Here is a 72,089-nt window from a genome sequence, read left to right as displayed (position 1 = left end):
GGGCGACGGGAATCTGGTTATAACTGGATGTGTTGCAATATTGCTTTTCATTTACAATCACATTACCTAGAAAATTAAAACGAATAGCACCAGGCTTGAGTGTGGTGGTGATGGGAAACGGTGCTCGGCAATACGCCAGCAATGGCAACCCTTCGTACTCCTCTCTCCCTTTCCTTTGTTTGGCACCTGCTTTGCCGGGGAATGGGCGCCCCGGGACGAGGCAGGCACTGGGAAATTGGAACTACTGCCTTTCCTTTGGTGGGCGTTCAAGACAGGGCGTCCTTATTCAGCTTCTACTCTGTGTTTTGCGCATCTTAGATTATGACATAATTATCCAAGCTCAGGAATCAAGGGAAAAATGAAACTCTAAATTCTCCTTCCTCATCCATGCACCTTCCCTCTCAGTTCCCTGCAGTGGAGTAAATGGTCATTCCCCAGACCTGCGGTTTATTTGTTTCCATGACGTCCTCTGTGAATGCATTTGCTAATAAGAAAAGCTGTTAAAGGAAACAATATGTAAAATACATTCCATTTGGTACCCAATGTATAGCAGGTGCTTAAGAAACGGGGTGCTCCCTTCATCTTCATATCACTTCATTTTGCCTCCATATCTATCACTCGCCTGGCCTCACTCACACTCTTACTGAAACGCTTCAGGATTGGGCCCTGACTCTAATTCAGCGGTTATCAAAGCATGAAATGTGGTCCCCGGACCAGCAGCATCAGCATCACCTGAGAACACGTCAGAAATGCAAACTCTTAGACCCCAGCCCCGAGCTACTGAATCTGAAACTCTAAAGGTCGAGACTAGCAATCTGCATTGTAACGAGCCACTCGGGGGCTTCTGATGTAGGCTCAAGTGATAACCACTATTCTAATCCATTTTTGTTGTTGTTGTTTTGGTGAGGAAGATCAGCCCTGAGCTAACATCCATGCTAATTCTCCTCTTTTTTGCTGAGGAAGACGACTCTGAGCTAACATCCATTGCCAATCCTCCTCCTTTTTTCCCCCAAAGCCCCAGTAGATAGTTGTATGTCATAGTTGCACATCCTTCTAGTTGCTGCATGTGGGACGCGGCCTCAGCATGGCCGAAGAAGCCGAGTGTCGGTGCGCGCCCGGGATCCGAACCCGGGCCGCCAGCAGCGGAGCACGCGCACTTAACCACTAAGCCACAGGGCTGGCCCCTATTCTAATCCCTTTTAATGCCTAATGGATCATCCACATCAATTCCCTTTACCACAAACTCTGGATTCGCTGGAATTATTTTTGAAAAAACACAAGACCAGTTGCCACAGCTTAGGAATCTATTCAAGAAATTTCTTTTCCTGCGTATGGGTTGTGAGAGGCTTTAACTTGAATATTAGATATAACTTCTTCATGAATTACTCTTTAGCTTCACTCTGTGGATCTTTTGTGCTTGTACACACTTGCTCTCAGAGGTGTGCTGGGAAATGTTTAACTGGCTTTCTGGAAATAAGAGGCTCCAGTGTGTCACATGTGCCAATTTCTGTGGTGTAAACACTCCCACTATGGCCTATTTCAGGCTATCAACAGGGCGACACCAAATGCGGAGTGGAGAAAAGACACGTACAATTGGCTCTCACAAGCCCGCACCAGCTGGTTCCAGCACCCCGCTGCCTGCTTTCCAACTAGAACCAACATTTCTTAGGGTGGAGAAGATGTCGGCAGCTTCTTTGGCGTAGCCCGCAAGGGCCCTGCTTGGGGAGGAAGGGATGCTTACGCCTCGACACTCGGAGGAATAGGACACTTGACTCTCCCCAACGATCCTGTCCCTCGTATGGTGAGCCCCCTCCCCACTTCCCATTTCTCTTACATATCACGAGGCAGGAGGACAAAGCAGCGTCTCACTCCTCCTGCAATGGCCGGTGGAATCCGTGTACCTAGAAGGGCTCACACACCCAGCCATTGTGAATTCTAGGGAGTGCAGTCCAGGAAGCCCTATTGGATTTTCAGACCCAGGCACACACACAAGAGAAGTCCAGTTCTATGGGAACAGAGGAAGGAAGGCACCAGGCACCAGGCATTAATGTCCACCATTAATACAACCCACACTTCACTTCCCTCTTGACTGTCATCCTTGTGTGGGGGGCAACCTTAGCCATGAACCCTGAATTGAGTCCTAACTCCTAGCTCATTGCTCTGAAAACAGCAAGTACTTAGTTCTTTATGGCATAAGAAGAGCCTGGGTTTGGTGTCAGACTGCCCTGAGTTCAAATCCCACTCTATCACCATGGGTCAAGGGCTCTTGAACAGCCCCTCAACCTCTCTGAGCCTCAGTTTCCTAATCTATAAAGTGGTAAAAGTCGGAGCCAACTCTCATAAGGATTTGAATTGAATGAGATGATATACATATGGCAGCTAGATTGGTGACTGGTAAACAGTAGGTGCTCAATAAATGAGACATTTTGTAAGTCTTATTTCATGGTGTCTTGAGCCAAAAGGCTCAAGTTCAGCCCTTTAAGAGCTCCTCAGCCCCTAGGGCCCCTGTTTGTCTCCCCTGCCAACCCCATCCCCAGGGCAGCAGACCCTGCAGGGGAAGTTGGACCCCACAGTGGTCAGCCCAGTCCCATATGGTAGCTGCAATGCAGATCCCCCCACCCTACTTCCGACCACTCATCACGGCCACTCTGGCCGACTTTTCCTCTATACAAAGTAATTTGCAATCACGGGACCATTTTCTCTCGCACCTTCTCCTTCAGGGAACTGAGGACCAAGTCCACATTCTCTCCCTCCCTGTTTAAGGGCCTTACAAATCAAGAGATGTTTCAGTGTACCTGAATATTTAAAGATATCCTTATACAAGAATGGGTGTGCCCAGGTACGTAGAAGGAACCTGAAGGCTGATGTGGCTGATGCCGCAGCCTTAGTTCTGGCAACTGAGATACAGGTAGATTCTGGTGCTTCTCACTTAGTGTGCACATGAACCTCCCAGAGACCCTGTTAAAATGCAGATTCTGATCAGCAGGTGTGGGCGGGACCTGAGATTCTGTGTTTCTACCAGGCTCCCAGCGAGGCCAATGCCGCAGGTGCGTGGACCACGTTTTTAATAGTGAACTAGTGGAAAGTAATGAGACTGCAGACTGGGACTAAGGAAATCCTGGCCTGCAGGGTATAAAGTCCCAGTCTAATGACTTCAAAACCGAATGAGCTTCTCTAACACCTCATGGCAAGAGAAGCATTTAGGAAACAGGAAAATTCTGGGTCCTTAATATAAAAACTGCAGGAAGATAAAGCCAAGCTTATTTGTGTTTGTATTTCTCTCTTTAAAAATTATTGGTGGTATGTAAATGCCATCCTTTCCTTATATGATCCACGTTTCATTACCATGACACAATCCAGTCATAAATGACAGTTCATGACTTTTAATTCAATTTAGAATTTTCTTTTATGTTATAATCATGCTTAGAAGGAAACATAAAATCAATATATCATGCTCTTGTGTTTTATTAGTTAGGGTTTATTTGACTACTCGTGGATTGCATTTTTAAATATAATACATTGTAATGCTGTTTTTCTCTACTGCACACAAAATGTTTTAAGGCCATAAAATTTCGTGATAAATGGTAACCCCTTTTAGAAACCAATGCATCAGCAATTCCTTTGAAGAATTTATTGAAATTGACTCTTCAAAGATGCTGTAATGTGGTTGTGTCTATGTTATATCAAAAACATCGGAAGCAAAACTGTTTTGTCTACAGTGAGCCAAGTCTTGGGATATTTACATTCGAAGACATAGAGGAAAAGGAATCCTGGAGAACAACTGATTTTCACTTCACGTCCTGACCACAGCAAGTAAAGAGGGAATCCATACCAAATAATGCTTAATTAATTAAAGTAAAAACTCATATCTGACTTACAAGCATTACTAGGCAACCCCATTAACCCAAAGCCTGTGGATTCCCACACCAGCCAGAAAGCCTGCCAATTTCAGAGAGAATGGAATGAAAACATCACTCAATCATGTCTTCAAAGGAATGCTGGGACAAAGCAGGAGTTAAAACATCCAGAGATAAACAGGAAGCCAGCAAAAGCCATGAAGCGTCCGAACATCCTACTGAAATTACAGTCCACTTCAGTCTAATTAGTGGCAGCCACCAATGGGATCCAGACCAGGGCTAGAAATAGAGGCTAACATACCGCAAGGCAGGTTCTACGTCGGAGATGATGATTCTATAGGGCTTAAAGTAGAACTTGGCTAATTCTGTGGCCACGTGCGCCAAATTTAAAAAGTGGGACTGATTATTTCAGAGTGCGGGACTCCACTGTGAGGGAATCCCTGATGATTCAGGCAATTATTGCCACAATGATGCTGCCTAACAAATTCCCCCCTGCCCAAATCTCAGTGGCTTACAAAAACAAGCATTTATTCTTGTGCTCGTGGGTCTGCAGTTAGGATGTGGTTTGGCCTATCTAGGCTGCAATTGGCTGAGGCCTCTGCTCCAGGCTGTGGGTTCAGTTCGGGTTTGCTCCAGGGGCCCAAACCGACGGGGTAGCAGTTTCATGCTCACTAAAATGCAGGAGGACAAGTCCAATTATTCAAGTGCATTGTAAGCCACTGCTCTCGTCACAATCTCCAGAATCCCATTGGCCAAAGCAAATGACATGCTGAACCCAAAGTCAAGATACGGAGGCTGGCCCCCTGGCATAGTGGTTAACTTTGGTGTGCTCCGCTTCAGCAGCCCAGGTTCGCGGATTTGGATCCCAGGCACGGACCTACACTGCTCTTCAGCCATGCTGTGGTGGCATCCTATATACAAAATAGAGAAGGAAGATGGGCACAGATGATGGCTCAGCAACAATCTTTCTCAGCAAAAAAGAGGAAGATTGGCAACAGATGTTAGCTCAGGGTGAATATTCCTCAGCAAAAAAAAAGATATGGAGTCAAGGAGGGAGGAACTGGGACTAATAACATAATCTACCACACTAGATACACTAGCGTTTCTCAATCTTGTTTTCATTCTTGCCCCACTAAGCAGGCTTTTTAGGCTTTTCTTTTTCCTAATCTCCCCTCCCTCCATGAAATGTTATTACCACGGATATACTATATATCAGTTTGTGTATTGTGTTTATATCTGTGCCTTAGACACAAAAAGAGTAAGATTTGGAGCCAGCCCTGATGGCCTAAGGGTTAAAATTCAGCACTCACTCCTTTGGAGGCCTGGGTTTGTTTCCAGGTCGCAAACCACACCACCCGTCTATCAGTTGCCATGCCGTGGCGGCAGCTCACATAGAAGGACTTACAACTAGGATACACAACCACACACTAGGGCTTTGGGGAGGAAAAAAAAAGGAGGAAGATTGGCAACAGATATAAGCTCAGAGCAAATGTTTCCCAGCAAAAAAAAAAGAGTAAGATTTGTTCACACAGCCCCACAAAGAACCAGTATTTGCCCGCTTGGAGGCAAGAGCAACTCTGTTGAGAATGCATGAGATGCACGTTATGAGAAGTAGAAGCAGAGTCCACTCCTCCACCTCCTCCAATATCGCAATCTGAGCTCGCCTCCACCGCTTTAGGGGAAGACGAAATCTGGCCACAGGTTAGATACATACAATGAGTTCTCCCACCACATCTTTACTCCCAGCTAGTTTGTTGTACCTGTCTACTCAAGCGCCCCTGTGGCCTGATTCTCACACTGATATGCACCATTTTTGTTTCAAGAAATCATCTTCGTTTATGCACAAAAGTCTCTCAAACGCAGTGTGAGTCTTTTTACCCGTTCACCCAAGTTTGCATGGCCTCTCGCACAACCAGCAAATCAGGGAGCACTGATTTTGCAGCTGCTACCAAGATCCTGGTGGCAGCTGGAAGTATCATCGTCCACTGGAGTAGCGACAGTTTGCAGCTGTCTTCTGAGCATACTACAAGTGCCTATTATCGATATTACCAACTTAGTACTAGAGTCTAATTCCCCCTTAATAAAAACACTGCAGTTTTTCACATTAATTACAACAGCGATCAATGTGCCTATAAGCACCTCACACTCCTAAGTAGCGAAAGATGTCTTTGCATCAGTTCGGAATTGCATTCAGCAGCTGGTGACAAATCCCTGAAGAATAACAGTGGCTTAAACGAATTCAGGGTTTATTTTTCTCACACATAAAAGAAATCCAGAGATAGATAGACCAAGGCTAGAAGTAAATGTATATCATGAAATTAAACTTCTGCTGTCTTTCTACCCTGTTATCCTCAGCATATGGTTTCCATCCTCAATGTTGCCTCTCAGTCAAAAAATTGCTACTAAAGGTCCAGATATCACATCCATGTACCAGGTAGAAAAAAGGAGGAAAGATGGAAAGGCAAAAGGATGTGTTTCTCAGATGATTCAGCTGAGTTACTTATTGTTTTTTAGGTGCTATTGGTGTTATTTCTGTGTACCATCTAAAATTATCTTGTGTGCGATAGGAGGTACATGTTGCACACTTTGGCCACAAGCACATGGGGTGCGTAGTGGTCACTCTCTGTCTGCACTGAGACACTTCTCTTTCCCTTATTGCAGTGTCCTTCATTCTTCCCCAACACCACCACCACAGAGTGCGCAGGCACTATAGTGTGACATTCTTTTCTGAAGACCTGGGTCACTGGCAGAAGGAAACCTCAATGAAGGAATAAAAAGTCCTCACTGTGAGGGCTTTCCTTTGAGTAACAAGAGGAAGCCATCTAAAGACATGGACCCTTCACAAGAGGCAAATCCTTCAGGTGCCGTGCTCCCTGCTCTTGATCTGGCTTGCCCAACCTCAGGTGTGCAATCCTACCCCCTTCCTGGGAAAAAGGAGAGGAGAGCCACTATCTTCTTAAAGGGAAGATCTCCCTCCCTGGACACACCTCCCTCTCCCCAATTTGCAATGCCCTAAGGCTGAGTCAGTTGGCAACTATAGAAGAAACTGCTAGTTGCCTACTAATTCTCACTTCCTCTCTTCTCTACTAAAAGAAACTGAATCTTATTTCTTGGGCAATGTGACTAGCAAAAGGGATATTTCCTGGCCTCTCTTACCACTGGAGTTAGTCAACATTATATAAGCAAAAGTTGTTGAGTGAAGTTTCCAGGGAGGAGTCTTAAAGAAGCCTCATTTATCTAGGAGATGTACTTTTTTTCTTCCCTTTTGCTTCCTACATCTTGCCTGAAAAAACTAATGTGATTGCAGGAGCTCCAGCAGCCATTTTGAATCATGAAGCACTTCAACTATGAAAGTCTACCTTTTAGTGGAGCAAAAAAATGTAAGGAGCCTAGGTCCTTGATGACTATGAAGCCATGCTACCAGGTCTAAACTCCTACCTCTGGACTTCCTCTATGTACAAAAAAATAAACATCTATCTTAGTTAAGCCACTTTTATTTTGGTTTTCTTTTTTTTTTTTTAAAGATTTTATTTATTTATTCCCCCCAAAGCCCCAGTAGATAGTTGTATGTCGTAGCTGCACATTCTTCTAGTTGCTGTATGTGGGACGCGGCCTCAGCATGGCCAGAGAAGCGGTGTGTCGGTGCGCGCCCGGGATCCAAACCTGGGCCGCCAGCAGCAGAGCGCATGCACTTAACCGCTAAGCCACGGGGCCGGCCCTATTTTGGTTTTCTTATATGCAGCTGTTGAACTTTATCCAAACTGATACAGCAATCGCTAGCTTAAAAATTTTACTCTGAATGCGAGTGAATTCAGTAGCTTGCTGGTTCTCAGACTGTGGCATGCATCAGAGTCACTGGAGGGCTTATTAAAACACAGATTGCTGGGCCCCATCCCCAGAATTCCTAATTTGGTCATTCTGAGATAAAGCCTGAAGATCTGCATTTCTAACAAGTCCCAGGTAATGCTGATGCTGCTGCTCTGGGACCCCACTTTGAGAACCACTACCCTGGCTCACTCCTAATTTATTTGGATAATTTTCTTCTTAGAGACCACGAAGAAAACAAGCCACTGGGAACTGAGTCATTCTTGTTTTTCCCTTTTTGAGCCAAGAATTCCTTTCACAGACATAGAGAACTGTACCTTTTGCCTGACTTTTTTCTTTTTTGGCAGCATGCCTCTCCATCTCTACCATTATAAGAACTCTTGCTAAGTTGCTAACATGGACTTTTTGGTCCTGGCAGAAAGCCATGTAATTAATGTAAATCCTCAACTTGTGAGCACTTTATCTTGTATGTTTTGTATTTTCCCTTGATCTTTAATACTAGAGTTTTCACAGACAATAGCTCAGAATTGTGTTGCAAAAAAAGCTTTTGGGGTTTATGGCTTTGGTTTACTGTTTTATTTTGCATGTGAAGATAGTTGTACATACTTTTTCCTCTAACGTATTATTTTAATTCATTATCTCTACAGCAGGTCAGTTCACTCCACTGCCAAATATGAATTTTTTCTTCAGAGTTCTTTCCAGTCAACCCACACATTTTCCTCTTGTAGAGAATTCAAAGCAATGGTGATATATGACTGAACAATTTTTTTTTACCATCCAGCATCCATTCTCCCGTATTTTGGTGATAACATCCTGGTTTCCACTTGAAAGTTACCTCCCCTCACTCTCAGCCTTGGTGGAACATGTGACCCAGCCATAGCCAATCAGAGCCCATACTCACCTTGGTGAGAGCTGAGTTGTGTCTCCTCAAAATACATATGTAGGAGTCCTAACTCCTAGGACGTCAGAATGCAGCTGTATTTGGAGATAGGGTCTTTAAAGAGGTAATTAATTTAAAACGAGGTCATTAAGGTGGGTCTTAATCCAATATGACTGGTGTTCTTATAATAAGAGGAGATTTAGACACAGACACACACACAGGGAGGACCATGTGAAGACACCGGGGACAAGCCAAGGAGAGAGGCTTCAAAAGAAACCAACCTGCTGACACCTCGATCTCAGACTTCTAGCCCCCAGATCTGTAAGACAATAAATTTCTTAATTTTTGCTTAATCCACCCAGTCTGTGGTTTTGTTATGGCAGCCCAAGCAAGCTAATACACCCCTGGCCCTGGAGTTGGCAAACTTTTCTGGAAAGGTCCAAACAATAAATTAATTATAGACTTTGTGGGCCATGCGATCTCCACTGCAACTAGTGAACTCTGCTGCTGTAGTGTCAAAGCAGCCATAGGCAACACTCTAAATGAATGGGTGTGACTGTGTTCCAATAAAACTTGATTAACAAAAGTAGGCAGGTGGCCCTTGGACTGTGATTCACTAGCTCCTGCCTTAGATGATTGGTTCAGGAGTAAGCATGTGACTGAGGCCTGGCCAATCAGCATGATGCTATTCCTCTAGCCGGAATGTTTCAGTGTCCAATTAGAGTGACTCTCAGAACTTGCTCTAAACTAACAGAAAAAGACACTGTCTTTCCAGTGGACTACAGTTATGAGAATGTGAGGATGCAGCTGTTGCTTTCAGAATAAAACCCAAAGTTCTTTGCATGCTGCCGAGGCATCCTGGACTTCAGGCACACTCCATCTTTCATCTCTTTTTACCAGAGACCAGAATTCAGTAGATTCATGTAAATGCCTGAGGAACAAATGAGCAGTAATCAACAATTTAATTTTCTTAAATGTCCGAATGAACAGTCTTGGCTGCTTGCTGGGATCAAGTTAACCAGAGAACTGTCAACTGCACTGTTTGAAAACAACCTAAAGTAACATATCATGCTGTATTTACCAGACACCTTAGGTAACAGGAGCTTCAAAGGAATAACAAAACCCTGGGGAAAATACAAGAGGGGAGTCATTTATCCAGATTCTCCGAGAATGCCCAGCATTTAAAAACATATATGGTCAGTAATACACGAGATTTAGGGCTGGTTAAATTTTTTTCCTCCAACTAAATGATGAGATTTTGATTTAGATCATTAACAGGAAAATTCAATGTAGCTTCCCAATATGGGTCAGAGGGAAGAAAATATTGGAGTTTAAAAAAATAAAAAATTGAGAATTAGGAATTATTTTCTTTTCAAACTGATATTAATTTCTGTGTAGTAATTATTAACAGAATCAGATGCTAGCTTGCTTGAGTCAAACAGGACTTGGTGCTGGTGCTGGTGAGAGTGGACCAGGTTATGCTACAGTAATAAGTAATACCAAAATCTCAGGGGTTTCACACAAGTTTATTTCTTATTCCTGCAAAGCCCTCTGGGAGTCTGGGTGGATTTCCAGGGAACCCACCCTCCATGCGTAGCTGCTTCCATTTGTGGCATTTCCACTTCAACAGATGCTTCACTACGGAGGGAGGAAGAACATGGAGAATCACACATTGGCTCATAAGTGCTTTCACCCAGGAGTGACAGATGACAAATTCTACACCCAGCCCATTGGCCAGAACTAGTCACATGGTTTTATAAACTGCAGGATGCTGGGGAATGTAGTCTTTTAAGTGTCCAGGAAGAGGGGGAGGATGGCAAATAGTACCTACCGCAGTGGGATATCTTCAAGAGGGGGAAAAGAAAAAGGCAACAGGGCCGGCCCCGTGGCTTAGCGGTTAAGTGCGCGCGCTCCGCTGCTGGTGGCCCGGGTGGATCCCGGGTGCGCACCAACGCACCACTTCTCCGGCCATGCTGAGGCCGCGTCCCACATACAGCAACTAGAAGGATGTGCAGCTATGACATACAACTATGTACTGGGGCTTTGGGGGAAAAGATAAATAAATAAATAAAATTATTAAAAAAAAAAAAGAAAAAGGCAACAGATTCCTTGCAAACCAATGAGGAGGAAACAGAAAGGAATAAGGGATGCAGACAAGTCAAGGGGAGGAGAATGAATTCAGTTGCTGCTCAGTTCAATTGTTCCTCAAAATGCACCCAGGTACCAGTGCCTGCCCATGACACTCTTCACTAACCTGTGACATAAGGGAAAAAAAGAACACGTCATTATAAAGCTAAATTGACAATATGGTCCTTCATTATTGCTAAATTGACAATAATGAATGGCCTTCCTACATTTTTTGGTTTTAAAATGTCATTACTTTTATGAATCAATAGTGATCATAGTCAGTAATTGCTTATCTAATGACCTAACTTGGCAAAATAAGAAGTTGGCAGCCACCCATAACTTTCCCCATTTTTTTAAGTTACTGTGTCAGTCTGTCAAATGAGATTCTAGGAGCCACTGACCTAGTTTACAGTTTTGCCTAGAGCTTGCTTTAGCTGCATGAGGAAATCTACTTTTTTGAGCACCCACTCTGTGCCGATTAGCATGTTTTCTCATTCATTCCTCACAACAACAAAGAGGATGGTATTATTATCCCAAATTTACAGATAAGGCAACAGAGACTCAGAAGAAATTGCTCTTCATTATAATGTCTCAGTTGTTCCACTTTTCAACCCTATAGTAAATCCCTATTTCATATTACTCCTGATGATTCTGCTTCTCTGACTGAACCTTGGCTGATACACACAAGGATCCTCATCTCAGGGTCCACATCTGGGGAATCTGACCTAAGACAAGTACTTAACAAATTATGGGCTATGTGACTTACCAAGGCCACACAGTTAATTAGGCAATGCTGGACCTCAGTCCAGATCTACGTGACTGAAGTTCATATTCTATCCCCAGACCACACTGCCACTTTAGAAACTGAACTACCCCAAAGCAATGAATTAAGAAGAACTTCTGGGTCGCATTCACCTAGGGCATATTGGCAGAAATTCCTCCAGATGTATAACAGTGATATTTATTATTTGAGTCCACTAATGAAGCACTCCCTGCCTGCACACTGGCAACAAGACGGAGTTACCACTGCAGAGAATCATGCAGCAGGGTGTCCGAGAGCAGAAACTGACTAATTCTCAGCACAGGTGCTCTATGGTATATTGATAGCTGGTCTGAAGTCAAAATAGAGCATCTCTGGCTCTTCCTACACCAGCAGGTGTTTCTCACTCCTGGCACCCGCAATGTATGTGCCTTCTAAGACTGTAAAAATAGGCACCTCTCATATTTCTCTATAGGAACACTTAGAAACAAACAACAGTTGGAGAGCTGCATACATCTTATATGAAGTTGTTCCACTTTTACAAGGGATCTGCTCAGTCTGATGTGTGAGCATAGATATTTGTATATTCATAAATTTCTGGTGCTGATACACTTAAAACTCACTGTTCCTGAGAAAGGCAGGAAGAGGCAGGGCAACTGTGAATAAGCATTGCTTTATTTGAGAGTTCTTAGCTAAATAGATTCGTAAATATCCACATTGCTTTATGTTGTTGAAACCCTAAATGTTGTGAGTTAGGATTAAAATATCAAACTTTAAGTAGGATATTGGGAAAACCTCAAATGAAATTTAGTTTTTCTAATTTAATAAAGTATTACTACCAAAATGAAGCAACTTTTATACCAAATATTTTCCACCTATGTAAGTTTCTAATAATTCCTCTTATATCTAGACTTTTTTCTTGTTAGATGAAAATAAGTTCTATGGATCATAAGTTACCTTAAAATTACTTTTATTCTGAGACTTCAAAAAACACACAGAATGTACTTTCTTTTGAGTGTTCTGTAACTGGGGACCCATAATCCATTGTTATAAAATATCATAGATCTTGTTAGTCATAAGCAGTATTTTGGTGGAATAGTTATTTAAATGATACAAAGATTTGCTTCCTTAAAATTATGATTCACATTTGAGGCCTATGAAAGGGTACTAAATCATAAAGAAAGAGAACATTACCCTAAGACTCAGAGAAAAAACATAACTTAAAAATGTTTTTCTAACATAAGTAGGGAACAACAAGAGATGAAAGCAAAAAAAAAGTCAAATGAAATTAAAAAGAATTCAAGGAAATCTAAACTCTGATAGAAGAATTAAAACCACATTGGAGATAGTTTAAAGCAGAAAGGACACTGTAGAAAACTATGTTATAGAGAATAAGTTTAAAGCAGAAAGGACACTGTAGAAAACTATGTTATAGAGAATAAACTTGAAAAACTCTCAAGAGTACAGAGGAGGGGGAAAAAGCAAAGAAAATCTTTTTTTTTTTGACAGATAGAAGTACAAAAGCATTAAGCATAAAACAAAATATTAGATATAAGACCAAGTATATTTATTGTGACAATAAATATAAATGGGTTAAATTCCCGTGTCAAATGGCTATGAATTTCAAATAAGATTTAAAAAAATAAAACTCTATTTTGCTTAATGTATATATACCAAATAGGAAGATTAAAATCTAGATAGAGGAAGACCTATCAGGCAAATGGAAAAAAAAAAAAAAGAAGCATGGGTTAGAGGTACAGTCGGTGAGCATTCAGCATGTATGCACATATGCATGGACAGGGTGTGTTGGAGGCATCCTTTACTAGCTCACAGAGCTGATTGTACACATCTCTTCCCACGTCTACATTTGGCAACATCACATTGTTTGTTTTTTGGAGAGCTGGTTTACCAGCACACTGCTGTATGTACTTCTTTCTTTCACTCCACTCCTAACATTTCCCAGTTTCATGGATACAATTTGTCCTTTTAAATCCTGGTTATTACCATTAAAGTACTTTCTTTTATTGTGATGGTTAATTTTATGTGTTAACTTCACTGAGTCATGGGGTGCCCTGATATTTGGTCCAACATTATTGTGGATGTTTCTGCAAGGATTTTTTTGGACAAGGTTAACATTTTAATCAATAGAGGAAAACAGATTGCCCTCCATAATGGAGGTGGGCCTAATCCAACCAACTGAAGGTTTGAACAGAACAGAAAGAATGACCTTCCCTCGGGTAAGAGGGAAGTCTCCAGTAGACTGCCTTTGAACTTCATCTGCACCGTTGGCTCTTCTAGATCTCCAGACTGCCAGCATTTAGGCTGAAACTGCACCACTGGTTTTCCTGGATCTTGAGTCTGCCAACCCACACTGCATACTTGAACTTGCCAGTTTTCATAATCATGTGAGTCAATTCCTTATAATAAATCTCTTTCTATAGTATCTACAGTTTCTATTTGCTCTGTTTCTTTGGAGAACCTGCTTAATACATTTATACATTACATGCTTCTCTTTAAATATTTTTTTAATATTTGCATTATTTTATAGCTATATTAGTAATAATTAGTTAGATTTAATGTTATCAGTTCTTTTACACCATGAATTCCACATTCTTAATTTCTTTAATTTGATTCATTTCTTAATTGTCTGAAATATGATGGTAAGTATTTTCAGGAAGAGTATGTTAAAGGTATACATCTTGATTGTGTCTAGATTGTCTTTCTGTTGCATTCTCAGATGAACAGCAGAGGAGCCAGGTATCACAATCTTAATTCAATATCTTTTCCTCTTCAAATTCTGTACAAGTTGCTCCATTATCTTTGATCACTAGTTTTGCAGATAAGAAAAATCTTAGCCTTATTTTTTTCCTTAGTAAGTAGTCTTTTATCCTATCTGAATATTTATAATATTCTTTTTCTTCTCCTCAAGATTCAAATATTTCATCAGAATAGCCTATTTGATTGATTTGAAGATAAACTTGTTTCACATTTTTATGCCCTCTGGAATCAGGATACATTTTGCAGTAACTGTCTACCATATGGCAGTAGTTTCGTCATTCTGCAAACTCCTACCGACGCCTCTGAAAAAATCAAGCGCAAAACTCTCTTAGCCTTGATGCTGTATGGGTTATACTCTTTGTTAGTCTATTTTCATTAGTCTATTATTGTCATAAACCATAAATTTAACAGTAAACAATAAAGTTAACACCTAAGTCTTTATTCAACTAAAAAAAGTATCTTCTATTATTCCTCTGAATTATTCCTTCTCTATATGCCGTTTGTTCCTTCTGAAATTCTTCTCATTCTTCTCCCTCTGTTCTACATTTCTTTTATCTTTTCTCAAGTCTATGTTCATGCCTTTATTCTCTTCCTCTGAGTTTTGGGAGAAATTTTTGAGCATGTCTCCCACTTCACTGATTCCATTTTCTGCAATAGACAACCTATAAATAGACAATTGTGTCCACTGCAGATTTTAATTAATCCATCATATATTTTCTGTCCATACAATCTTTCCCAATCTCTACCTCTTCCCTCTTTAAGACCAAACACAAATGTAACATTTACAAATGTAATCTCCAAAGAATTATGTTAAAACATAATTTAGAAATATTCTAAACTTTAAGTATCGTCTCATTTCTTGCAGCACAAGATGATTCACAAGGTGATTTTTGCTCTGATTGCTGAGTTTGATCCCACTCTTTTGAAATCGGTGTGATGGTGGCACAACATTGTGAATGTACTAAACGCCACCAAATCGCATACTTTAATCTGGTATTCTTTTATACGTCAGTTGGTTTTTCTTAGGTGCTTGCACATCACATCTGTGGTGATGAACAGCAATGTCAAAGCCATCGTGTCTGGTGTTAGTGGTGTGTCTGTCAGGCTCAGAGTTTGGGTCAAAACGTGATTTACCCCATCCTCATTCAACTTTAGGCAGCCTTTCCCCACTTCTTTCCTTCTCACTCTGTAAGGGAAACTCCTATCAGAGAACTAACCGTTCAATCTTGTTCTGTTAGATAGGAAACCAGTTCATCTACTGGCTCTCTCCATTCTGTCCCTCACATCTGTCCCCCTTCCTCCTGGTAACCAGTATTGACCCCTCTCACCTCCAACAAGCCACCTGTCCAGTGTCCAGCCAGCATATCTGACTTGAGTCGTGTGTTTCTTTTTGAAGAATTTGCTACATGAATACACAGCCATTCTCTAGACCCTCATCAGTTATTATTCCTACCGAGACGAAGTACACCCCAGAGGGATATTTTGTTTTTCCTAAATGATGTGAGATAATTAAGATGCTATTAACTAGTCTTGAATCATTTTAGAGTCTTTTCAATGTTTTACCTAAGGAGATTAGGGACTTACACTAATATTATGGAAAGGTAATTTATTTCCTTCATCAAAATAAACAAGCAATTTCTCACATCCCAAAAAGATGGTAAACACTATCTATATTTGTGGAGTTATATTCAGGAATAAGACGAGATGAGAAAGGCTGCATGATTTATTGCTGATTCTATCAAGGTGGAAATGTGTATTTATGCAAGTCAATTAGAACAAAAATAATAAAGTATACTAATTATTATATGCAAACAAATGAAGGTAAAGTTTTTGTAGCTATATTCACACATACTCTAGGTGCTACGTATTGGCAAAGCACAAACTCATTGATCTATATTATATAGAGATCAATACAATATATACATACACACAGACACATATATATAATCTAAAATACAGCTATCTTTAAACTAGATTGGATCCATATACTATTCTTCAGTTCCTCCCCTTGGATTTATTGCTAACACACAAAAAATTCAGACACAATAAAAAGTTAATATTCAATTTCATTTCTTTCATTGCAATCTTCTTTCTTTGGAACCCTAGTAATTTTGCTGGAGAACAAAATGAGGAAAAGTTTCATCCAAATGTATCTTCTTTATGTAACTTTTATTAATAATATATTTTAATATGCAATGTGTTAGAAATAAAATGTGTGGTGAATAAAAAGATGAGGGGAAAAATATGTATTTTCTCAAAATACAATTTGATATGAAATACAGTTCTTGGAAGCTGCAGCTGACACTAACAAAATTACCTATGTACTGCCTTTTGACACCTGTGGTCCCCAAATTGCTCTGCTCTTGCAAGAATTCACTTCATTTGAAAATATGCTTCCCCTAATATTTACTGAGCTCTGACTGCATCAGGTTAACTCAGTTAATCTTCAAAACATTCCCATGAGTTACCTTTCATTTCTGCATACCCATTTTATAGGTGAAAAGTCTGCATCTCAAGAAACTTGTGGCCATGTGGTTGGTAAGCTATGGAAGCCGGCCTCAAAGATATGGCTCTCCAGCCCCAAAGCCTGCACTCTTGCCAGTATGTTGGGCCAAAACTCCTCGGAATGGGGCTTCCTTTGGCTACCACGGTTACACCTCATGGACACACTGCTGTAGACTTTCAAAAAGTGCTGTTACCTAATTAACCAAAATGCTTATGGAAATCAAGAATGGATTAAGACCAGGAAATCTAAAATTCAACTCACTTCTTCAATAGATCAAAGAACAAATTCATATGATCATACCAATACATGCTGAAAAATATTTGATAAAATCCAACGTCCATTCCAGATTTTAAACAAACTCCTAAAAAGGAGAAATAACATGTATGAAAACTACCTCAGACCAGAAGAAGCACATTAAAGTGGAAATAATCAGTTCCACTAAAGCCAGAGGCCAGACATGACCATTATCAAACTTTATTCTGCAGAAACCTCCCAGCCAAGTCCCAGAGCTCTGGAAGCCAGACTTATGTATCCCCAGGTAGAACACTGATGGATTCCTTCCCCAAGAAACAAACTTGCCCAAGAGGAAAGACCTAGAAATGGTGAAGTACAGAGATCCCTCAATGAAGCCAATTAGTCGACCAGCCGCACCCATGCACACAGAGCTCCTCGTCAGCACTTTGGTGCCCCATTCTTTCATATTGATGGAGAGTCAGGGATCACCAACCATGTGAGGACAGCCTCTAACAGGCAGAATAGAGGCAAGGAAAAGAAACTTCTAGGAAGCAGAGACTGGCTGTCGCATCTTTTTCCAGATCCTGAAAAGGCCATTTACACTTTTCTCACACCCTAGCAGCTGCAATACAGGCAGACATCTGCATTTGGGGCTTTGAATCTGAAACAAGAGATGCAAACAAGCAGAGACAGATATTAATGCCTCCACCATACAGTGGTGGCTATAGTGGCCCACACTCTTCCTGGGTGTCACTTTACCTATGGTTTTGGTCCCTAATTTCCTTGGTTCCTGCCCTCTTTAGTAGCCTGATTCTCGAGTCTTCCTGGCAATTCTATAAACCATGCAATAGCTTTCAACAAATTACTCTGCTTTTTAATAAGCCAGAATCAATTTCAATTGCTAACCACCAAGCACCTGTTTCACACTAATCTCCAAATTATACTGTGACATGAAAAAGCAATACAATATGTATGATATCATTTAAATAAAAGTAAAAGCTACCCACAAACAATTGGTTATGGCTAATTTTTATCTTCTTCTTTTTACTATTCTGTATTTTCCAATTTTTGGACACCATGTATGTAATAATGTTTAAATGCACTTAGTAATTGATAAATGCATTTCTCTGGCTGTCACTAGTCAGATTCCCCAGGAAGCAGACTCTGAGAGAGAGATCTGCGTCCGGGAAATTCATTGGGGAGTTCTCAACACCTCTAAGGAAGTAAAGAAAGCAGGATTGGTCAAAAGGAGAAGTCAAACTGTGATGCAGTCACAAGAAAGGCCTCAGCCGATCCTATGAGGAGTTCTGGAGTACGGTTGGCCCTTCAAGTCATGCTAAATTGAGGCAAGAGGGCCAGATCTTCAAACTCTTGCATCAACCAGCCATTAGATATGGCTGCCCCTGTATGGAATCATGGAGTAATCTTGAGCAAAGCAGCTCTTTTTAGCTGCAGTTTCCAAGACTTGCTGTTGGTTGCTCCCACTGTGACAGTTTTTACTCCACAGGCCAAGGAACCAATGTGGAGTTCTGCCAACCACCAAATATGTCCATTCCTATTATAGCTGGCTAGTCCCAGGAAGGAGAAGTGACCTTGGGCAAGGTGGTTCTCTTCAGCTGAGAGCAAGTCTCAGAAAAAGACTCAGAGGAGAACTGTTAGCTTCCAACATTTCCAGCAGATGGGGGAATGACTATTTCTGTTTTAAATGGAGTGTGGGGAGGGGGCTCTGGGGGACACACCACAGCATCCACTACACTGACAGATCCTCATATTTTTTGATAAAAATCAAGAATTTATCTGGAAGTGGCATAGGAGAGAAAAGAGAAAGAATGCTATTTACATTCTTTTTTCAAGATTGGGGAAAGAACCCACCTTTTGATTTATTGATCTTAAAGGGTAATTCCCATGAATAAGCTATTCTACAACCTCACGTCTCCCACCGAAATGATACACCAGCTGTCATACTATTTGCGCCTTTCCCTCATTCCAAGTGCTTGTCTTGACTCCTAAACATAATTCCCACTCTAAATGTCAATGCTGTATATCTTACCTCCCTGTGGAGGTAAAACTGGGCAATGATTAGACCTACATTAAATAATAATCAGTTATACTTTTGAGATGAGCGGACTTAGAATTTCCTAAACCTATCTTTTATTTAGAAAGCACCTTTACTCCATCGCATTTCTTAGAAAAATATAAGACGCAAACTCCAAAAGAAAGCATCTCACAGGTCAAGAAAGGAACAAGCCATGAAAAATTGATAAGACAGGATTTTTTTTCCAAATAGCCTATAATTTAGATTGATTTATTTAACAAATTAATGCTTTTAGCCCCAAAATTTGGTGCATGTATAATTATTTCTTATTTTTTATTGAATTCAATTTTTATTTATGTTAATTTTAATTTTTAATACATTTTTTAAATTATATTGTTCAAAACGAATTGCATGATATGGGGGGGCCGGCCCGGTGGCATAGCGGTTAAGTTCACGTGCTCCGCTTCAGCAGCCCGGGATTCACTGGTTCGGATCCTGGGCTCAGACCTACTCACCGCTCATCAAGCGATGCTGAGGCAGCATCCCACATAGAAGAGCTACAATGCTACAACTATGATATATAACTATGTACTGGGGCTTTGGGGAGAAAAAAGAAAAAGAAGATTGGCAACAGATGTTAGCACAGAGCTAATCTTCCTTAAAAAGAATTAAAAGATAAACAATGAAAAAAAAAATCTCTCTCTCATCCTCCTTCCCGTCTGTCCAATTTCCTCCAATGGAAAAGCAAGAGTCTTAGCTTTTTACATATCCAGCCAGATTTTCTTTATGTATACTCAAGCATAAATCTATATTTACAAAAAGTATCTTACACACCATTCTGCACTTTGCTTTTTTCACTTAACAAAATCAATTGTTATTGATTAATGAGAAACCACAGGGTTTTAGAGGGGATTGTAGCAAAATATATTATTACTTAGGATTTTTTGATAATCGTAGTATTATCGTATGTATGCTTGCGATGTTATCTATTACTTATAATTTACAAATTTAATTCTGTATATATGCTCCATCCCAATGACAAGGTCCTGCAATAAAATTACGATTTATTTCCTTTTAATATTGTCGTAGGTCACTACAAGCAATGTGGCCCAGTAATCAGACCCCAACTTAATGTCTTCTTCTACCTGTGCTTCTTCACCTGCCTGTGCTTCTATGAGACTGTAGATAGAACCACATCTGGAGAAAACATCAAAGTCTACATTTAAGCCCCCTTGTGAATCAGAGGCCCAGGGAAATGGCCCCCCATTACCACCCCAACTTTCCCTCCTCCACAAGAGCCTCTAACTCCAAGTCAGGCAAATGGATTACCACAGCATCATCAGTGTCTACTGACAAAGACAGACAACTCTTAGAACATGGTCATTTGCAAGGCCAAAGCTCTGGCCAGGACCAACTTTGAGGCATTTGCAGTCACACAGGCCCCACGCTCAGAAAGACCCCAGGCTTGATTGAACGCTCTGCAGTCGCCATCTTGAAATTCTCCATAATGTTTTAACAAGATGCCCTGAGTTTTCATTTTGCCTGGGGTCCACAAATTATGTGGCAGGTCCTGTCCTCTGCCCCTTCTCAGAATACATTTTGAAAGAGAGGATGCAGTAAGGGACAATGAATGTCTCTAAAAATAAGGAAAAACACACTTCACAAAGCTTGCCTGACTTAAGTATTATTTTCCCCCTGGGAAATCCTCTTTGGGGCTCCTTGTAAATCCCTACAAAAGGTTAATTGCCTAATCCGTGAGAACTGCTATCATGTTTGGAAAGGACTACTTGTCATTGCAAAGAGGGGCAGGTAATTAGTTTTCATGTTCAGCTTCATTCTTACTTTTTTTTTCTTTTTCTATTAACAATGAATGGCTTGTAAAACAATAAAAATATTTTTATTTTCATTACAGAGGCATCAAAATCCTTATTTCCAAGAGAAAAGTTTAGTTTAATGACTAAAGTCCCTCTGCCTCTATGAGTAATACCTAGTTAACAAATACAAGTCTTCTCTTAGTGGACTTATGACACAGCATTGGGACACAGGTGACTTCATTTTCAGAGAATTAATGTAAGTGATGCACACCAGTGGATCCGCCATGGACCTCAGGTCCCAAGCGGAACTCTACAGATATTGCAAATTGTGCTCCAGGCCTGTGGGTACGAACCATTGCCTGCAGACAGAATCATAATAGACCTCTTAAGGTCACATACTAAAAGTTTCTCAAAGGTTTGTAGATGCTGTCAGGATGAATAAGTCACAAATCTATATGAAAGTGTTGCTGAATTCGTACTAGCTTTTTAAAAGTATTGTTGCAACTAACGGACACAAAACTCCCACTGCCATCATGAGGGACTGATCCAAGAGTATTTTGAGTTTATGTTAAAGGGATGCTTAAGCATGGAAAGGGTAGGGATCATCAGAGCCACATGTTCAAGTTGAAATGACTCAGGATGGCATTCAAGGCCTTCCAGCGTCAGGCACCTAAGGAGGTAGTAAGGGTAAGGGTAAATAACACAGGTTTAGAAGTCAAATGGACTGTGCTCCATGCTCCACACTTAGCTGGGTGGGCTTGGACAAGCTACTTAACTTCTCTAAGTCTTATTCTCCTCACTTGCAATAAGGATAATAATAGTACCTACCTTATTATCTCAGTGGACGCCACCCCGTAATGCCCCAGGGCACCCTTGATCCCAAGGAGGAGGATCCTAGTGGTGGAGGGAGCCCCTACTCCCATACAGGGGGAGGAAGGAGCTGAATGAGCAAGCTGGAGCTGGGACAGTGGTTAGCAGTGCGCCCTGCACGGGCATGTAAGTCTAACCATAGTGTCTGCACATTGCGAGCCTGCGTAAGTATTACTTAGTTATTGCTGCAATGGTTAAGCCACTCGCCCACCTGTCTCTAGCTGATCAGCTGTCCTAACTTGTGTGATCATTAAAAGCACTCTCCAGCACTGTGTTTCTCAACCTTTTTATTCATTACCTTCTAAGATATTATTTTTCCTAATTGCCTTCCCCATGAAATTTTAATACCATAGATATATTGTAACTCTATTTGTGATAATTAAGTTCATATGTCAACTTGGCTAAGCCAAAGGGTGCTGGAGTTGCAAACCCCACTCCTGACATACAAACTGGGAGGGGGAAGGGGTTGATGGCTCTGGGTGGGAGGTCCTTGGGCAAGAGAGAATGTGACTCGTGGCCTCTTCTCTCAGTCTTGCCCTTCCAGGCAGTGTTACGAGAGGTTCGGGGATTCGATCGGAGACGTAAAAGACACTTTCCACTCCAAACAAACGGACTGAAGGTATATTTTATTATATAGAGGATAGTAAAGGTGACAGTCTGAAAAAACATCAGCCCGACTGGAAAGGGAAAACATCCACATCGGCTGAAGAGAAATGACACAAATCAACCAGAAAGAGAAACACCAGGTTGACCGAAAAGAGAACACATCAAATCAATTACTTCATATCAAATCAATTACTTCACATCAAATCAGTTACTCACAACATCCACGCCCCACTGCCGGGAGAGCCCTGTCAATCGACGCGGCTGGGCAAGGATCACACGTCCTGGGCAAGGTGTCCCTTCCACAGGTGGAACTCTCACCGGGTCTCAGTTTCCAGCAGTTTTTTATACCATCAGTAATTTTCAGAGTAAGCAATTACAGAGTTTGCAGAGCAAGCATTTAGTGTTCCCATGCACAAATGGTTATCAGTGGCGTACGTGCACTGAGCCCCCTGGCTAACGTCCCAGCCCAGTAGTTGTGTACGTGCATTGTTCTCTTTGGTTATCATCTCAGCCCGGCACAGATGGCCAGTCCATTCCGGGCTACGACGCTCCAAGAGCCTTGAAATGTTACAACTTGCAACTCTCTCCGTGGGAGAAAGGCCAGTTCCCGGGAAAAGGCCAGTTCCCACCACACAGAAAGCAGCTTTTATATTTCTTTTTGTGCTGGAGGCTGTAGGTCAATGGAGCGGCCAAACATGGCTGTACTCATGTCAAGACAGGCAGTGGGCTGGACATTTTCCCAGAGAGCTGGTCCCAGGACTTTTGGCCCCATATACAAACATCCTTGCTTGCTCCTCATTCTCCACACCCCAGTCTTCCTTCAAGTTCTCAACCCACACCCTCTTCCTTCCTACATATAAAAATGCTTAATTTCCACTTTTCCTCTCACAATCATCTTTAAGATGTTTCAAAACTAGAGCCTAAATGATTAGCAACCACAAACAACTTTCCCCTTATTAGAGGGCGGGGAGGATGCAGGCGTCAAAGGATCCTCAGAAGTAAGGGGGAATGTTTGGTTTCCACCCCTAGAGGTACGTGTGCCTCATATCCTAGAATGGGTTGGATCATTTTAAAGCAGTTGTCATTAAGTTTCTGAATAAAAATTGGTTGAATATTTATACAGATGGCCAATAGGCACATGAAAAGATGTTCAACGTCACTAATCAACAGGGAAACGCAAATCAAAACTACACTGAGATATCACCTTACACTCGTTAGAATGGCTATAATCACCAAGACAAAAAATAACAAATGTTGGAGAGGATGTGGAGAAAAGGGAACCCTCATACACTACTAGTGGGAATGCAAACTGGTACAGCCTCTATGGAAAACAGTATGGAGATTTCTCAAAAAATTAAAAATCCATATAACCTAGCTACCCCACTACTGGGTATTTATCCAAGGAACTTGAAATCAACAATTCAAAGAGACTTATGCACCACTGTGTTCATTGCAGCATTATTCACCATAGCCAAGAAGTGGAAGCAACTTAATTGTCCCTTAATCAATGATTGGATAAAGAAGATGTGGTATATATATACAATGGAATACTACTCAGCCATAAAAAAAGACAAAATCGTCCCATTCGCAACAACATGGATAGACCTTGACGGTATTATGTTAAGCAAAATAAGCCATACAGAGGAAGACAAATACTGTATGATTTCACTCATATGTGGAAGATAAACTAACATACAGACAAAGAGAACAGTTTAGTGGTTACCAGAGGGGAAGGGGGTTGGGGGGTAGGTACAAGGGGTGAAGGGGCACGTTTATATGGGAACTGACAAATAATAACATACAACTGAAATTTCACAATGTTATAAACTATTATGACCGCAATAAAAAATAAATAAATAAACACAAAGCAACCCTGTTGTATCCCCCAGCCCAAGTTAATCTAAGCCATCCCTCATTCTTCACACACACACAAAAAAAATGGTTGACTATTTATATCCTGCTATTTTCTTCATCTCAATTAATCTCTGTAACAACCCCATGAAGTTGGTCCTATTATCAGCCCCATTTTAAAATGAGGCAACTCAGGCACAGAGAGGTTACATAACTTGCCTGAGTTCACACAGTTAGTAGGTGGTAGCCGAGCTGGGTTTCAAGTCCAGGTCTTTCCTGACTTAAAGCCTGAACCCTTAAACCACCATAAGCAAACTCCAAGAGGCTCAGTGGTGACCTGGCTCTCAGAGAGGAGTTAGGCCCAGGAAGCATTCACTCTTCATCCAACCTCTGGATTTAGTAGGCATTTCACGTATATATGTGAAAGACTGAAATTGCTGAGAGAAACTATGGTGGCCTACCTGTGTAAGTCAAGCTAGGGTTAACTGAGGTGTGCTGAGTTCTATCTCAGGTCAGGAGGAAAATAATGCTTAATCTCCTTCCCAGCCCAACACCAAAGGCCCAAGGATCACTGCCCTGCCCTGTGTCCTCGCAGGCAAATTGAAACTTGCAAAGTGACCGGGAGGGGAGATGGCTCTGGTGATCAGAACAACCTTAAAAATAAGGAAAGGTTTGGAGAATTATTGTGACAGACATAAGAAAAAAAGAATCCTTCACTTTACGTTGAAAACTTTTGCCCAAGAACAAAACTAAAATGTCTAGACGCAATCTGTTAGAATTTACAAAAGTCTGCTTCCCCAGTTACCTACTTTTGACATCGTGTGGCCCACTACACACACATTAAATCTAGAATTCACAAGGTAATATCGATGAAGTATTTCTATAGTACCTGGGAAGTTTTTTTCTTTTGTTTTTATTATAAAAGCAATATAAGTTCATGGTAATACGGTCAAACAGAAGGAAATAAACTGAAATGTAAAGGTCTTACCCTGATGCAAGCCACTCATTTCCACTCCCCAGAAGCAATTGCTTTTGCTAAGAGCTTTTCTACGCTGTCACAAGAAAATGCTGTTTGTTTGCTGGTGTTTTTGGGCAAATGGGACCATACTATACATTATTGTTTTGCGACTGCTTTTTTCAGTATATATTAGCACATACTGGGTATCTTGCTACATACAGCTTTTAATACCTGTATGACATCCCACTTATTAGGGAGGCATGAAGAAATTTTGACGAGTGTCCTAGTATGGGACATACTAGAAATGCCTGAGAAATAATGGTAGTTCACAAAATGAAATGATGACTAAACATCTTCGTATACAAGCTCCCACTAGAATATAAATTCTATGGTGGCAAAGATCTTGCCTAATTGGTTCATTGATGAATCCTATCACTTGGTACCATGCCTGACACATGGTGGGTACCCAAGGAATATTGGTTGCCCAAGTTACATAACCTCCCTGAGCCTCTATTTTCTCACTTGTAGAGCTGGAGAGATTAATATCTATCTCACAGGAAATGCTGCATGTAGAATGTCTACAGACATCCCCTTCCATTTAACCAGCATTTAGGAATTATTACATGCTATTGTAATCTTGACAAAATGTCAGTAAAATACTGGATTAAGCAGTAACAAGGCAGAGAAACAGATCCTCTTGTAAACTGCTGGTGTGAATGTAAATTGGTACAGGCTTTCTAGATGGCAATGCGGCAGCATGAATGTAATGAAAAGCCTCATAAATGTTTGTTCTCTTTAATCCAGTAATTATCCATTTCTAAAGTGTATTGTAGGAGGATGGTTGAAATGCTCAGTGAAATATTTACGATACTGGGGGAAAATATGGAAACAAACTAAATGTCCACCAATAATGGATTAGGTAAATACGGATGGTACATCCTCATTACAGAAATTTCATCAGCCATATGAAAGGGTTTTGTCAAAGAATATGAAATACCATGTCCAGAGGTTTGTCAATTGTTAGTGACAAACTCCAGGTTTAAATCAGCGTTATTTATTATCTCATACCGGTAAAAGAAGTCTGTGTGATGCGATTGTGTGTGTGGATAGAAAAAAAGACTAAAAGTATAGATTTCATGATGTTAACAGTGGTTACGTCTGGGTAACGGACTAAGAAGTGATTTTTATTTTTGCTTGCTTATATTTTCTATTTTCAAACAATGAAGGTTGGAGGGGAAAGGATTTCGACACAAAACAATTCCTCTAGTTCGATTAACAGGCATTTCTAGGTATAGAACAAATACTACCGAAGGTGTCCCCCTAGTGGAAGGCGCGACGCGGCTGCTGCGGGGACACCTGGTTGAGACTTTATTTTAAATAGATTATTATATTCAAGACCTTTAGAGAGAAACAAGAGCCTGAAATTAGTAAACTATTCTGCTTACTCAAAACATTTTAAAGGGGGAGAGGAGCCAACAGCAAAGTAAGGAGCAAACCACACCCTGGGAAACAGGTGCTGCTCAATCTAGGCGCACTTGGAAGATTGACAACTTTTTCAATTGTCAAAATCAGGGAACTAAGCTACTTGAGTTTAATTCTCCTCTCCTTGCTTTTTGGTAGTTTGTGGTCTAGGTCTAGGTCTAAGCCGCACAACTTGACCGAAGGGACCGGGCAAGATTGAACCACTGAAGGCTCGGGGGTGGAGCCTGAGGGGTGGAGGGAACACCTATCGGGAGCGCTGGGGTCTCCCGGTGACTCTACAAATCTTCGGCTCCACTCGGCTCCTCTTCGGCTTCCTTCGGCGGACGCTGGTCTCTTCGGTTACGATCGGCCAGCGCGCGCCTTCTAGGACTCGGCTCTCTTCGGCTTCCTTCGGCCAACACTGGTCTAGGCCTCGGCTCTCTTCGGCTACGTTCGGCCTACGATCGTCTCGGCCTCGGCTCTCTTCGGCTACGTTCGGCCTACGCTCGTCTCGGCCTCGGCTCTCTTCGGCTACGTTCGGCCTACGCTCGTCTCGGCCTCGGCTCTCTTCGGCTGCGTTCGGCCGCGGCCCCGGAAGGGCGCCCATGGAGCCGGGAGCGCCGGCCCGGCAGACTGCTATGGCGCCGCTGCTGGAGTATGAGCGGCAGCTGGTCCTGGAACTACTCGACACGGACGGGCTCGTCGTGTGCGCCCGCGGGCTCGGCGCGGACCGGCTCCTCTACCATTTCCTCCGGCTGCACTGCCACCCGGCATGCCTGGTGCTGGTGCTCAACACGCAGCCGGCCGAGGAGGTGCGGCCGCCGGCGCGGGGGAGAGGGGACCCCGAGAGCCTGTGGGGCCTCCTGAGAGGTCGCAGGCCGGGGCGCGGGTGCGAGGCCTCTGAGGGCGGTGCAGGTTCCTGACACGGCTGCGAGGGCGTTGAATGGGGGTCCTGAGGCAGATGCAGGTCCCTGACACGGGCCCGAGGACGCTGGGAGGATGGAGGGGTCCTCAGGGGGATGCAGGTCCCTGACACTGGTGTGTGGACACTGAGAAGATGGGGGGGGCTCCGAGAGGGATGCAGGTCCCTGACACAGATAGGAGCGTGTTGAGTGAGGATCCCTGACATGGGTGCAAGGACATCTGAGAGGAGTAGGGGAGTCATTTGAGGAGGATGGGGGCGGAGAGAAAGATTGGAGGTCCCTGAAGGGGACAGGGATGTCTGGAGGAGGATATGGATAGGAATAATGAGGGGGGTCCTAACGTTGGATATTGCTGGGGTCAGAGAAGTGGGGTCCCTAACAGGGAACTTGATGGGGATGGAGGAATCTCTGAGGGTAATGGGGAGACTGAAAGGAGACAGCTGAGGCTGGGGAGAACCCCCTGGGGAAGAGGAGGGACTAAGGGGGTTCACTAAGGCTGTGGGAAGAGGGGCAAAGGGTCAGAAGGGAAGGGAGCTGGAAAGCTGAGGACATTGGGGAAGGGTACCTGGGGTTAAGGAGAATGGAGGACGCTGAGGAGGGCGGAAGGGGGTACACCTGTGTTGGGGGTATTGAGAGGTGACACGGGCTGGTCCAGCAAATCTGATGAGCCCCTAGATAGAGCAGGTGGCCAGGAGGAAAATGTCAGCTGAGACTAGTGACCACAAACTCCTTGAGGGCAGGGATGCTGTCTGATTCCTCTAGGTATCTAGATTGACAGAGAGCCTCTCCCACCACAGGGCCCCCAGTATGGTAGTGTTGGACTGAAGGTGTAAAGGGCCCTGGGCCTTAGTGACATGAAATCCCCTCTAGGGGATCAGGACAGAGCTAATAGTCTGAAACACTGCCTGGGAAGATTCCTTGTTATCTTCTCACACAGTACACTTGCCTGCAAACCTGGCTTTGGTGCGAAGTATTTTCTAGGTAGCAGAAGTCTTTTGACCCAGGGTTTAAAAAGTCTTCTTTGGTTGATGTTAAAATGCTAATAACAACTCAAATGCAATGATTTCTTAGTGCAAACCCAAAAGCAGAAACAAAACCCCAGGTAAATGTAGACTGGTTGGTTGATCACCCTGAAGTAGTAAATTAGTTTGTATATTCATTATGAAGTTCATTATCTCTGAGAAAGGCAGCATCATTTTAAATGCAAATTTCTGCAACCTAATAAAAGCTGCCCTGTAGTAAACTGCCTACTAATCCAGTTTGATTTGATTTAGGAGTATTTTATCAATCAGCTGAAGATAGAAGGAGTTGAACACCTCCCTCGACGTGTAACCAATGAAATCACAAGCAACAGTCGCTATGAAGTGTACACACAAGGCGGTGTGATCTTTGCAACAAGTCGAATACTTGTGGTTGATTTCTTAACCAATAGGATACCTTCAGATTTAATTACTGGTAAGAATTTGAAACTTTATCATTATTTATATATAAATTTGCCCTTTTTTTTGGTCTGTCCCCACTGCTAAACTCTAAACTAGAACCTTCTTGTGGGCAGCACTGGATGTTTTTGCTAAACATTGTGCTTCCAGGTGTTAGCACAATACCTGACACATTTTAGATGCGCAATGAATGCTTGTGACCTGAATAAGTAACTAAGCATAAGATTGACTTTTTCTTGTTTTCTGAGCTCATATTCAGTAAATACTTACTAATTGGCTGGCATTTGCTTTTAGAACCTAATCAGAATTAAAATATTTGTAAATATTCTTAGTATATTTTCTAAAATATTTGGTTTTCCTCTTTCAAGAGTATATTTTCTCATGATTTGAAATTAAACCAAGTAGTTGCTTAATTATTTTGAGAAGAATGGTTTAATTTTAGCTAGAATTAATATAGAAAAGGAATTATTTTTCATTTTTATTTGTCCTTTGGGAAGCCTTTTCTGATTTCTCCAAAGCTAATTTAGGGGGGCCCTACGTCTGTGTTCTGAGGTTACCCTGTGCTTCTCCAGTATAGCACTTGAGAACACCACCTATGTTTTCCTGTTTGTCTGTCTCGCTCGTGAGATAACAAGCTTCATAGGCACAAGAAACAACTTGTTCATCCCAGGCTGAGTCACTGGTACATAGTATGTACTAAACACATATTTGTTGGGTGAATGATGCATAGATATGCTTTGCTCTTTAATGAGCTTCCGGAGGGCAGAGAGACTATGAAATTCATAATCATACTTCCCACTATATCTATCATATTGCCTTGAACCTAGAAGACCCTCAAGAAATATTTAATGAATAAATGTATGAATGAATACCTTATGTAGTTCGTGGTGAACTGATTCAGGAAAAGTTTTGTTATGCTTTTATAACAGTTATAATTGTTATGAGTCATGACATGGGCTGTGTGGCCAGACTCACTTGACTTTGGATGGTAATGCTACTGCTTCCAAGCAAGTTACTTAATTTTCATGAGCCTCCATTTTCTCATTTCTTAAGTGAAGAAAATAGTGTCTCCTATAGTTATTGTAAGGATTAAGTGGGATAAAATAAAGAAATTGCTTAGTATAGTTCTTGGTACATAGTGAACACAATAAATATAGCAAAAAAAAAAGTATTGGCTTTTTATAACCAGAAATCTTCATACATCATAGTCTTTTACTGTTTGCTGCTTTCTTATAAGTGTAGTTTTATTTTTTATTTTTTAAGTTGATAAAATGGAAAATGTATATATTGAAATGACCGCTAGATGTCAGTATTTCTCTGTAACTTGAAGTAACAGTTCAACCTAATTAGGCAGAGAGCAATCTGAATCAAAGAAATGTCCAAAGTATAGGTTATAGGTATTTCCTAATTAAAAGTGCAAAATTCTGTCCCCATTTCTGATCAACTCCCAGTAGTGAAGCTGGAGCTGCTACTGCTGCTTGGCTGAATGGAATGGAAGTGAATGCCAGAAATGGATTCCTTCCTACTCGCCACCCCCTGGGATCCTCCCCAGGAAGCCCGTGTAGGGCTTTCACCACAGCTATTACAGACCAAAGAGCAGTCCTCGAAGCATGTAACCCTCTGGAAAGTACTGACTGCCCCCAGCCCTAACTTGTTCCCCTGTCACCACCCGTTATCACCAGCACACCCCACTCGAGGTGTCCCTGCCAACCACAACTCCTAAATAGTGAGAGGACTGTAAATATTTACCCAGATTGTTCTTTCAGAAGAATGGGACAGGAGGATGCTTTCATTGCTAGCACGGACCCTGACATCTCCAAATAGAACTCAGAACACACTTTCCCCTGGAACTTTAAAAAAAAAAAAAAAAAGTTACATGTGAGATTTGTGCACCCAGTGCTGTAATTCAGCTTTATGGTCGTCCAACAAGCATTTAATTTGCTAAGCGTCCCTTGTTTGGCAGGAATGTGGCAGGTGCTGGAGATAGAAAGATGAATGAGACAGTGTGGTGAACTCTTCTTGAGTTAGGCTGCTTCTGGGTTTGAGCCCACCTTCACCATGCACCAACTGTGCGACCTGGGGCAAGTTTCTTAATTTCCATAGGACTCAGTTTACTTATCTGTGAATTGGAGACCTTCCTCCTAGGATTCTGGTGAGGGTGAGATGAGACAGTGTGTTAGCGCCCTAGGTGGCTCACAGCGAGCAGTCTGTGATTCCTACTTGTTACAGTCTTCTTGTCTTCAAACAGGTTAGTAGAGGAGACAGATGTGAAGAGGTAATGACAGTACAGTATGAGATACGAAGTGTTAGGGGAGCATAAAAATTTAAGTAGGTTTTTGTGGGACTGGAATTGCCGCCACTAACATAACCTGCTTGTGGTTTGTTTATTTTTTTTTTGAAGAGAGGTCCTCAGGTCGGGTCACTTAGTAGAAAAAGTCTGGCTTTGCTCTCAGACGCACGTGATTTGGAACCTTTGGTCTTGCTTGCTGGGTGACCTTGATTAAGTTGCTTCCGTTTCGTGGTCTCATAATAATACCTACCCTGTAAAATTATTGTGAGGATGAAACGAAATAAAATTCTGTAAAAGTACGTAACCCCAGGGCCTAGATATAATATTAGTTCTCCTCTCCTCCCTCCTGGGCTCCAAAAGACTGACAACCTTTTGGAGAACATTTTGTTAAACTAAGGTTCACCTTTCCTTTAGAAGTCCATCTTTATTATTTTTAACTTTATGTAATATTTCAGTCCAGGCCAGCAAGTGTGACCCAGTAGAGTACTTGGAAAAACCTGCCTACTGGGTACAGAACCTTTTTTTTTTTTTTTTAATTATTTCATTGGGGTCATATTGGCTTACAACATTGTGTAAATTTCAGGTGTACATCACTTTATTTCAGTTTCTATATAGACTGCATCGTGTTCACCACCAACAGTCCAGTTTTGTTTTGTTTTGTTTTGTTTTGTTTTTTGAGGAATATCAGCCCTGAGCTAACACCTATTGCCAATCCTCCTCTTTTTTTTTTCCCCTTTTTCTCTCCAAAGCCCCAGTAGATAGTTGTATGTCATAGTTGCACATCCTTCTAGTTGCTGTATGTGGGACGCAGCCTCAGCATGGCCCGACAAGTAGTGCGCCGGTGCGCGCCCAGGATCCGAACCTGGGCCGCCAGTAGCAGAGCGCGTGCACTTAACCGCTAAGCCACGGGGCCGGCCCCAACAGTCCAGTTTTTATCCGTCACTGCACGTGTGTGCCCCTTTACCCCTTTCACCCTCCCCCCACAGAATCTTTTCTGAGTATTAAATGAGTTATATACATGTATTGGGGTTATTAAAAATCCTTTGTCTACAAATTCCTAAATAACCCTGTTAATTTTTACCATCTTTGGAAAACAATTAGAATAAATTTTAGCTCCAGCGACCTTGATCCGAAATTCACACACCAAAACAGTAGAACCTGAGTTGAGTATATTGAACTACCAGAGTCATAAATTACCGTTAGTGTCGTTTTCCAGACCCTAGGAGTGATGAGAACTGGAGCAAATACGTGCAAGTACATTTATAACAAATATATGTATGATAACTGGCTTGATTTAGGTCTAAAAGACTGAGAATCATCATAGAATAATTGAGTTTTTGATCCAGAAGTGACGTCTATGCACTGTTATGCACATCTCGTGTCTCTCCCCAATTTATCACTGATCATACTGCATCAAAATGGCATATATATACAGACACACACACACACACACACACACACACACACACACACACATGAAGGATCATTTGGTCCAGTACTCTTGTTTTATAAAAACAAGTAAGGAAACAAGTGTAATTATCCTTGTTTTTGTGATTCAAGGGTGTCATTACCACACCACTCCAAAAAACAGATGTATTAAATATATTCAGTAAAGATTTTTATTCTAAATGGACTAGTTTACCTCTCAATTGATGCAGATGTTGCCCAAACTTCTAAAATGCAGCTATTTTGTATAGTCCACATCTGATTCACATGTAAAAGAACTGGTGACCCACTTCACTTTCCGCCACCATGCCAGACACGCCCCACCCCAGGGCCTTTGCTCTTGCTGTTCCCTCAGCCTAGAACTTTCTTGGTCCACATGGTCACAAGGCTCACCCATGGTCCTCAACTCCACTCAGGCTTTACTTAGATATAACCTCGATGAGGCCACACTATCTAAAATTGCAAACCACCACCCCTCGCACGTAGTCTCTCTCCTCCTTCTCTGATTCGTTTTTCCTCTTTAGCACTTATCACCTTATAATCTACTAAATAGTCTCCTTATTTATATTGTTTAAGTGCCACGAGGACAGGGATTTATGTCTGTTTTGTTCTTGGCTATATCCCCCGCCTAGAACACGGCCTGCCTGTGCTCAAGTAGGCACTCAAGAAAAATGTGGTGAATAAATGAACAAAAGTGGGCATGGAAACTACATGTCCATTCTGTAATTTAAATTATGATTTTACCCCCTCAGGCATCTTAGTGTACAGAGCTCACAGAATAATCGAGTCTTGTCAAGAAGCATTCATCTTGCGCCTCTTTCGCCAGAAAAACAAACGTGGTTTCATTAAAGCTTTCACGGACAACGCTGTCGCCTTTGATACTGGTTTTTGTCATGTGGAAAGAGTGATGAGAAATCTCTTTGTAAGGAAGCTGTATCTGTGGCCAAGGTAAATAGCAGTATGTGACAAGTTTCTGTGAGAGAATCTGCTGTAATGTAATTTTGCACTTTAACGTAATGTAAAATTTACTGTAATTGCACTTGACACATGGAAGTCAGGTTCATAACAAGTACATCCAAATGTAAATATATGGTCACGACATTTGCGATTCTTTCAAAAGGAGAGAGAGATGTGATCGTTATTTTTCTGGTAGCCCATCAAATCCATCCAAGGGCAGCCACTCTGTCCTTTCTTGGACGTGTAGTGAAACCCCCAGGGCTCTAGAGAATCACAGATACAACAGCTTCGGGTGAACTACAGATTTACGGGCTACGACTCCCACTTTCACTCTGAAAATTACCCATCGGGGAAATTAAGCATGAAGATTTTGAAGAATTTATGTAAATTTCTAGGAAAAACATAAGGTTTCAATTTTCAAACATTTTGCAGCCTATGCTAATACGTATATTGGTTATACTGTATGATATTTAGGAGTCATTGTTGTGGTCTTTTTCCTTTCTCGGTTATACCTTATTTCAGGGATCAACATGCTTTTCCTGTAAAGGGCCAGATCGTAAACATTTTGGGCTTTGCAGGCCGTGTGGTCTGTCACGATTATTCAACTCTGCTGTTACAGTGTGAAAGCAGCCATAGATAATATATACAGTGGGCATGGCTGTGTTCCGATAAGACTGTTTATAGAAACAGGTGCTGGGTTTGGCCCAGACCATAGTTTGCTGACCCCTGCCTTATTTGAATAATACTTCCATTCATTGAGATTCAAAGTGTTCCTGAAAACATTGTCATTTTGCTTTCCATTTTGCTTCTTAATTGCATTTACAAAAAGCTATTAGAATATTAAACCGAGACCAGAAATACATAGTTGTTGAAACTCTAGAAAATATTTGAAAACTATTTGTCTCTTTAGGTTCCATGTAGCTGTAAACTCGTTTTTAGAACAGCACAAACCAGAAGTCGTAGAAATTCATGTTTCTATGACCCCTGCCATGCTTGCCATTCAGACTGCTATACTGGACATTTTAAATGCGTGTCTAAAGGAATTAAAATGCCATAACCCGTCGCTTGAAGTCGAAGATTTATCTTTAGAAAATGCTATTGGAAAACCTTTTGACAAGGTACTCCATTTCTTTTCCTTTTTAAGCACAGTTTGTTATAGTTTTAAAGAATGCAAGTTATTTTAATATTTGTGATGTTTTTAATAGGAATTTGCTGTTACTTTAGAATTAAATTGGAGGTGATTTAAAGTATAGTTTCTTTGGTTTACTGGAAAGTAATAATTTGTAGTAAAATGTGTGGATTAGTGTATAAGCATAACTGATTTTTGCGGTTTTAAGTGATTGTCTCTTAGTTTAAGTATAATTAAGAGGAGGATAAATAATCTTTTTACTCTGAAATGACGTGGATTTCTACAAGTAGAAGAGTTTACATAAGAATGCTTTATAATTATATATAAATTTATGATCTCTTTTTTGGAATAAAAATTAATTTGGATGAGTTTTCATTACTGAGGAATATGAAACTTGCTCTGTCTTAAAATTACATTCTGAATTGAGAAAATGGTAAGACTTTAGTTCAAGGAATTTTTATTCTAACTGATTTTTTTATCATAGATTAATGTTAATACAGATATGTAAATGTCTACGGTTGAATTATAGATACAGAAAATGCTGACTTTTAAAAAATTTGAGGCAGCTTTTTTTCATATTTTGTTAGAACAAATTCCTGTCTTTTAAACTCTAAATCAATCTTTCTCATTTCTCTGATTCTTTCAAAGTCATATTATTGTGAAATAATGATACATAAAACTAATTTCATGTGTTTTGTTGCTCTATTCTTAAAGTAAATTTTATTAAAATTTAGTGCATGGTAAAACCAAAAAAAAAAAAACCTTCATATTCTTATAATAGAATGTATATGTCCCTAGAAAGACAAAATATAGCCTAATATGTTATGTACTAAATTTCTGTTTATCATCTCCTGACCAGTAAAAGTCAAAGTATTATTTTAGGTATTCTTTTAGTAACCAAATGTAAATATGGACGTAACTTTCGTCTTGTTAGAAAATTTAACTTTTATAGATGATTTTACAAAAGATGCATGTAGTTATGTGTCCCAATTTGTCTAGGACAGTCCCAGTATCTGCCTGTTGTCCTGAAGTAATTATTATTAGTGTCATTTCATTTTCACAAGAATCCCAGTTTAGACAATAAATTATATGGTCATCCAGATATTACTCCTGCTCAGTATTAAATTTCTTAGGTAAGATGCCATGTAGTGATGCTGCTTCCATATCATGCTGCAAGTATTATCGTTTTTAGTTACAGAATCAGTTTGTGAAGGAAATGTTCATATATATGTAGCTGTGGATAGGTAGGTACCTACGTAGTATATACATAAAGCTGTTCTGTGGTTTAGGCAACTGTTTAGGATCTTTAAAAATATTCAAATTTCGGGCCAGCCCCGTGGCTTAGTGGTTAAGTGCGCGCACTCCGATGCTGGCAGCCAGGGTTCGGATCCCTGGCGCGCACCGAGGCACCGCTTCTCCGGCCATGCTGAGGCCGCGTCCCACATACAGCAACTAGAAGGATGTGTAACTATGACATACAACTATCTACTAGGGCTTTGGGGGGAAAATAAATAAATAAAATTATTTAAAAAAAAATATTCAAATTTAGTTGTTAATTTAAGAAATATTTGCCCATCAGTGAATCACACATAAACAAAAAAAAACTAAACAAACGTTTTACACGAACAAAGTAAGGTACATTGCTGTTTAATTTGATACTGTGTAGTTGCCTGGTTTATGCTCTCTGCTCCATCGTCCAACCGGATCCTGCGTCTTTATCCATCCGGGTTACGGTCACAGCCAAACTTAGCAGAAATTGAATGTGTCTGAGCTGCATGCCTTGACTCTTCATAAAAACAAGTAATTGATTATCTGATGTTTATCAGGCCTTTTCTCTCCTGACTAATAATGTAAATGTGGATAATTATGAATTGACTCTATCTGATCATAAAGAGTCTATTGATGAGACACCCTGCTTTATATTTAAAAAATTAAACATTATTACTAGAATCTTATGAACTGAAATTTCGTATTCAATTCTTTGGGAGATAATGTTTTTGGTTTTTTGGTGTGTGGTAAAATATACATAGCATAAAATTTACCACTTTTAGGTATGCAGGGGACAATGGTTGTTGAAAGTATAATTTGTATTAATAATAGCTCTATTGAACATATTTTAGCAATACTAAATTTTATTCTTGTTGTAGACAATCCGGCATTATCTGGATCCTTTGTGGCACCAGCTTGGAGCCAAGACTAAATCCTTGGTTCAGGATTTGAAGATATTACGAACTTTGCTGCAGTATCTCTCCCAATATGATTGTGTCACATTTCTTAATCTTCTGGAATCTCTGAGAGCAACAGAGAAGGCTTTTGGTCAGAATTCAGGTGGGAGATAAAAATACTAATATTATTCTAGGAGCTGATTTGAATCAAGTTCTGGATGTTGTTGGGGAATCAGGTGTGGGGAGTGCTATATTCATGGTACACTAAGATTTCGAATTACGTTTTATGTTCATAGCGCAAGGATGGAGGTTTTATTGATAGCTAATGTTTCCGCCTACTTAACTTCTGTTCTGTATAATAATAAATATTCATATCCATTCCAGGCAATTTTATTTCTAGAAAAGACTGTGTATATTACAGGCAGTTCCCAACTTAGAAATAGGTTATGTTCTGGAAGTTTAGTTGTTAAGAACTTAAAGTTCATTTTCCCCAAAGAAACAGCAAGGGAGTATGGGGTTTCATCAGCTAGAGTGCTGAATACTAAAGAGAAGAGATTTGTAGGGAAACATACATATACAACTGGCCGCCATTTTGTTTTCCTACCTGTCACAGCCTTCCCCTACTATTGTGACCTCTCTCACTGGCTAGATCAGTGGTTTTCAGAGTGTGGTCTATGGGCCCCTGGGGCCAAGATTTAATATGATTAATAATTTTTACTGCTTCATCAGGGACATCCTTGACAAATAAACTGCAGGTGCATAGCAATGAAGAATACATTGACTGCTAGGACACTTTGGTTCCACCACCTTGATTTGTGGTCAGACACCAGCAATGTTACCCACCAATGCTTTTGCACCATCACTGGAAATGTCACCACAGTGGAAGAAAGTCAAATAATGAGTTGGTATTATTATGAGAATAATTTTGAGGTCACAGACCCCCTGAAAACATCTTGGGAACCGCCAGAGGTCTGTAGGCCACACTTTAAAACAACTGGTCTAGCCAAACTGTGACAGAGGCCACAATAAGGGAGAAGGTTTGGTTGGGAAAACAAGATGGCAGCCAGTTGTATATATAGGTCATGTGACCATCAGCTATTCTTTAACATTAACCATCAATTGAAGGCTTTTTTTTTTTTAATTTTCATATTAGGTTGGCTGTTTCTTGACTCCAGCACCTCGATGTTTATAAATGCTCGAGCAAGGGTTTATCATGTTCCAGATGCCAAGATGAGTAAAAAAGACAAAATGTCTGAAAAAATGGAAATTAAAGAAGAGCAAGGTATTTTGTAGGCTTAAATCTTTAAACGTGTCTTTTATTTAAGTATTTGGTGTGGAAATGCTTATCAAGTTACAATGTAATTTTAAATCTCCTTCAGGCATGTGAAGAATGTGTACCTGTATGTTAAAGGTATATTACATGTAAAATGTTAAAAGTATTCATCATGGCAAGGGTTACAATCCGTTGCCACCATATTCCACATAACAAATGCCAAGTATCTGTCAAGACTATTCTTACTGCTACATAAGAACTATAGATTGTTTATTTTTTTAACTTCAGAGTAATTACTATTTTTGGCACTTATAGTCTTAGTGGAACGTTTTAACATCCCTTATAGCTTTTCGAGAACATAAATATAAGAGAATGAGGCAAATATGGATTTTATTCCAACACTCATCTAATAGGTATAATAAATATCATTGGTTTTTTAAGTAGGTATAATAAATATCATTGATTTTTTTAAGGGCTAATGCTTACTTTCTGCCTAGTTCAAAGGTCAGTTTCAAAACTTAATTAAATATATTAGTGATGTGAAATGAAAGTTTGATTGTTGTGTACTTCCATCTTGTGTTCAGGATTGTGAAAATCCTGGGGATTTTAGAAATCATAAATACTGTGGTTCTGTACTGATTCCTTTATTTTGTGTAGCAGCTTACGTGTAATGTCACAGTTGACAACTAACACAGAATCTTCTCTTATTAGTGACCATGCATATAACTTTCTATTACGGCTTTATGAAACCTGTATTAATGTTGGTTTGAAGTATCTTTCATTGAGACCATAAGTACAACTTTTTCAAGAAAGCAGATTCTATCTAGCATTATGAAGGAAGCTCAAAGGAATGGGCTTATGGAATGATGCTTGTATTATCTGTTGTTTTGAAAGCCTTTGGAATACTTTATGGATAAATATTATCACATAGCAGGAGGTTATCTTTTATTTCTATACAGAAACAAAAAAGGAACTGGTCCTGGAGAGCAACCCGAAGTGGGAAGCACTAACCGAAGTGTTGAAAGAAATTGAGGCAGAAAATAAGGAGAGTGAAGCCCTTGGGGGTCCAGGTAGGAAAAAAGGAGAGGATGACATTTGCTTTCAAGATTGAGCAAATGAGTCTTTTTCATTAGCTCTTTAAAAATCGCTTACCATTTTGTTTATAAAATGTAGAAGAATAAATGCCAAATGAACACTGAGATCCTAGCGGCAACCTCCTTTCTGTTCATTTGACGTGATTTTTCTCTAGGTTGAATCATTGTGTGTTCATGAAAGCAGGGTTTTTTTACTGGTTGGGTTCTTGGGACTTGTATTTAAAGATGCAGCTAATCTCCACATATATATTCACCAGGCTTTAAATCTGGAATCCCCAAGGAGAAAGCTAAAGAGTCTTATGTTTTATATTTTCAGCAAGTATCTTTCCAGAGAAGCCTCAACCAGGCTATAAATGACATTGACCTAGCCCTAAAAAAATTCCAAATTTTAGGGCTCCTCTATTCAGACATAAATATACTAAAAGATTAGCACAGTAGACTAAACCTGAACTAAATTAAAAAATAAAACCAGATAGAAAATAAAAGAAAATCTAGATTTAAAAAATATCTATTGAGTCTTTGAACTTCTGCAATAAAGGCAAGCACACAATCCCTATGTTAGTAAATATGCCGGTGATATTATCCCAGAACTTACCGTGCTGTGATTGAAGACCCAAAGTCATACATGCTCACTTAGAAAAAGTGAAAAATATAAAGACAAAAGAGAAGGAAAAAAATTATGTCTAGCAGCCACTGTTAAATTGGCATATTTCCTTCCTGGTGTTCTTTCACTTACTTTCTGTTTCACATTGTTAAAGTCATAGTGTAGATATAATTTCTGGAAGTAGAATTAAGGAGTCAAGTGATAGAGTTCTCGAGACATGTTATTACATTGATTTATAGACGGTTTTCATCCATTTTCATTTTTTCTAGCAGTATAAGGGCTTATCTTTTTCACTTAGCTAACAATGCCTGGAGATTCTGTACATTTGTGTGTGTATACATATATTATGTATGTATAACAGTTTTATTAATTTGATTAAAGAAAAATGTTATCTTGTTTTAAATTTTGATGTTTGGTGAGCTCAATATTTTCTCCATGCATTTCCTCTTTTGTGAAGTGTCTAGTTTCCTTTGCCAGTCTAGACTCTGCCCTCAGTTTGTATCGGCATTTTATAAAAGATATTACCATTTACCATAGTTGTTGCATAAAGTTATTTTTTGTCTCTAGCTTTTTTAATGCACAGTTTTTTATTCTCATAGAGTCAATCTTAGATTATAGATATCAATCTTCTTTGAAATTTCTTCCATTGCTTTTAAGCCTAGAAAATCATCTCCACCCAGAGAGCTGGAGAATAGTCACCTTTTTTTATGATTTAATATTTAACATTTGACTTTATAATCCATTTGAAATTTATTTTGCTGTATAAGATCCTCTGGAAAATTATTAATTAAAAAAAGCTTCTTTAAAGCCTTCATTATACCATGGCTATATATTCATAAGACTCTAAATATTTCTGGCTTCAACTTTACTCAAAAGATTTCAGTAATCCTGGTGAAGAGGTGAACGCGTTTGATAAGCATCTGAGACCTTTTTTAAACAAATTGTAAATGTTGTATCCTCAGCGCCAAGGGGTAAGCTGTGTCTTCCTGTGGGGGAAGGGGCAAGGGCCCCCGTGAGGTAGTAGTAACACAGCGTTGTTTTCTGCTTTTAGGTCAAGTACTAATTTGTGCGAGTGATGACCGAACATGTTCCCAGCTGAGGGAGTATATCGCTATTGGAGCAGAGGCCTTCCTGTTGAGGCTCTACAGGAAGACCTTTGAGAAGGACAGCAAAGCTGAAGAAGTATGGATGACATTTAGAAAGGAGGACACCTCAAAGAGAAGGATGAAATCCACCAAAAGACCCAAAGACCCCCAAAACAAAGAAAGGACTTCTACCAAAGAAAAGACTCGCAAAAAGAAAAAACGAAAGTTGACTTTAACTCAGATGATGGGAAAGTCTGAAGAACTGGAGGAGGAAGGGGATGCCAAGGAAGTGTGTCCTAGAGGCTTAAGCAGTAGCCCAGGAAGCTGCTCAGAAGAAATTAAGCATGAGGAATTTGATTTAAACTTGTCATCGGATGCAGCCTATGGAATCCTGAAAGACCCGCTCACCATCATCCATCCCCTTCTGGGCTGTAGTGACCCCTACGCTCTGACAAGGGTGCTGCACGAAGTGGAGCCAAGATATGTGGTTCTGTACGACGCAGAGCTCACGTTTGTTCGTCAGCTTGAGATTTACAGGGCAAGTAGGCCTGGGAAACCTCTGAGGCAAGTTATAAAGAATCGGAGCTGTTATCTTATAGGCTTCAATTTCACAGTTCTTTAGGATTTAACACAGAAACTATACCAGTTGCATATGGGTTTTCTTATCTTTAACATTCCATTGTTGGGATGTTGGTTAAGTTTCTGAAACCTTATTTTGCTTTCTGATCAATCTGGCGAGTTTGCATAGGACGGATATCAAATGTTGTAGCAGAACAACGAATCTAAGGGAATGCTTGCGTTCTCGTTACTTCCTGCTCTCCTGTTCTGTACCATGTTCTTTATGCACTGGTTGTGGCTCGTGGAGTGCTGTATCTGAAAAAGTCTAGGAAATTTACAATATCTTGACTTCTACCAAAAGTTAATATCATTATGACTCAGCTAAATAATTTCAGTCTTCTAAAATGTCTTTCTTATAAATTTTAAGAAGTGACTCTTAGTTACATCCACATAAAACTAAAGTATTTGGGGAATTATTGTACCAAGTTTTCTTGAGTTTCAGGAAATATCAGATGAAATAATCTACAGAAATATCAGATGAGAAAATGATGCCTCCCAAAGAATATAGTGTTCTGGCTCTCCAGTTATCTGAGGGAAATAAACAGCAAAATTAATATCCTGAACTCAGTCTGAACCAAAAACAGAGCCAAAAGAAACCTTTCTAGCAGTTTAACTAATGCAGCCTTTCAGAGTAGAAATGAATGGAGGAGGTGGATCAGAAATAATGCAGGATGAAGAGATTAGATGAAGCTGGTAAAATAGTTATAGGCTGGTGAATTCTTCATACATTGCTATTGATCAACTTCGTAGATAGCTTGTGTGCTCCAAAGTTCTTTCTTGCCTGAAAATAGAAGAATGTGATGTTTGGAAACATTTCAGAATCAGAAGGGCCCTGGGAGTTCAGCCGGTCGCTGTATCAATGGGAAACTGAGGCCCAGAAAGAGTGAATGACTTGCCCTTGGCCACATGGCACATTCGTGGGAGAGCTGAGGTCTCTGGACTCACTGTCCAATGGTCTGTTCCCTGTCCACACTTCAAAGACATATAATCTAGGAAGATGAAGTCTAAGGAAAAATCGAGAGCTAAAAAAGGAAAATACCTCTGATAGAAGGTGAAGAGAAGGGACAGAGGAGGTGCTTAATTCAGCTTCTCAGCAACAAACAAGATATAAAAGCAGGCCTTTTCTAAGAGAAAAGAATATATCAAATGATTTCTCCAGGAGCCTGCTATAATCCATATGTCTTCTGTGTCCGCATGTTTAAGTAAAATGTGTGATGACTCGGTTCTGTTAAGACATGAACAAAAAAGAACTGAGAAGTCACTTGTGAAGATAAAGGTCATATAGATTTCATTTGTTTATTTTTCACTAGCATGAACTTTCATAAGCTGGTTTTTGTAACTACTATCCAACTTTTGAAACGATTGTTTGGCAGAGGCACAAAGAAAAAATTGAAAAAAGAAAAGCTGCTAAGATTTTGTGTTTTCTGATTTGTTTATAGTTATGAGGGAAGAATTATTCTATCCGTCTAGTTATATTTCAGTGTTTACCTAACTTCTGTTCCTCCTTTTGAGGAAAGAAAAAAAAAAACAAAAAACCATGTGGTGATGAGACCTTTCACAGGTAGGGTTAGGCAGCTTAATTTTAGTGTGTGATTAATGGAACATTTTATTCTTGGTCAAATATTTATTATTTGAGCACTGTAGGTTGCTGATTTCAAATGCTATGCTCTTCCTTTCAGAGATTAAAAATTATGTTTTTGCAGCCTAAAAGAGTTCTGTCTTCACTTGCAGGGTTTACTTTCTTATATATGGGGGTTCCACCGAGGAACAGCGCTACCTCACTGCTTTGCGGAAAGAAAAGGAAGCTTTTGAAAAACTCATAAGGTAATAATACATGGAAGATCAGTATGAAAGTGTCAAAGGCCTTTCAGGATCCAGAGGCTTCTCTGGGTCGGCGAATATCTAAGAGCCTCAGGAAAGATGGAGAGGGGAAGAGGTGGTGGGGGGGTCACATCACGATAAGCCTGTGGTCTGATTCATTCCCAACACACGTTTCCTTTTTCTCTTCCCCTCTCTTTTCCACCATCTCCGCTTGCTTTTCAATGGTTTAATGGAATATGAGAAATGTGAAGAGAGCTGCTTTTCTGTTTTTAAAGAAATGTAACATAAAACACCAAAAATATAACTAAAACACCACTTCTCTAAGAAACACGTTCTTAAATCTCCCTCTCCCCCTCCCCCATGCACAAGATTTCTCTCTTCCCTTTGAATTATGATTTTTTTTCTCCTTGTAAAGTTTCCATTGTTTACACATGGGTGACTGCTGTTTACTGGGAAATGTTTTTATGACCCAGTCAGTTCAGATGACCATCAATAGAATCACTCTGGGAAAATATTTTTTAAAAGGTGTGATGTTTGTCTGAACGTATGTGTATATTTTTGAGAATGAGTGTCTGGTAATGTTGCAAATCCAAATAGAAAAATGCTTTTCAGTTTAACATAAGGAAAATGTTTCTAAGTGAGAGATTCACAAAGTGGATAGCTACCTCTTACTTCTGGAAGTCTTTGAGAAATCTCATAACCCCCCACCTGAGTTGTTGTCAAGGAGATTGTGGCTTGGTGAGGAAAGATGGACCAGGTGATCTCTAAGGGGCCTCAGAAGCCAGGGCAGGTGCTGGGCAGGGCATCCTTGAGCTGAGCCAGAGAAAAGGCTAGACTCAAGGAGACCATGGCCTTGACTGAGTATGGCTGGGCCAGACCAACCTTCCAAGCCTCAGACATTGGCAATGTATCAGTGGCCATGAGAGGGCAGAAATCATTTTTAGTGGCAGTTAGCCTGCCAGGACCCTAGACAGAATTTCAAAACGGACAACCTTCCTCCATCAGTGGCTGTGGGCTCTCAGTGTATGCATAAAATGTACACATACCCCAGTTGGTCCAGGGCATGCATTCCTGGAGACGGATGCTTACTGAATCAGTGCCATTGAGTCCCCGTGGAGGGGCTCAGCACAGTACATGGGCAGTACCCATCCGTTCCCTTCAAATCCTCCGTATTTGTGACACGCCTTGGCCGTGGATTCTTCCAGCTCCTACTCATACAATTATTGGTCAGTCCTTTCAGCCTATGAAAAAATATTTTCTGTTAATGTGCTCTGTGGGATGGTATATATGTTTTTAAAAAAATATTTCAGAAAGTCTTGTAACAAACCAGGTATTATACGGGCTACCTTTTCTTGTCCAGAGCTTTTAGCGCCTCTCTGTCTTCTAGACCTTCACTCTCCCCAGACTCAAACCATCCACAGATATTTATGGAGCATCTGTTATGTGCCAAGCTCTGTGCTGATATCAAAGTGCTGAAGTTATAGTCGTGCAAAAAAGTCTCTCCCTCCCAGAGCTTATCCTCTAGTGGAAAAGACAGACATTAAGTGATTATGAATGTTATAATAAAGAGACATGTGCAGAGTGCTGCTGGCTGCAAAGGTAAAAGAAAAGAGTGTAATCAGAGAGTATGTCAAAGAGACCTAACCCAGTGAGGGGGATCAGAGATGGCTTCACTGAAAAAGTGACATTTTAGCTGATACACGAAGAATGTGATGGTTGCTAAGGAGACGGGGTGGACACGGGTTATGTTGAACAAGGGTGTGTGTGAAGGCTCAGAGGTGCAAGAGGCCTGTTAAGGATTTAAGACTTGACTCTAAAGGCAGTAGATAGCGCTGACGAGTTCTAAGTAGGAAAGTGACAAAGTATGTTTTTAAAGGCTGTCTCTGGCATCAAGCTGAGGAATGGATGGAGCAGGGAAACTAGGCAGGAGGCTATTGCAGTTGTCTGATAAGAACAGGTGGTAGCCAAGATTAGGTTGATGGAGAGCAGGGGACACATTTAAGAGATATTTAGGAAATGGAATCAAGCAATTGGTGATACTGGGTGTGGGTCAGTACCTCCTAACCATTCCTTCACTCTTTTTAAAACATCCTTTGCCTAAGGCTTCTCTGATTAAAGTAATTACTGCCAAGTTACAAATGAGCACATAGAGCTAAAATAGTTCACTTAGGTTTTTGGTGTTCATTTCGAGGGTCCCCAAGAGCACCCTCAGGCTCGATGATTTGCTGGAAGGACCCAGAGGAGTCAGAAAAATTGGTATACTCACAATTATGATTTGTTACAGTGAAAGGATGCAGATTAAAATCAGCAAAGGGAAAGAATGCCTGGGGCGAAGTCCAGGAAAAACCAGGTATAAGCTTCTGGGTGTCCTCTGCCAGTGGAGTCTCACGGCCATGCTTAGCTCTCCCAGCAGCAGTGTGTGACAGCACACGCAAAGTGGTGGCATTAGGGAAACTCACCAAGCCTTGGGGTCCAGCGTTTTTATTGGGGGTCAGTCATAGAGACACAGAATACCCTCATGACGATCTCCAGCTCCCCGGAGCAAAACAAGTATTCACCATAAATCACTGTTTGCATAAACCCTCTGATCAAACTGGTGCTGTGTCCCCCAGGCCTCAGGCATACAAAAACCCTCTTATCGGGAGAATATTCCGGGGGCTCAGAGGTCATCTCCCAGAAGCTGGTCAAGGGCCAGTCCTGAGGAGACAGGCCTTTCTTGGGATTGTGCAGAGTCTAAGCAGCCGAGGCCTGCTGAGTTAACCCTTTCCTGCACGGTGCTGTAGCCAAAGGAGCCCGGGAGGCTGTGGGAAGGAAGGTCCTGGAGTAGGTGAGTTTTTATGCTCCCGGCTTCCTTCACGCAGCTGCCTGTTCTCCAGTACATCAGGGAACCTAATCTAGAAAAGAATACTTTTAGGAGATTATAGCAAGGTCTCGGGGACCCCATGCCATTCCTGGTTCATACAAGTGATTCTACACATCAGAGGGCTCGGCAACAAGGGGTGGGTACCTAGCTCATACAGGAAACCTCACTCAGCAGAACCTGGAATACAGCCTGTCGCTAAATTTCAACCTGTGTAATCATTTCCATATCAGATTTTACTATAATTTTATCTATGATCTGGCAGAATTTCCTAAACCCTCTCAGTGGTCATTATCTATTTATAAGTTAGATCTTCCCATATTACACAGCAATTGAATAGTTACTCTATTTAGAGTCTTAAGATATTTTCTTTCCCAGAAAACTTGGGGAATTTGAGAAGTGTGTGTTTTGAAAAGCAAAACCTACGTGAGGTGCATTGCTGCAAGAGCCCTTGCACTGAGCCTGTAGTTAGAGAGAAATTTAATGTGAGACTAAGATAACGTGCTTCTGCCAGGACCTCCATGGGTGATGTTGTAAGAACAAAAGCAGTGCTACTATTTAACTGGAAAGGAATGAATCAGGGGAACTGGCAGCAAAAGGAGTATTTGGCTGGACTAAAAATCAGTAGATTACAGATGACAAGGAAAGAGAAAAGAGATTATGCTTCTAAGTATTGATAATAAAATGCTCCCTAGGAAGAAAAATTAGTAATAACATTCTGAGTATACTAGTTTTGGAGGGGTCACTGCTTTTCAAAGGAGGGGGTATGATTATTTGAAATTTTACGGTTAGGAAATATGACCACAAAATGGGTTAGTATGAGGGCTTGAACAAATGCCCGTTTGAAGAGTTCTAGTTCTACCTATATTAGCATGTTGTACAAGCTATTCAAATATCATTGAAGATGCTGAAGTGAAATAAGAAACCTCAGTACTTTATATTAAGTGGAAATAGGAATCTGAATTTTTTAATTATTATTTGTGTCTATCACATAGAGTAACTTGAATAATTATGCTAAATGTTAAAAGCAAGGGACTGAATATTTATAATTATGGCAAAATTCTGTTAAACTAATTTGAGTTACTGGTTAGGGAGACTTAATATTTTCACAACCCAGGTTTCATTTCAAGAGTTTATTTTTTCTCAGATTCAATTTTCAGTAATGTTACAACATTTTGTGGTAAACTAGCTGTTTTATAGAACAATATTAATTGAAACAGTTGCAGAATCATTTGAAAGTAAATCTTCAGTTTTTTAGCATGATCATAGATAATTAGGGGATGAGGGTACCACATTATAAGAAAGTACATTTATAATAGCAGCTAACATTTATATAACCTTCATTATGTGCCAGGCATTGTTCTGAGTTCCTTGCATGTATTATGTAATCCTCATAACAGTCTTTTGAGGTCGGTTTTAGCATTATCGCCATATTACAGATGAGTTTGAGGGACAGAGCCATTAAACAACTAACCTAAGGTCACAAGCCAGAAAGTGATTTCAAATCTATGAAATATAGATCTAGAATCTGCGTTCTAACCCACTGTGCTATACAACCACTCACAGATTACAAATTAATCAGGAAGTTGAGATGCCCCTATGTGATATGTAGCTTAGCTGGTAAAGTAAGTGGAAATAAAAGAGGGGAAGAAATCCCCAATGTTAATCCCAAATGTAACAGAAAAAGAAAATTTAAGAACAGTAATTTTTTTTGCATGGTTTGCCCTTTGTCCTCAACTAGAGCCTAGTAGATATAATGGAGCAGTGATAAGTGGCTGCCAGGGCACTGTCATCGTGGAGAATTTTTCGGCAGGCAACACTGGACACTGGTGTTGAAAATAATGAGGAAAAGTGGAACTGAACTATTGTCTGCCCACTTGTGATCCATTTATAAAATGTACTAATAATAACTTTGTATATTGTTTCAAATAGTATAGAATTTAAAGTTGTAATTTCTGTACTTCAGTGGTATTTTTAGTGGTACCCTGCTCTAAAGCATCATTTATCCAGAGTGGTTGGAGAATTGGTCCATCTGGTTTTATTTCCTTTAATCGTTGAAATTATCAGTGAATATTGAAGATTCCTCTTCTGTTTCGCCTTACCCTGGGCTCCTTTATTACAGTTTTTCAGTTCCACAGTTGGTTTTCATGGTTGTTTCCTCAACTCGGTTGCAAGCCCTACGAGGGAAGAGACCGGCCTTATACGTCTTTTCTGTCATACCAAGCACAAATGGACACATAGTACTTGCTGTTTCATGGATTGATTGTAACATACTCTACTGGTTTTGAAAAATAAGATTATAGCAAAGCTGGCTTACTCTTTCTTTGGTTATTGAGGATCTTGTCAGGACTGTAGTTCCTGATTACGAATCTTAGTTATGATCGGACAGTCGTGTCGATCTACCAAGTATAAGGTACTGAGCTTCTTGAAGCCAGGAGTTATTGTGTAACCATATTTATATCCAAAGTACCCGGCACAACATGCAGGAGCACTCTGTAAATGTTTTACGTAAATGCACAAGTGAGTGAATCAGTGCTGCTCTACCGCCTAACCTGAGATGTTGATTTTTTTGTTTCAATCGCTGTTGGAAATTTGCTTTCTTATATTAACCTTGATTTTCTGTTAACATTGAGAGTGTTTAATGGGGCCTCCCACCTGGAGTTTTTACATCAATGTTCTGTCATAAATGTTTTCATTTTCTTAATCATTGATTTTTAACCATCCCTATTTATGATTACTCTAGAAATATTGGAAAATAAATGATTTGGATTATCTTTAATGCTCAATAACACATTTAGCATGTTTTTATAAAAAGTCTCAATAATCTCTCTGTGGTGTTTTTTACATGCTTATTTCATGTCTTAAAGCGCTTGAAGGACATAGAGAAGAGAAAATAAAAAACAACTTTTTTAACTCTGAAAGATCGGTAGTGCCCAACCAAGAAATTCTTTCTGCTTCCTTTACCCATGACTTGTCTGTGCATATGTACGTCTCATTGTTTCTTGTATGTTCTTTTACCACTACAGTCATGTTCTGTATTATAAGGTTCTGTATTAAAATTTACAGAAGATTAAAATCTGGAATTTTGAAATTAGTTCAAAAAATGTTTTTCTCCCCCAGGGAAAAGGCTAGCATGGTTGTCCCTGAAGAAAGAGAAGGCAGAGATGAAACAAACCTAGACCTGGTAAGAGGCTCCGTGTCTACAGGTGTTCCCACTGACACTCGGAAAGCAGGTGAGTCCTGCCCATTGCCAGCCATCCTGCTGCCTGTACAGGAGGCCGGGAGGTTCCCGAGTTTCTCTGCAGAGGCCTGGTTTTTCTCAACAAACTCTTAAAGATAAATGTCTGCTCCCATAACCTGGTCTCAGCTCTGCCGTTTATCAACCCTGTGTCCTTCCTGGATCTAAGACTCCTCATCTGTAAATCAAATGGGGTTGTGTTCTCTGTGTCCAAGCTTGGAAGTTAGGTATGTTCCAGCGTTGCTTTTAAATGTGGTTGGTTGAGACTCAGAATGTACTTTTGCAAAGAAGCTTTTTTAAATGGTGATTAAGTTCTCATCTTAACCTGAAGAAGCCACTTCAACTCATGGATAAACAGGTAGGAGTTGTTTAGAGTACGTTCCCACCTCTGTATTCGTTCATTGCTTCTTGGGATCCCAGGTGTGTGGTACTGTCATTGCTGTGCGGTAGCTGAACACTGGTGACCACCAAGACCTGCTGAGTGCCAAGTGTACCGTGATCCAGGAGTAACCATTTCCCACTCCCCAAAGCCCCATTTCCCCCTGGCAGCAGCTGATCAGCCAAGTGGCATGAGAAAAGCAACATGATTGAGTTGATCTAAACCAATAGTGGGTCAAGCACAGTTAGAGCAGTGGGATTCAGAACTTAGTATACTCAGGAATAACCTCAGATGCTTCTGAAAACTGTAGGTTCACCGGCCTCAGTCCATAGAGATTCTGATTCAGTAGATCTGAAGTAGGGTCAGCATCTCCTTGGACCATACTTTGGGAAACACTGCCTCAGGGCGTGTATGTCTTTTTTGAGAAAGTTCTTGTTAACTCAGATAGGTTGGTGAGAACCACAGAATGTCAAGCGATATGAAGGAAGATAGATGTGAGCGTGTATGTGCGGCCCAGAAAGCTATTCATGGAAGTCTGTCCTTTTGAGTTCACCCTCTAAGCCCTGTGTTAGTCTCCTATGGCTGCTGTAACAACACACCACAAACTTACTGGCTTGAAACAACACACATTTATTATCTTACAATTATTATCTCACAGTTCTGAAGTCTAAATGGGTCTCACTGGGCTAAAATCAAGGTGTTGGCAGGGCTGCGTTCCTCCTGGAGGCTCTGGGGGAGAATCCCTTTCCTTGCCTTTTCCAGCTTCTGGAGGCTGTCTGCGTTCCTCGGCTCATGGCCCCTTCCTCCACCTTCAAAGCCAGCAGCTCTGACTCAGACCTTCTTGCTTCCCTCTTTCCCTTGTAAGGACCCTTGGGCCCGCCTGAATAATCCAGAATAACCTCCTAATCTTGAGATCCTTAATTTTTTTAATCACATTTGCAAAGTCCCTTTTGCCATGTAAAGTAACATATTTATAGGTTGCAGGGATTAGGACATGGACATCTTTAGGGGGCCATTATCCTGCCTACAATAGCCCTGGATCTGTAAAAGTGTAGTCCTCAAACCAGCAGCATTAGCATCACCTGGTAGCTTGTTAGAAACTCAGTCTTAGACCCTATCCCAGACCTGCTGAATACAAAGTCTGCTTTTTAACTCAATCCCAGGCAATTCCTATGTACATGAGAGGGTGAGAAGCTCTGTTCTAAGGTATTCTTGTTTTTCCCAGCTTCTTCCGTTTTCTGTCTCTGAATTCATTGATACAAGCACTAAAAGCTCCAAAATTTTTCACAACAGCTCTTAATTTATTATTAATTTATTCAACAAGCATTTTTAAGCACCTGCTGTGTGCCAGGCTCTGTCCTAGGAATTGAGAATATGATGATCAGTAAAATGTGGTCAGTGCAACAAGGGACTATATACAGAGAGAGCTACAGAGAGAAGACAATAGCAAATGCTGGTGTTTATGAATCATTCTAAGTAAGGGACTACTGATAGACTCCAACTTTCCTATTAGCTCTATTTAGTGTAAAGGAAACTGCCTTTATTTACTCTGTAAATAAATCTTTTTGAAAATAGAGAAAAATGTGAAATAATAACATGTATTATGTAACGATGCATCAGAAGTGAAAAACAGAAACATAGATTTTAAACTTTGTTATATTCCATCTTTGAGAGTTCTTCCGCAGTGACATTACTTAAAATGCTACTTTTTCTTCATAGGTGGCCAGGAACAGAATGGCACACAGCAAAGTATAGTTGTGGATATGCGTGAGTTTCGAAGTGAACTCCCATCCCTGCTCCATCGTCGGGGCATTGACATTGAACCGGTGACCTTAGAGGTCGGAGATTACATTCTGACTCCAGAAATGTGCGTGGAACGCAAGAGCATCAGCGACCTGATTGGCTCTTTAAATAGCGGCCGCCTCTACAGCCAGTGCATCTCCATGTCCCGCTACTACAAGAGGCCCGTGCTTCTGATCGAGTTTGACCCCAGTAAGCCCTTCTCGCTCACTTCCCGAGGTGCCTTATACCAGGAGATCTCCAGCAGTGACATTAGTTCCAAGCTCACCCTCCTGACGCTTCACTTCCCCAGGCTGCGGATTCTCTGGTGCCCCTCCCCTCACGTCACTGCCGAGCTGTTTGAGGAGCTAAAGCAAAATAAGCCACAGCCTGATGCCGCCACAGCCACGGCTGTCACCGCCGACTCGGAAACCCTCCCCGAGTCGGAAAAATACAATCCTGGTCCCCAAGACTTCTTGTTAAAAATGCCAGGGGTAAACGCCAAGAACTGTCGCTCCTTGATGAGCCGTGTTAAGAACATTGCAGAGTTAGCAGGCCTGTCTCAAGACGAGCTCGCAGGTATCCTGGGGAACGCTGCACATGCTAAGCAGCTTCACGCCTTCCTTCACACCTCTTACGCAGAGGTTGTGTCTAAAGGAAAGATGAAAAAATGAACCACGGCGGCTGTTCTCTTATCTCGTGACTGCGGTTCAGCTGCCCTTTGCCAGCAGCAATAGGTCATTATTCATTATCAGTTCAGTATTTCATTCTCTTTCGATGCTTTTAATGATTGTGCGGTCTGTTTCCTAGGTCAGAGGACCAGACACCAAGATTCCTCTCTGAACTCTGCATTTAGGCGTCATTTTAACTTTCCCATGCCAGCTCTCCTCCCTCCCTGCATTGTCCACGCCAGGTTTAACATGCTCCATTTTTAAATGAGGTGTGTCAGGATCAGCTACGGTGTCTACATGTGTTCGTAGAAGGCCATTTTTAAGACAAGCAGAAATGTAGGTTTCCTACACCAACTGATAAAACACACAATTGTGTTCTTACCCTCTGTCTACAGAGGGGCCCCCTGGATCCCTGAGAAGGAAACATCTCTCTGACCTTGCTGACAAGTTCTCTCCGCCACATTTTCCTCAACCATATGCTTCCTCCACCTGTCTGCCTCCAAGAAAAATTCATGGGGACTTCCCACTACTAACTTAAGACAGCCACCTCTATAACTGGCTGAATAATTTTCTAATCACCTGAATGTATGTAGCATAACTTGATTGTTTGAAACTAGTATTTTTAAAATATAAAATGAATTACCTGTTTACAGAATTTGATGGTATAGGTGAAGGAGCCCTTAGAAGTCTCAGTTTTTACAGATGCTTAACCTCTTAAATCCCAGAGATGTCTAAGCCCAAATGGCTAGATACAGAATCTTGAAACTTCCTCGTTTCCCAGCCTCTCTGCACATATCCCCAGACCACCAGCACTGTAACTTCTGGAAACGCAATGTCAGCTCATCTCCTCTTGACTCCACTTCTCACGTCCCTGTGTCTCCTTGCATCTTGGTGTGAGGATTCGGATACAAGCAAATGAGGGGCCCACAAAGTTTTAAGATTTGGTTTTCCTTCCTTGAGTTGAAATAAAAGGATTGTAAATAAATGGGAGATCAATGCATAGAATACATAGCAATTCTAAAGAAATACTTTAAAATCCATATTGAAAACAATCTCATTCTAAACCTTCTGATTGATTTGGTTTAGCTTTTTACTGAAGTGTACATACAGGACATCCATAGCATCTTTGTGCAATTTTTAAACTTTTATATTTAAACATTATTAACTTAGATATTCTTCACGTATTTAGTAATGAGTAGCAAATTTCCTACCTCAAGAGCTAATATAGACATCAATTCTACCAGCCGTATCACACAGTGTAACGTTTCATCCGTGTCAGCCGTGTTTGTGTTTGTCACACTGTTGGAACTCAGAGTGGACAGTGGACCACATAACACAAAATGGTCTCAGCGGTCACAGAAGTGCTTTTACCTGTCCTGAACCTCTCACGCTGCCATCTTGATTTCTTGGTGTGTTAACGTATGTTAATACTGTTAAAGTGTATGTGAGCTTTGAACTCAATACAGGGGAACTGCGAGAATGATTGAGGGATATCAAGGATCCATATTGGTTATCATCAAACTCTGTACAGTGTTTTGGAGAGAAGAGGGCAAGAAACAAAAATTAGTTTAGGTGGAATAAAGATTTGGGCTACTCATTTTGTCCCAAGGTTAAAAATACACCCTTCAGAATAGAAAACAAAAATGTCAGGTACATATGTTAATTTCCACTTTGGTATTTATTTCTTTCTTTAAGAGTTCAGTCATAGTTAAAAGAACATTAAAATAGACACGCCACCTCATATAGTAATAGTTATTGTGATTGTTCTTCATCCTGTTCTAGCACCACTGCTTGAGGTATGTAATTTCTATTTTTTTCTTTTTGTATAGTTCCACCTGCCTTTTATTGTTCCTTCATTACATAAAAGGAAAATCCTAACATAGCACATTCTTTGATAAGAGTTTCACTCCAAGTTAAGTTTTCAAAAATAAGCTCTTCTAGGGGCCGGCCCGGTGGCATAGTGGTTAAATTTGGCGCGCTTTGCTTCGGCGGCCTGGGTTCACGGGTTCGGGTCCCGGGCGCAGACCTACACCACTCACCAGCCATGCTGTGACGGCAACCCACATACAAAATAGAGGAAGACTGGCACAGATGTTAGCTTAGGGCCTGTCTTCCTCACCAAAAAAGTAAAATGAAATAAGCTCTTAAAACTATCATTTTAAACAGTCCTTGTTATCTAGTACAACATAGATAAGTCTTAATTGTATTTAGCAAGCCAGTGTCCTCTGACTCACAACTTCTGTTATTTGCTATTGTATCTATTGGACATTTGAAGACAGGTGCACCGTCTTGTGTGTATTTGAATTATGAGCAGTAGTTTCTAATGAATTCTAAAATGGTCATTATAGATGAAAGGCTCTCACTGCCACTTCCTCTTCCAACTAAATAAATATATTTTAAGTGTCCAGTTGTGGAAAGCCATCAATACAACCGTGGTGTATTTACTTTTATCAAGTTCTTTTACAGATTTTTACAACCTGAGAATCTTTGGCAGAGGAACTAGAAATGCACACAGTTGCAAAATTAATATAGCACTTTATTGTCTAGCATCATTTTGTTAACTTTGCCTTTTTCTCTCAAAATGGTAAACATCCAGTTTACTTATGAACTCATGCTTAGCTTTTTTAAACCCTTTTTTTAAAATGCGATATCAACATTATTCTATTTTTACAAGTCTTTTGCACAAAAATTTGAGCATATGAAATATTGTGAGACATCGTTTTCTGTTTTGTTTGTTTAAATCATAGTGCCTCTCTTGATATTTCCTTAAAATTAGACAAGAAGAAGTCATTTCTAATAGTGGCTATAAATAATGTCCTTTTGGCAATAAGTTACTGTTTCTTCAATCTGAGGCTTAGTAGACTGTATATCTACATGTGTTTGAGTTCATCTACGATGCACTTCCCAGCTCGTGAGGGACTGGAAATTATTGTCCCATTCATCAACCTGTTGAGACACAGAGGGTTACGTCTAGATTTGGTTGTGTTGAGATAACAGAGTAGAGAATGAATCAGTGGCCTTCAGCAGGAAAACCTACACTGACACAAATCTGAAGAAGTGCGTGGAGGGCAAGAGACGAGCATTAATAGTCTTTGCTTTTGTTTTTCAAGCATAATTTGATTTTCCTTTAGCTCAGAAAACTTCTTTAGGGAAATTCCCTTGTGTTCAGTTTAACCTAAAAATGTGTTCTTAAAAACCAACATTTTAAGAAAGTTCTTTGCCTCAGCCTTGTGTGTATTAAAATTTATCCTGACTTCAACGTGAGTTGCCATTTTTCTTCATTATTTTGCTTTCTATTTTGGTTTCTAGCTATTTCCTGTCTGATTCTGAACTTCAGTGCTTAATTTACCATCTTTATCCACAGGGTTTTGGTCGCCTCCACCACTGTTGTTTTTTGACTTAAGAGTATGTAAGCCAAAATTTGGATGGGAGGGAGACATAACTGATTTATATCAATTTGTAGCAGAGTTATGTGTGTGTTTTTAATAAAATGTGTATTTATTGAGTTTTTTCCTTAGCATTCTGTGGGCAAAGTAAAAATAACAGTGTGTAGTGAAAGGGCATATATTGCCAGTGCATAAATTTACCAACATGTTGGTAAATATCATTTAAAATCCAGAGAATATTTCATCTGTTCTCTTTTTGTGGTACGGAATAAATGATTAAAGCTGAACTGTTCTTTGAAGCACTGCTGCTGCGTTTGACTTGCTGGGTAAACCCACTTTCTAAGGCTTCGGCGTATTTTTCTCTTGGTTATTTTCCTTTACTGCTTTTCATTTTGTAGCATGTCTCAAAGAGGGAAAAAATCTATTCTTCTGAAAATACTCATTTGTTGACATGTAATGAATATGTGGTAAGCACAATGCCTGGGACATCGTAGCAAAGATTAATTTCCTGCCACCCCTGACTCATACATTTTTGTTCCTTTAACGTCAAAGTTGAAAGAAATGAATTACCCTTTTGACACTTCTAGAATTTGTTATAATCTCTTAAATGAGCGTATTTATTAGTTTACTAATTGGCTCATTTCGGTGATTTAATTATTTTTGCTTCTGCTTTAAAATGAAGAACCGAATCCCTTTTAGACAAGGCATAAAACAGATTATTTCTCAAAATGTGTTAATGTCAGAATGAAGACGCTGGTAGAAGAATTAACCCTTAGTGGTACTGTAACTCACATTTCCTGGGCGCCTCTGCATTGTCTCATTTAACCCTCATCACAAAGCCATCAAGATACTATCACTTAAAATCCTCTTTTATAATGGCGAAACTGAGGCACAGAGAGGGTCAGTAATTTGCCCAAGGTCACCCAGTAGTAAATGATGGAACCATGATTTGAACCCAAGCAGTCTGACTCCAGAGCCCATGATGAGACACCAGCGGCGAGCGGTGTGGGGAGAGAGTGGGAGACTTGTTCGTGTCCACTTTCTTATCTCTAATTACAAATATGTCATAGAAAAAGCAAATTGGTTTGTTTTCATGCTTCTCAGTTAATAGTGTCGAGAGCAAGTAGGCAGAACTTGGGGAAAATCAAGAGGCTGCTGAGCCCTTTTCTGTGTAGAGCTGGGGGTGTGCAGGAGCCTCTGCTGCCCGGGGACTATCTGATCTCTAGGGCTGCCTGCGCACCTTTTGTTGACTGACTGGGAAGGCTGTTTCTGCAGCTTTATAAGAGTAGAGGTTTGACTTGTGAAAACCAGACAGCAATCCAAGTGATTCTTGTCCAGTAGCATCGCAAAGGTTATTGCCTCGTGGGACATCCACTAGCTTTGCATTTGTTAGCAAATTTCCTTCTGCAATTCCTTTGACCAACTGTAAATCTCTGGGTCCTTGGATTTTGTTTTGAATCAGTCTTAACGTCTTACTGATTTCCTCATTAATTGAATCAAATAAAATCTTTGACTTCTGGTCTTTTTCTATTTGTATGAGAGTCATGTTTTTAACTTTTTGAAAATTGTCCTTTGCAAATGGTATTGGTGACATGAGCTCCCATATAATGATAAAAACCGTATTTACAGCCTCATTCATCCTGAAGTTAAACCTTGTAAACTTCTAGAATATAGATAATATACATATGCACATATATACATATACATTTAAGAACTGTATTTTGCTACTAAGATGTTAATATTAAAAACTAAATTGATCAGATATTTAAGAACTACAGACTCATTTTAAGAAGCTAGCTCAGTGGACCCCTGTTTCTCATTGTTTACAAAGCTGAACTGAATATTTAATGAGTTCCTTTTCTGTGTAGCCATTGACTATCAGTGTTTAAGAGACTGATTCATGAATGAGAAAGAAGAGGAATTTTAGATATTCCCAAGGATCCGCTTGCATGGTGAAAATATTTCTACATCAGAAGAACACTGCTCCCCGAGGACCTGAGAGACAGGTAAATAAAATCAACTTGTGATTTGAACCAAGGGATTTTCCTGGGATTCAGGAAAATAGTAAATAGACCAGGTCGAATGAATTGGTGGCACAGTATATTTCAGATGACTGTATTTGGGGACACTTTTCCTATAATTATGAGCTCAAGGATTTGGTGTCACTGAGAGGATGCCCTCCACTTAGGGTGAGATTTGCTTCCCTGTGCAACTTTGTTCCTGGGAAGGGTGACGCCCAACAGAAGCTTAGGGAAGAAGGTGGTTGAGTACACTGAGAGAAGCGTGACTGAGCAGGCTTGTTTTCAGTGTAAGGCATTTACTGCAAAGGGCAGAGAGCTCTCTCTGGGTTCGAGCTGTAACCGTCCATGCCATCAAGGGGCATTCAGTCTCGCAGTGAAGAGAAGTCAAAGACAACATGAGCAAGTAGAGTAATAAAAATGTCACAAGAGAGGTATAAGTGCTCCGGAGGTCAGAGGAAGATGTCACATCCAGGTGGAGGGACCCGGAATGGCCTCAGAGAGGAGGCAGACTTCAAGAGGAGTCTTAAGGCATGGCTAGAGTTTCATCAGACAGAGATGTGGGCGGTGCACTTCAGTCCAAGTCCAGAGCGTTGGAAAGAAACAGATGGGAAATAGAATGGTGGTGTTCAAAGAAAGATTGATGAACAGCAGAGTTGGAGTAACACACTGGGGCTGTATTGTAGGAGCCTCTGAAGTGGTAGGCTTGAGGAGTTTGTTCTTATTTCAGTAGATAGATGAATGAATAAGGGAAGGACATGATCAAGAAGTCTGTTTTGAAACTTTGGTCTGGTAGTAGTGAGTTTGAGATGGAAAGGAACTAACATTAATTGAGCACTTACCGTGTGCCAGAGATTTTATGTATGTTACCCATTCAATCCTCACACCCTGAAGTAGGGTTTATACCTGCTTTACAGATGAGGAGACTAAGACTCTGAGAGATTGAGAAGTTAACGTCACAGTGGATGTAAATGGCAGAGATGGGATTCAAACTCCAAACCTACTTCTATCATACCTTACTACCTAGAAGGAAGGACTGGAGGTGAAAAGACCATTTCAGAAGCTGTTGTAACAGTCTGAGCAATAAGTAATGATGGCCAGAACTAAGATGATAGCTTTGGAAATGGAAAAGGACAGTCTATGGAATATGAGAAAGAAAATACGTGCCAAGGAAGAGTCTAAATCACACCTTGCCTTTAACCCTAGGCTCAGAAAATGATGATGCCATTAGCAGAAACGGAGTCTGGAGAAGGCCCTGACTGTGTAGGGAAGAAGATCAAGTTCAGTTTTGATCAAGTTGATTTTAAGAGAGCCGATAGACAGTCTGTTTAAATGTAGCAGACATCTGCATAGAAGTGAGAATTGAAGACGGATAAATGGTTAAAGCAAAGAAATGTGAAACAGACTTTACAAAATGCCTTAGTTTAGGAGGTGAGAAGACAGAGGAAACAGACTGTTAGAAGATTCTGAATCATGCAGCCTCCAGAATCAAAAGCAGGAGAGAGCAACACTGGTGGCCTCGGGATGCAACAATGCTGAGAGCCCTGGTCATCCTGGATGGTGGTTCTGGGGAGCCTAAGGGCGGAGGGGCTGAGGAAGCCATGGGGCAGTGCAGATGAAGGAAAGAGAAGGAGCGTGCAGCATGGGGAAGGTGACTTGGTTTGCTGGTGATCAGAAGGAAGGAGCAGAGTGGAGTGAGAGAAGGGAGATGCTCGAGAGAGAGAGAACAGACAATTAATGGAACCAAAACCAAGTGCTGGGAGCCCTGAGGGTGGAGGGAAAAAAGGGTGATTTTCCTTTTCTTCCTTTCACACCTACAGAAAACCTGTTTTTGTATTAATTTGCCTCTTAAAAACTGGCATTTATAGTACCATGTACCCCCAACTTGGAACAGAACTGGCAAGCCACAATAAGGAACAGTGAGCCCTTTTCTGGAGCCTTCTATTTTAACAACAAAATGCTGCTGTTTGGCGGTGAGGTCTGCTTGTGTTTCAGCTGGCAGAGGGAATGACCTAGAGCCCCTCTGTTTGTAAACTGGCTGTATAGTTTTATTATTATTTAAAGCATCCTTTGCAGTGATTTATGAAACCAAAATACGGCTGGCTAATGTCATTGGAAACTGAAAGTCGAGGTTCAGCAGCTCTCACTAGCCAACCCTGAGACTTGGTAGGATATTTATTTTGGTTGTACTGAACTTACTGTAACTGGGGCGGCTGAGTTGCTATAGCGATTTGTTCTCAAAACAGAGCACTTCGCTGCAATACATTGAAACAGCAGATAAATCTACTCGATGTTGACTTGATCATGACATTAACTCTAGTTGAAACGTCCCCCATGCTCCCATCAGGACTTCGGTGTAGGAATTTTAAATCGGGGCCAAAAAGGCATTGGCTTAAAGAATTGCCACTTGGGCTTTTTAAACCTGGGCCTTCACGATTCATGCCACTGAAGACTGTTGGCTCACAGCCTGGGGCTCCACCACGGGGGCGGTTGCAGCTGGGGAAAGATTCATCATTGAAGCAATTATGTGGTTAATTGCTCCAGTGTGGGGCAAGGGCTGAACGTTGTGACTCACGCCCCACTTTGACACTAATAATGGGGCGGGGGGTGGGGTGGTGGACAGGATACACAGAAAACTCGGCTGCTGCTTCCCATTCCTCTCGCAAATCCATAACTCGCTAGGATCTGTCCTTGGAGAGAGGGAAGGCAGACCTCATCTCCAAGACGTGGCGCTCCTTATCTCCACCGGTAGGGGGCCCCATTGAGTCACACATCCTAAACCAGCTCCGCTGGAGTCACTGGACGCTTTAAGGATGACTGCACTTTGAATGGGGGTATATCTGCCTCTGATTCTTGCCTAACCATGACAGGGGCGAGAAAAAAAAAGTAGCCGCCTGATTTCCAGCATGACTCATTGTAAACAAACGGAGGACAGATTGACTGCCTCTTATCAGAGCCCGAGTATGAATCCCAGGACCGAGGGTGAGTCAGGCTGGAAATCACAAATCTTTTGTTGGTCGGAGGGATTTTTTTCCCTGCGGAAGAGGTGGATTTTGGGGCGAGTGCTACTGATTTCTTAAATACTATTCGTGACCCCATTGTAAGCCCTGGGCTTCTAAGTGAGGTTAAATTCCCTCAAAACCCAAAAGGTTTCCAAACTCAAGATAAAAACTGGCCATACTCACAAAGAAATTCAAGTGGAGTGGATGGAAATGTTCGACATCTTACGGCGATGGTATCACAGCGCACACCTATGCCAATTATCCTCTAAGTGTGCACTTGAGGGATGTGCAATCTAGTTTATGTAAATTATACCTCCGAGATTTTTAAGTAAATCCAGTTAGCAGTTTAGTGAGAAAAATAAACTGGCTAACCCATTTTTATTGTGATTTATCATGAAGGTCCGCGAAGCTCCCCTCCCCCCACCTTCCACCCCCCACCCACACACCCACTTCCCCATCCGTGCTTTGCATTTGGGTGCAAACACAAGGGGTACATGCCTGGAGGGATGATGACGTCATATCATCTAATGCTGATGTGCTCCCAGAGTGCGTGTTGGTAGATGAGTTATTCATGTTTATTGAAGGAAAGCAGTAGGGGTAGGCATATAAGTCATAGGTTGGCAACAAATTTGGAGTAGGGGGGCGATGTTGGGCAGCAGAAAAGAAGCACCTTGAACGTACCTGCCCGACCGCCTCCCCGGCAGCCACGAGACTGGAGACGTCTGTTTATGCCCCGGGTGCCTTCCCATTTCAGCGCATGCAAGTCAGGTCAAGCCGACAGCAAGACTGCGCTCCAGAGCTTCGCCGATGGGCTGTGCCGACGGATCCCCACACGTGAAATGACTTAACGCTTGAAACCAGCAAGCCGGGAGGCGAGTTAATTTACTGGGAGATGAACACGTGCGTGCTTAGACGGCGACAAAGAACGAAGTCGTTTGGCAGGTGGGGCTAATCAACGAAGGAGCAGCAATGAGGGGCCCAGTGGCCCAGATTTTTTTAAATGTAAACGACCTCAATTGGGAAAATATGAACATGTGTTTATGCACGGGCTTGCTTATGATCTTCTTCTGAAAAGTATGTGATAGCTTTCCCCCTTCGGGTAGCAGGCCCTTAGTGAACAGGAAAAGTGACTTTTTCTTCTTGCTGTGGATATTCTTTAGCGAATACCTGCTTCTGACTGCTAACCTTATGGGAAAGGTCTTCATTATTTCTTTCATTTTTCCATACGTCCGTTCCTGCTGCTGTCTTTTGGTGAACAAAGTCGATGCACACGTCAAAGTGATTTGGAGAATTTGACTTGTCATCTTAACAAAAAGGTCATTAATGTAGGAGGGCTATGTCTTAATCTCTGAATCTCTTAGTTACTGTCCCTAAATCTGTGTGTGTGTGTGTGTGTGTGTGTTATCTTCTGACTTCCTGGATTCTGTATATACTTTGAAAGTATGTCCTTGCCACAGTGGCTGATCTCACATATAATGGCTACCTGTGTCCTTAATTTCCAAAGACAGTCCCAAATCTCAACTATTCTTTTGCCATACCCCCATAAATACAGTCATACTTTTTAGACCATTTTTTGCCATATAAATACCATCTGTAGGAAGAATGTTTCATTCAACAAGTGTTTTCTCTTGAAATCCAGGGTCTTCAAAATGTCATTTGGAAAACAATGCCAGTTTACTCAACAAACATTCACAAAGCGCCTACTATGTGCCAGAACAATAGAACACGGCCCATGGGTTGGAGTTATGGGTTGTTGTTTTTTCCAGATCTTAGAGTCTGAAAAACAGAGCCAGCTTTTGTATTTGTAATGGAATTACAGTCAAGTATTACTTATATTTAAAAAAAAAAAAAAAAAAAAACACTCACTGCCTGGAAATGACCAAAGCTTCAAAGCACCGTGATATGCATTACAGAGTTCTGGGGTGCCGTGAGCGTAGGTTACAGAAGTTGTAAAAGTATACTTTGTGGCAAGCTGCCAAGCAAGGCCTTATTTCACATTGAATGCCTTGTAGGAATAAGATAGCAGGACACGAGTCTTGCGAGCAGAGGAGAGAGTTTGTCTTAAGAAGCCGAGGAACCCACGTCTTCAGTTGTTCAGGATCTTCCTACAATTCACTGTTTCACTGAGTGGTGTCAGAGGGTACTTTTGAAATGGGAGAGAATTTTTATAAAAGGAAAGACATTCTCCAGGTAGGTCTGTTTAACTTACTCCTTAGAGCAGGTCAGGAGATGTCTTTGTAATGCGGCTTTTAGAAGGGGCTCCAAACCTCGGATCTGTCCCTTCAAATTGAATCTTCAATCTGTCATCCAGATTCAAGCTTCCTGTGTTTTCTCTAATTCATAATCTTGTTTCCCTTATCATATTGTAACTTTTAACATAGCTTGTTTTTATGGGCCACTGGTACACAGAATTGGAGTAATCATAATCTTTAATTTAGGAAACACGCTCACCGTTGATCCAGGCATGGCCTACATTTTAGTTTGTTATTTTTAATAATGCAGAAAGTACTGATGAAGGTACCATCCCAAGAACGAAAGCTAGAACCTTGACCGTAAGATTATAACCTACATCTAACCATATAGATGACCCCCCACCCTATTTCTCTGCTCCCCTCAAGCCAAAGTGAACCCTCGTCCTGAATTATATGTTCAGTATTCCCTTGCTTTCATTTTTATCTAGTTTTGTTTCTTATATGTATTAAATGTATTCCAAAAAGTGTATGTGTGTATACATGTTGTTCTTAACTTTATAGAAAAGCTGTCATATTGTATGTAACTTTTTAGGACTCATATTGTTAAGATTCATCCTATTGTTGCATGTTGCTGTCGTTCATTTGTTTGGGCTCCTCTGTAATATTTCCTCATATGAACATATCATGGTTTATTCAGCAACCCTCTCATTACTGGTCATTTGGGTTGTTCACAGATTCTTGATACTATAACAGTACTTTGATGAACATTCTTGTACCTAGCCTTATACATGGCCAACATTTCTCTTGGATACCTTCCTAGGAGTGAAATTGTTGAATTAGGTAGTATTTGTATGCTCAACTTTAGGGTATAACGCCAAACTGCTTTCTAAAGTGGTTGCACCAATTTACACTCACATCAGTGTATGAAAACTAATGCATCCTCACCCTCTACAACACTTAGTACTGTCAGACTTTTTAATTTTTGCTGATTGATTGTATATAAAATAGTATCTCATCATGGTCCTGATTTGCGTTTTTACCTTTGATGCCGAGCATCTCGTTGCAGGTGATTGGCCAAAGATGTCTCCTTTCTTCTTCTGAGAAGCGTCTATTCCTGTTTTTTGCCCATTTTTCTACAATTATTTGTCCTCTTCTTATTAAAGGAGTACTTAATATATTCTCAATACTAATCCTTTGTTTGTTTGTTATGCTTCTTTTCACTTTCTTTTTTTTTTTTTCCATGAGGAAGATCAGCCCTGAGCTAACATCCATGCTAATCCTCCTCTTTTTTTGCTGAGGAAGACCGGCTCTGAGCTAACATCTATTGCCTAATCCTCCTCCTCTTTTTCCCCAAAGCCCCAGTAGATAGTTGTATGTCATAGTTGCACATCCTTCTAGTTGCTGTATGTGGGACGCGGCCTCAGCATGGCCGGAGAAGCGGTGCGTCTGTGCACAACCGGGATCCAAACCCAGGCCGCCAGTAGCAGAGCGCGTGCTCTTAACTGCTAAGCCACGGGGCCGGCCCTTTTCACTTCCTTTAAAGTATCTTTTGATGAATAAAAGATCTTAATATAGTAAAATGTATCAATATTTTCTTTTATAATTAATGCTTTTTATTTAAGAAATCCTTTAAGAAATTGTTTAATAAATCTTTTCCTACTGCAATATCTAAATGACATTTGTCTGTATTTTATACTGAAAAGGAAAGGCTCTCCTGGCAAAAGAAACTGTGAAAGTAGAGATGGGAAGGAGGAAGCAACAGAACCCCAGGCACTGGTACACAGCAACCTGGCAGAGAGGAGATGGGGGGTTGGTAGGGCCAGGCGCTGGTGGGATTTATAGCCACGCTAGGCTTTTATAATATTTATTAGTTGTAATATATTTTTCCCCTGGTTATAAACATAACCTAATCTCCTCAAATTTGGGCTATGGAGAAGAATGTAGAAAAGAAAATAAAAACCATAATCCCATTGCTCAGGGCTTTTTTCTGTATATATTTATATGCATATCTCCTGATACACACATATCTCGTTCTCCTGAAAGGCTGTAACCCTTTATCTTACCTCCAGTACCCTGACCGTAGCCATGGACACTTTCCAGATATTACCATCCTTGACCCAGGAGTGGCCTCTACCAGGGTTGACCATCACCTTAAAAAAACAATGAACTTCTGTTAAAGAAATTATACTTAGAATCTTGCACAATTATTAGAAAATAAGGGTAGGCAAAAAAACTTTATCTACTTTTACTAGCCAGAGATATCATTTCTAGCATTTTGATATGTGTCCTAGACTTTTTTCTATCTTTACTTGCATATATATTATATTGCATTTAGAATGGAATCTTCCTATAGATGCTATTTTGTAAGATTTTTGCTTTACATGGTACTCAGGTTTTCAGTGTGATCAGTGTTCTTCTCCCTCATTATTTGAGTGAGACAGAGTATTTCCTCATGAGGGTGAAATCTAAAATATTCATCAAATATGCATCACAGCCACCAACCAATCCAAGTGGGTGCTGGCTGGTGCTCTCATACATCATATTAGCCTGGGCGTTATTAATCCAGTTCTATACCATTGACCCTTATGTTTCCACTTGTTGCCTATTAGAAGCAATGATGAAATGAGCATCTTGTACGCTAAACCTTTGTGCTCATCCATGATAATGTTCTCAGGATCAATTTTTTTTTTTAATTTTTTTATTTATGTATTTGTTTTCCCCCAAAGCCCCAGTAGATAGTTGTATGTTATAGGTGCACATCCTTCTAGTTGCTGTATGTGGGACGTGGCCTCAGCATGGCCGGAGAAGCGGTGCGTCCGTGCGCGCCGGGGATCCGAACCCAGGCCGCCAGCAGCGGAGCGCGTGCACTTAACCACTAAGCCACGGGGCCGGCCCAGGATCAATTTTGATAGGTGGGAATTCCTAACCAAAGAGTAAAAATGTGTTTCAACTTTTTGATATATACAGCTGATTTGCTCTCCAAAAAGGTTTTATCAGTTTATATTCACGTGAGCAGAATAGAGCTTATTTTCCCACACTCGCACTAAGAATAGTATCATTATGCTTTTATCATCAATACTCTAAGTTCAAATGCCATTTCACTATTTTAATTTGTATTTCTTCAAATACTATTGAGGTTAAATGTTTTCATATGTTTCTTGGCCATTTGGTTTTCAGTGTGTGTTCTTACCCTCTCCCTCTCCTCTCTCTCTCTCTCTCTATGAATTGCCTATTGATGTCATTTCCCCCTTTATCTAGCAAATGTTCTTTCCTTTATTTATTTGTAAGAATTATATCTGTTGAGGAGTTTTAACAAGTTCATAAATGTTGCAAATATTTTTCTAAATTTGTGCCTTTTTTTCTGTTTCTGCCTTTCAGATTTTTAAAGTTGTATATGTTGTCAAATCTTTCAGTATTTTAAAAATTCCTTTTTCATTTGAGAATATATAAAGTCCACCTAAATTTTCTTCTGCTATTCTTATTTCATTTTTTACATTTAAATCTCTGTTCCAATGAAAACTTATGTCAGTTTGTGATGTGAGATACGGAGCTAACTTTTTTCGGAATGGTTAGCTAGCTGCCAAACACCATGTATTGAAAAATGGTTTCTTTACCTGCTAATTTGAATGAGCACCTTGGTCTTATACTATATTTATGTTTACACTTGAATATGTTTCTGTGTTTTCAATTCTGTTCCTATTATGTTGATTGTTACTATAATAATATCTTATAAGTTTAATTATCATTTTGTAATAAATTTTAATAAGTTTTTGGACAGATACATCCCTATTACTATGATTTTTAAAATTTTTATTGGCTAGCTGGCTATCCTCAAGCATTTATTCCTCCAGATGAACATTTAAGACTTTTTTGGTCAAGTTTCCAAAAAAAAGTTATGTTTAGATTTCTTTTGGAATTACATTACGTGTATGTTATTTTGGTAATAATGGATAGCCTTACAATATTAGGAAAATAGTGTGCTTTACTTTACTTGTGTTGAAGCCATTTTCATGTTCTTCAGTAGTATTTTGTAGTTTGGTTCATATAAATCCTGCAAATTTCTTGCCACATTAATTCAGAGGTATTTGTTGTGATTGCAAATTGTGACTGAGCTCTCTTCCCTCTCCCCGCCTGTCATTCTACTATATTAATTTTTATGGAATTTATAACTGATTGTATTACAGAACTCTTATTCATTTTAATGGTTTTTCAGTTGATTCTTTTGCAATTACACGTAGGCTATCATTTCATTCGAAAATAATAATGATAATTTTATCCTCTTTTCATTATTTATACCTCTTTTTCTATTTCTTATCTTACAACATGGGTTCAAGAATTCAGATAGCCTGGGGCCCAGGCAAGTGACATAAATGAGTGAATTTAGCCAGATGAGGCCTTCAGCAAACAGGAGACCATAGGTCTTGTCTAAAGGGGAAAGTTCTTACTCAGCTCCAACCAATTTCTGCCATTTGGGAAATAGGCCTAGTGTTGACAGATGGTCAGGTTTTTTTTCAAGATATATCAAAGATCATTTTTAAAATGTGAAATCTATAAGTCTTTTAAATGTTGAAAATGAATTAAAAATTTTTAAACAACAGGCAAGTCAAATATAGAATCTCTGATGGTCAGGTTCAACTCAGGCTCACAGTGTGCCCCACTTTGGCCAGAACTTCCAGAATTTTAGGGTGTATTGAGTTGGAATACCAGGCATTCTTGTCTTATCCTGGTTTAGTAAAAATGCCTCCATCATTTGACCCACTAGCTATTTTGTAGACTCTTGATTTATTATTTTTCATGTGAAACCTCTGTCTCTCTCCAATGTAACAGAAGTATTGTAGGAAGAGAGAAATTTGATCCTATTAGCTGATATGGTTTTCTTCTTTGACCAATGAATGTGATGAATTCATAAATTTTCTAATATCAAACCATCCTTGCATTTGTGATTTGTGAAATTAAGCTATATGTAGTCATGTTATATTATTCTTTTATTATACAGTTGTATTCCACTTTCTGTTTTATTTAAGGGTTAAAAAATAGGAGGAAAAATGTTTGTTTTTTTAGCAGCAAAACTACCCATTGCCTCTATCCCACTATCACCACTATCCCCTACTTGTTTTCTTGGGTAAATAGTGTGACATCCTGCTTAGCGGGAAGGGAGAGGTCATTAGACTTCACCACATCCACTCAGACATGCTTGTGGATTGACGGATGATTATTTGGCTTTTGTTTTGCTGGGGAAGAAAGGTTAAAGCTAGATTGTTCTCAGGAAAGAAATCTTGTTTCTTAGAGGTTTGAGGGAAAAGGAGGAAAGAACTCAGGGGAAGGGAATGAGGTGTCTGATAGTGTCTGCTGTGGTTTGTAATGTGGTTCCTTTCTTGATGTCCCACAAAGCTATTAATCAAGTGTCCATTTGTCTTCAATGTGCTGTCAAGTTGGGTCTTTTTTTGCAATCTGACAAACTGCTAAGCAGCACCACCCTTAGACCCAGACAAGGGCGGCTTCTGCTTTTGCTTTACAGGGCCCTGCTCTGCTCATCCTTTGGCCACACTCCTCCCTGACAGGCCCACTTACCTCCTACCCAAGCGGGCCTAGCCTGCACCCAGGGCCTGTGCAGGCCTCTTTCCCGGGTCCATTCTCCCAGGGTGGACTGAACTGCAGGCATTTGCACTCCTAGGCCTGAGGAGTGACCAAAGATGACTGATTGTGTGAAGGGTGGACAAAGCCTGGACGTGGTGTCCACACTATTTCCAGAAGGCCCATTATGATGTAGGATGGAGATGGGGGCTGTAAGGAAAGGGCGTTCAACTGTCCTCACACCACTGGATAACATCTCAGAACGCAGAGGAGCCTGGGAGATTTCTAAATCCAAACTCGGCTTCCCAAGTGGTTATGAAGGTATATTCGTCAAGGCAGAAGCATAACAATTTTTAAACACAGTTTGTTTGACTTAAAGCTTTTAAATACTTTAACCACATGGTATATGGGCCTCCCTTTATACTCTTGCTCCAGGCCCCACAACTGCTTGGGGAAAACCTGTTGCTGAATCTCTCCTCTAGGTGGGCATGAAGCGACCTGGGGAAGACCACAGCAGGAAGCAATGTTGGGACTTTAATATTCATTTGTTTACCAGATGGTAAATACAGCCCATATATTCTCTTCCCTTCTAAAATGACTGAAATAACCAAAGAAATAGAAAAATACTTGCATCCCTATCTGTATTCATCTCCTGGGGCTGCCATAACAAAGTACCAGAAATTGGGCAGCTTAAAACAACAGAAATTTATTCTCTCACAGTTCTCCACAGTTTGGAGGCCAGGAGTCCAAAGTCAAGGTGTCAACAGGGCCATCTTCTTCCAAAAGCTCTAGGGAAGAATCATCCCTTGCCTCTTCCAGCTTCTGGTGGCCCCAGAAATCCTTGGCATTCCTTGACTTGTAGCCACATTGCTCCCATCTCTGCCTCCATCTTCACATGGTCTGCTTCCCTCTGAGTGTATCTCTGTGTGTCCTCTCCTCTTCTTAGAAGGACACCAGTCACAGGATTTCAGGCCCACCCTAATCCAGAATGATCCCCCCTTATAATTACATGTGCAAGTATTCTATTTCCAAATAAGGTCATATTTTGAGGTTCTGGGTGGATGCAGATTTTGAGGAGATACCATTCAACCCAGTACACTACCCCTAAATAACTTTAGTCTATAATGCTTATACTCTCTCTCTTGATGTTTCTATCTCTGTCTCTCTCTTTCTCTCTCTCTTCTCAGTATTTGGTTATCAGGGTTGGGTTAGCTTTGTAAAACTATTTGGGACACTTTTAAACTTTTTTAATACCCTGGAACCAACTAAATCATATAGAAATTATCTCCTCCCTTAATGTTTGACAGAATTTGCCCCCCCACATTCTCCCCCACCCCAAGTCATCTGAGCCCATATGTTTCATCAAGGTGGCGGAGAGTTCCTTATCAGTTTCTTCCGTGACTTTTTGTTGAGTTGGAATTTTCTGCCTCTTCTTGAGTGAGTTATATTGTCTTATTTTGGTTAACATTTTATTAGCATAAATTTAAACACAGTATGCTGTTCAGTTTAATATTCTTCCACGTCTTTGTTTCTAGTCCCTTTAATATTCTAGAGCTATTTATTTGTATTTTCTTTTTTTTTTTCTTCATGTAACCTTGCCAGAGGTTTGTCTCTTTTATTGGTCTTTTAAAAGAGCTAGCTCTTTGATTTAGCTTATCGATTCTATTGTTTTTCTGTTTTCTAATTTGCTTATATCTGCTTTATCTTTCATGCTTTCCTCCTCCTGTCCTTAGATTTAGTTTTTATCTCGGTTTTTTCGTTAGTTGCTCGGGGCTTTTTTTCATTTTTATTTAATAACAAAACCACTTAAGCTTTATCTTTTCTCCAATGAGTAGCTGGAGAGATGGATGCACTGAGAGAATGCTGTAGCTAGGAGAGAGGGCCTAGAAATAGAAAAGATCAAAAACACATTTCTCTCTTGGGGACCTGGCTATGCGTCCACAACGCCAGTTGTTCAGATAATGCTACTATATGCAATATCATCTATTTTCCACTGTTGCTTCCTGCTGAATGCTAACTAGAGGGCCAAGGTAGTCTCTAGTTGATAGAGACAAATGTTTCTGTCCCCTTAAAATTCATAGTTTGAAACCTAATCCCCAATGTGATGGTATTTGAAGGTGAGGCCACTGGGAGGTGATTAGGTCATGAGAGTGGAGCCCTCAGGAATAGGATTAGTGCCCTTTTAAAAGAGACTCCACAGAGCTCTCTAGTGCTGTCTGCCACGTGAGGACACAGAGAGAACGTGGCCATCTATGAACCAGGAAGCCAGTCCTCACCAGACACCAGATCTGCCAGTGCTTTGATCTTGGACCTCCCAGCCTCCAGAACTGTGAGAAATAAATGTCTGTTGTTTATAAACTACCCAGTCTATGACATTCTATGGTAACAGCCCAAAGGACTAGGACACTGGCAAAGGGCTGGACTCCGTCTCTCCAGCAGTGATACTGTAATTATGACCCTTCCAACTTTATCCCAGAGGATTCAAGGTTTTCTGAGTCGGGCCCCGGGGCCTAGGTGGTAATTGTTTGGAGTTGCACCAGCCAGCCTGTGAATGCCATGCACATGGCTGTACGTGACAGACAACTGCATGTACTGGGCATGTTTCCTCCACCCTGGCACAAGAGCCTCCCCAACCCCAGCCTTAACCTCCTTAGCAATCTCTCCTCAATGCCTGGCTCTGGAGAGACTTAGGCAAAGTCTCATTAAGGAGCATTAAGATAAAGATGAAAGGGAGTCTGTGATGAGAGTTGATTGACCAGATTAACTATGCCTGAAATATCTGGAAAAGGCTCAGGCTCAGGGCATCCTGGGATCTCAGCAGAGGACCACAGAGGACTGGTGCTGGGATACCTGACTCTGATCCCTGGTCTCTAAGTGGAACTTGGTGTGGCACAATGTAAATATCCACTGGGCTTTTGCAGGTGGTGGTCGGCATAGAGGGGCTGGAAGGATGGTGGTGCCTGCAAGTCCTAATGGCCAGACCTCCCTTCTTCATTGAATGTAGATCTTTTTTTTTTTTTTTTTTTTTTGTGAGGAAGAGCAGCCCTGAGCTAACATCCATGCCAATCCTCCTCTTTTTGCTGAGGAAGACCAGCCCTGAGCTAACATCTGTGCCCATCTTCCTCCTCTTTATATGGGACTCCGCCACAGCATGGCCTGACAAGCGGTGCATCCATGTGCACTCCGGATCCAACCCGGGCCGCCAGCAGCAGAGCACACACACTTAACCTCTACGCCACGGGGCCGGCCCCCTGAATGTAGATCTTTACTCCTAACCAGTTCATTGCAGGGTCTCAGTCCCAGCATTTCATTCCTAAAATGATGAATAATAACAGACATTTATTACCAGGCTTTTGCTATGTGCCAGATATTGTGCTTAGTTTTTTTTTTTTTTTAACAGCTATACTGGAGTAGAATTTACATACCATAAGATTGACATATTGTGAGTGTACAATTCAATGATTTTCAGAAAATTGATAGGGTCATGCAGCCATTATCACAATCTAGTTTTAGAAAATTCCATCACTTCCCAACACTCCCTCAAACCTGTTTGCAGTCAATCCCCACTCCCATTCTCAGCTCCA

At 40.7% G+C, this 72,089-nt stretch overlaps 1 protein-coding gene across 1 annotated transcript; it reads left to right on the top strand.

Moving 5' to 3' along the window:
- Positions 1–27,167: 27,167 nt before the first annotated feature.
- On the top strand, positions 27,168–57,239 carry ERCC4 (ERCC excision repair 4, endonuclease catalytic subunit). Its single transcript, XM_058570026.1, has 11 exons — positions 27,168–27,374; positions 28,760–28,940; positions 33,413–33,608; positions 34,528–34,735; positions 36,894–37,074; positions 38,065–38,193; positions 39,144–39,254; positions 40,934–41,531; positions 43,317–43,409; positions 49,387–49,499; positions 51,603–57,239. Exons 1-11 carry the CDS (start codon positions 27,168–27,170, stop codon positions 52,334–52,336), a joined length of 2,751 nt encoding a protein of 916 aa, XP_058426009.1. The 3' UTR covers positions 52,337–57,239.
- Positions 57,240–72,089: the final 14,850 nt, after the last annotated feature.

Source organism: Diceros bicornis, chromosome 26 (assembly GCF_020826845.1).
Source record: "Diceros bicornis minor isolate mBicDic1 chromosome 26, mDicBic1.mat.cur, whole genome shotgun sequence".
NCBI classification, from domain to species: Eukaryota; Metazoa; Chordata; class Mammalia; order Perissodactyla; family Rhinocerotidae; genus Diceros; species Diceros bicornis.
The sequence above is the reverse complement of the archived record's forward strand: the minus strand, read 5'-3'. Positions and strand labels throughout refer to the sequence as shown.

What these genes read in the sequence shown, in the direction of transcription:
- ERCC4 (XM_058570026.1), top strand. Translation starts at nt 27,168, where the DNA reads ATGGAGCCGGGAGCGCCGGCCCGGCAGACTGCTATGGCGCCGCTGCTG. An exon ending in AAGCTGTATCTGTGGCCAAG is followed by an intron (nt 33,609 to 34,527) that starts GTAAATAGCAGT and finishes TTGTCTCTTTAG; the next exon opens with GTTCCATGTAGCTGTAAACT. An exon ending in CACTGACACTCGGAAAGCAG is followed by an intron (nt 49,500 to 51,602) that starts GTGAGTCCTGCC and finishes TTTTCTTCATAG; the next exon opens with GTGGCCAGGAACAGAATGGC.